Source organism: Dendrobium catenatum, unplaced genomic scaffold (assembly GCF_001605985.2).
Source record: "Dendrobium catenatum unplaced genomic scaffold, ASM160598v2 fragScaff_scaffold_82, whole genome shotgun sequence".
NCBI classification, from domain to species: domain Eukaryota; kingdom Viridiplantae; phylum Streptophyta; class Magnoliopsida; order Asparagales; family Orchidaceae; genus Dendrobium; species Dendrobium catenatum.
Window position 1 is genome coordinate 117,314 of NW_021318544.1, and position 69,708 is coordinate 187,021.

A 69,708-nucleotide genomic window follows, 5' to 3' on the forward strand; every position below is an offset into this window, starting at 1 on the left:
GTATCTTCAGCTTTTAGCACTATCGTTTCACCTGAATCTAAAAGTCTTTGACCCAAACTTTGCTCGTAGGCAATGAGTGAGCCAATCAAATAATCAATAGAATATTCATTCAAATTTTTTGATTCAGAAATAGCAACAACTTTAGCATCAAACTTATTCAGTAAACAACGAAGAATTTTATTAACTTTTTCAAAATTTAAAAATTCTTTACCTAAAGTATGCAATGATGTAATAATTAGAATAAACCTTGTATACATGTCTAAGATCATTTCGTAAGGTTTCATGGAAAATATTTCATAATCATGCATTAACATATTCAACTTGGATTGCTTGATTTCTCTAGTGCATTCGAATATGGTGTGTAGTTTATCCCAGATTTCCTTACCAGTAGTGCACGTGGATACAAACATACAATCTTCAGAATTTAAAGCACAGAAAAATAGTTTAAAGATTTTATATTCAATTGATAATTGATTTTCTCTTATTTACTCCATTGATTAAAAGGAATATCAATTTTAATTCCATCTAAAATACGAGACGGTAATGAATAACAAGTTAAAATCATATGCCACATACGAAAATCATTCGATTGCAAGAAAGTAGATAATATTATCAAACAAAGGTGGTCAGGTAATAGAATACCCTTTCGCAGTATTACGATTTCTGTTGTTAGCCATGGATCAAAATTCAAAAAGTTTTTAAACTTATTTTTATGAATCCCGCTCTGATACCACTTGAAAGTTCGTTAGGGATGTTAGGCCCCTTATGAACTGGCCCAAGGCTAATTAAGAGAGAGGTGAATCAGTAATTAAAACAAACACAATCTTAAAACCAGAATCAAGATTCACCACTATGAAAACCAAAGTGCGAAAATTTAAATGCGAAAATAATGAAGAAAAGAACACACCATATTTATAGTGGTTCGGTCAAACCTTGACTTACGTCCACTCCTTAGAGGCATCCTTCGAGTATTACACTAAACTAAGTGTCTCTCCTTTAGCCCTCACAGCTAGGCGAAGAAGCCCTTACAAAATCACTTCCACCTTCGCCAGTGTGGCGAAGTCATCGGGTCCTTTGACACCAAAGAGATCTTCTTCTTTGGTGAACTTCCCTAGAGATAAGCCTTGAATCCGACGTTATTAAGGTGCAAGCCTATCGGAGCAACCGTGTTGAATCACCCTCCACACTCCCTTGAGTCCCCCCTCACAGTATCTTCTCCCTCTCAAACTTCACCCGTTCCTCACTCTCTTTCAAGCTCTCTCTTCAAGTTCCCCCCAAAAGAACAAAGCAACAATGGCTGCCAAAGACACTTACAAAGTGCCTTGTCAAAGCTTAAATAGAATATCTCAAAATGAGCTCATTAATGCAACTTGCCGACTTTATCGTCCAGGCTGATATAAATATCAGTATGGCCGATCAGCATAAATTATGCTCAATCAACCCGGTCGGTTAGGGACGATCAAGAGATTTTTTGTCATATCGTCCAGGCTGATAGGATATCGTCTTGGACGATTAGTTCAAAATATGAGGAAAATCATCCTGAACATCGCCCTGAAAAGAAGCTGGCTGATGTCAAATCAACCCGGATGATCTTGAGATCGGCCCAGCCGATGTAATCGTGCAAATCACCATTTATTGCTTTCCTTAATTGCCAGATTTATTTAAGAAAAATTGTGCTGGATCGGCCAGGCCGATCCTGATAGGCCAGGCCGTTCATGATAGGCCAGGCCGATCCTCCAGGATGATGTCCAAAAATAAGTAATTCCTAAATATATCTAGTAGCAGATTCTTTCTGAATTGAGCCTATCTTCCCGGCCGATACAAAATCATCCAGGACGATGTTCTTTATGACGACTGCCTTAATAAGGATGATGCTCTAATTAGGATTTCTATTTTTGAACAGATCGTCCAGGGCGATATAAATATCATCCCATATGATGTTACCAAAACCAGTTAACTCTTAGGAGCAGTTAGAAATTCTTCCAAGGTGTGTGTGTGCAAAGTTACAAAGCATCAGAAGCCACACCAATTATAAAAGACTTAAGAAAGGAAAAAGGGTACAAACTGACTCAGACATAGTCTACCTAATCTTGAGCTAATTCAAAATTGCAGTATGATATTGTGGACCTGAAATATTAGTATATATGGTAGTCGTAGAGAAATAAGAGTGTTTGCAATCATCAAAATCATAAACCATGAAAATAGATCAGCAATAAAACTATTATGCTTGAGTTTAGCACTTTGCAGGGGGAACCTCCCTACCCTCTATAAATATCCCTATTGTATTTGCCCCCCCTGAAAGGTTCCTTCTTACTTTTTGGCAGTCTATATGGCCATGAAAATTTGTCCTCTACCACACTTTATTTGTTACAAAGAGAATAAGGTTATCCTTAAAGGTGATTTGCTACACTGTAGAGATGTTTGTGCTTATGTCTATACACAACAATCGCCTTGGTGCTAGCACATAAAACTCTTAATTTCTCCTCCCCTTGTAAGGATTGTTTCTTCCTCAGCTTCGCTTGTCACCCCCAAGTGTGGTCTGAGATATCAAAACTAATAATTCAAACCCATTTTTGAGATGTGATATTAAGTCTATGCCCACCTATGTTAGTCAGGTGTGGTGATGTTGATCCACTATTTTATTATGAATTTCTTTCTTCTATCAGTCATGATATGATAGTTATGCTCTCCAGTTCATTCACACAAGTTAGATGTGGTCTGGGATATCAAACCATTGACTTTGATCCTTAAAGGGTGTGATATTGGGACCATACCAACCCATGTTAATTCTGATCCTGTGGACCTGAAACGTTAGCACATAAGGCAATCATAGAGAAATAATGAATGTTTGCTATCATCAAAATCATAGATCCGCAACACAAACCATTGACTTTGATCCTTAAAGGATGTGATATTGGGACCATACCAACCCATGTTAATGGGGAGTGGTAATGTTGATCCACTATCCATATATAAATTCTATTCATAAATCAATTTGTTATGATTATGCTTCCCAATTTCATTCATGTGGTAAACATGGTCTCGGTTATCAAAGCTAATATTTCAATTCTGTGCTAGATCCTATCTAATCTCTCTCTCTAGTTTTATTTATATGGTGAACATGGCTTGGGTTATCAAAGCCAACCATATCTCCCTCTCTTTGTGTTCCAATCATTAGAGGATATCTTCATACTTAAATGTTCCCTCTACCTTGTGTTATCTTTTGATAATATGGGATACACCAATTTATGATTGTGAAAAAATAAAATAAAAATATAAAAAATATGATAAAAAAAGAGGGAAGCACTCAGTTTAGCAAAATCGATTGCACTTATCACAGGTGAAACCCAGTTTTACTCTTTAAGAGCTCAAATTACCATTTTCTATTATTTTGATGTGATGATAATGTTGCCTAAGGAATTTCACCGTCATTTGGATACTCGTGACCTCAATGATTTGTCCTCTACCACATGTTAACTAAAAGTTGGTTTGGGAATTCTTAGACAACATTTTCCTTGGAATTCTTCCACTTACCTTTACTATCTCCCTCACATCCCTATATAGATCTATATCAGGTTGGTGTTGAGGTGACTTTCACCTTCTATCTTGTTATTTTAATATAGTAATACAGGTAGTTGGTTACTTATTTACCTGGTGGGGTGCCCGACAGAGTTCCTGGGAGGCATACCCCACCACCCTTAACTCTTTACTCACAATTTTGATATAATCAGGTGATTATTGAGACATTCACATTTATTATTTTGATATAGTCAGACTGATATTGAACCTTACCTGGGTAGTAGTGCTCGAGAGAGTCCTTGGGAGGCATACCCCACTACCCCTTGACTCCTTACTCATTGTTTTGATATGGTCAAGTGAGTATTGAGCCGTTCATATTTACTATTTTGATATGGTCAGGTAGATGTTGAACCTTACCTGGTTGAGAGCTCGATAGAATCCCTATGAGTTATACCTCACCACCCATTTCACCTTTTATTTTGTAGTTTTGATATGGTCAGGTAGATAGTAGTTTTACTTTTTACTTGGGCTACCAATTCACTATTTTGATATAGTTAGGTGAATGTAGGACCTTTCTATCTTCTACCCTGCTGTTTCGATATGGTCATACAGGTAGTTGGGTTACTTTACTTCTTTTCTATTTGTCTCACTATTTTATTATGGTCAGGTGAATATTGAGTTTGTCCACATTCACTATTTTGATATGGTCAGGTGGATGTGAGGCTCCCCCTTTCCCTTAGTTCTCTCCCGAACTCTGCCCATACTATAGGGTAGGGCAAGGAGAGGAATCCTTTTACTTTTTCACCTTTTGGTAATCTTTTGCTTGTGTTATTTACTGTACTTCTTTGTTCTTTGTCTCATTATTTTGATTTGGTCAGGTGAATATTGTGATTGTCCACATTCACTGTTTTGATATGGTAAAGTGGATGTGAGGCTCCCCCCTTTCCCTTTGTTCTCTCCTTGGCTCTACCATTACTATAGGGTAGGGCAAAAAAAGGATCCCCCTACTTTATCATATTTTAGTGATCTTTTACTTGTGCTCTTTTCTCTACTTTACTTCTCACATTCGATCAATGCCAACACGCGCGGTTCACTAGTTTGTTCATTGCCCCTATTGGGGATCTATTTGTTGACCTTGAATTCATCAAATCCTTAGGTTAAGGAGTTTGACCTAGTAAAATTAACAAAGCTAGGCTCCAAGACCACCTCCATTGTACTTAGTGGGTCAAACCAAGTTTACTGAGCCCAGACCTATTATTGACTAGGTTAACGTAGGTTGACCCAAATTGATCCAAACTAGATCTATTTAGTAGGTTGACCCAAAATTATCCAAACTTAGTCTAGTTTACTGAGCCCAGACCTATTATTGACTAGGTTAACGTAGGTTCACATTCGATCAATGCCAACACGCACGGTTCACTAGTTTTCTCTACTTTACTTCTCACATTCGATCATAGGTTAATGTAGGTTGACCCAAAATGACCCAAATTGACCCAAACCCTTTTCATTTGATTTCAAATCATTTCAAACCCTTCTTTGGCGCAAACCCCCACCCCCTTGGACCTACTTAACCAAGTTGACCAAGTCAACCTTTGACTTGGTCAACCCAAGTCTTAATGGGTCAATTTGGCTAATTTAGGTCAATTAAACCCCTTTTAATGCAATTGAAACCCTCTTAAAGGTCCTTCGAGCAAACCATGACTAATTAAATATGATTTCCCTCCTAATTGAATCTAGATTCAATCCTAGCCATTCTTGATTTGTCTAGGCCTTTAAATAGATGAATTAGGATTCCAAGAAAGGGAATTTAACTTTTACTCTCTCCCTAAGCTCTCTCAGCCCGAATCCTATGGTGTAAGAGCTCTTCCAACATCCTTCCATCTTCCCAAGTCAATTCCCTCCGGTCAAACCTTCTTGGCGAAGAGATTTCAACTAGCTTGAGTCAAAATCATCCCAAGGCGATTTACCATCGATCCAATGCATGCCAAGGCTCGATCTCAACTAGGAAATTATATGTGGATAGTCTACAAGATTAATCATACTAAGATCTCCCCATGAATGCCCTTCATGCATAAATGCTACGGTTAACATTTTATTGAGTTTGGCTGAGCCAATCATGAGAATGAAGCAAATATCATCCTAGGGTTCGGTTTATGTGACGCTCGTGTTATGTATGATCTGAGCTGCTGATCTTTTGATCAATAGCTCAGATCTCATTATTTTACAGCTTCTATTCGACCTCGAATCTGATCCTAGGGTCAACGTCCTAGTCTGGCATGATCTGAGCTGTTGAATCCAAACCACGGAGGATCAGACGATCCGCACTCGCATCTGACGTGTTTAAGTTGCAAGCGCTTATTTCCACACTGCGGCAATCATTGTTAAACCATGTTTGTGATTTAACCTGGCCAATCAGAGAGCGCCAAGCGTCGCCCACCACCATTTTATCTAAATTAGGTTTTAAATTGATTTGAAATGCTTTTTAAAATTAAAAAAAAATTAAAAATTAATTTAAAAATAGTTTTGAACCCCAAAAAATACATGTTATATGTCATTTTCTTCAAAAAAATATTGCCTTTCATTTAAAATTATAATTAGCTTAAATATTGATTATATTTTAAATTATATTCATTATTAAACCTATCATATTTTTTAATTAATAAATAATTCAAAATAATTAGAATATGTTATTAAAATTGAATATTTCATATTAATTTGATTTAAATAATTAAAAAATTATTTTAAAAAAAAACTTCAAATACAGCAAACTCACTGTTTAATTACTCCCCTTAAGGTCTAATATTTAATTAAAATGCTAGAACTCCCAAACCTAGTATGTTTCCAATAGTGACATTTTAGACCACCTTAACCTAGCTAGTCGGTAGGACAACCCCGGACATTCTAAAATCTATTAACGCAACTTAAAGTTTAAAGATTATTACCCTAAGAATTAAAATGAATCAATAAATTAAATTAACTAAATTGGATCCTAAGTCATTAATATTTAAACCTTAATCAAATTTTCCCTTTATGACTTCAACAAATAAGAACACGAAATAATTCGAATTAATTACCCAACATAAGAACTATCCGAAGCAACACAAGCCTACTACACACATAGATTTTTTAGGGCACCACTTCTAGCTCCAGGATTAGGGCCAGTGATTTTCCTTTTTTATTTTCTATGTTATTGCGCTATTGTGTGTGAAACGTATGTTGGTTGACTTGATTGCTTTGATTTAATTTATTGTGATGATTGTTCTGATATTTATTTCATTACTATGCTTTCCATATGTTGCTTATGATGTGATTTGCGCGATATATCACCCATGGGTTAAGGGCGCCTTTATTATTGATGATATCTTCTATAGGTGGTCATGCTCATGCAACGCTAATAAAATGGGGAAAATCATTAAGCTTTAAAACTAACAATATTTTCTACAAATACTCTAGAAATCGCTAAATACCCCTTTAAATTATAAGAGCATGTCCAAGTGCGATTGACAATAAGCATTTTACTTTCCATATATAAGCTGCTTGGGATATTCTTATTTAACTATTTAGGATAACCATACAGGAGAGTCTAGATTTTTCCTTTTTAATGATGTAATTTATATTTTGATGTATTAAGTTATGAAAGTATTTTAAAAGTGAGGCATTTCAAATCCTTGGTACCTAAAGAAAAAATGAAGGGCCATTTATAAGGAATTTCCTATTCATTTGGGTACCTTTCTAGAGGACAAACCTTATGGAGCTCGAAGGAGATGATCCGAGGCAAGATGATATGGAGGAGGGTGATCCACTTGAAGATGAAGACTTGAAACAAAATGCTTGGCTTTTAAGACTTGTTTCATTCAATAGGATTAGAATCTAGATTGTTATCACTGGTGCTAGGCAACCATTACTTTTCTGCTTACTCTAGGTTATATTATATGGCACTTGCCATGGACTTTTTTTTTACTCTGGGTTTATTTATATTGATATGTTTATTATTAATTACATTGTATAAACTGCTTACTTTTCTTAGGTTTCTTTCTTGCATATGTATGGCATGATTTTACTATGCTCTCTAGGATAAAAAATTTTCTTCTTCTAATTAAAATTTATTATTTTAAGAATTAAATAACATAGAAATCTAATAATTAAGGGAATAACTGAAATCGTCTGGAGTTACATGCATATAATGCTTTTCTTTCTCTCTTTCTTTAAGATACTTTCTCGCCTATGGATAGAGTCCGAATAATCTGGCCTATGAGAATGATGTATCGGACCTAGGGAAGCCCAGTCTTTTCTAAAAAAATTATTTTCTTTAAGCCTTTTCTTAAAATTTCAACCATATTTGATTTAGAAGCTTTATACTAGTATGCATTGCATTAGAAATCAACTAAATCAAAATTTTAATTGCATTAGCTCTAGGAGAATTCAACCTATATAAGTCCAAGGCCAATTAAGAAATTCTCTAGGTATCGATCTTACTTTTAAAAACTAAACTATCCACCCATCTTTCATAAAGACTGGATAGCATAGATTTTATGCATTTAGGTGGTTAGATAGCTTTCCTTTTTAGGTAAGATATAAGACCATGATGTATTAGTTAGGACAAGGATGTTAGTGTTGAGTGTAGAATACTAAATCCACCTTAGGTTTAGAATTTAAGGCTATTGCATTGGGTGTCTCGTAGTACACCTCATCAATGGGAAAGTCTTTTTTTCTTCAGAGACTATAAATCCTATCTATCTGTATCATATGGATGACGTCACCTTCATCGTTTCCCTCTATATGCTTTGAATGCATGATTTCTTTTCTCCAGTCTTTCATCGCTATCCTAGTCTCTCGGGGTGTTGGTATGAACCTTGTATATTGACTGAGCCACTTTGAAACCTTTCTTTCCCTTTAAATAGGAATTTCCTAGTCTCTGCCCTGTGTGCCAATCTCATTTTGGTAAAGAATAATGTTGGATCCTTAATCGAGAGAATTCTCAGGCTCTAGTCTGAGATATAATTAACCACCGGGGCTTGTGCCCATGGGAAGTAAAATTCCACAACAAATAAATCCCACTTGAGCTGATGTATTGGGTGGGGAAAACTCATTATTTTGATCAGCTCGTGCATATTATTACCCATCGGGGTGTGTAGGTAAGAGCTGCTATCCTGAATAGTTAATCGTATGTACAATCTAATCTTCCCTTCCATTAGCCCGCTTGTAAAAATTGCGGAGGCCTACGATCATCTCGTCCTTCAGGATGGTGTGGTTATATACCCTCTACACTCTATCCCCCATACAACAAATAACCTTTCAGAGGTCCACACCCATCACTAGTTCTATATTTATGGTAACAAATATTAAGTCTTAAAATGCAAAATTCAAATCCAATATTTAAACCCTAAAACTGTTGCTGTTATATATTGGGTTTACAACCTATGCACCCTCTTTAACGACTAGCCTTAATTGAAATTTCTCTCTTATTATAGATAGGGGTAATTAATTATGGGGGCTTGTGCCTACGGAAACTAGAACTCTAATTATAATCCTCACAAAATGAGGGCAAAATCTCTGGGTATTGTCTTATCTAAAACCTAATATGCTTTTTGAAAATTAACCCAAAACTTATGAAAGTTCGTTAGGGATGTTAGGCCCTCTTGAACTTAGTCCCAAGCTAATTAAAGAGAGAAGTGAATTGGAAAACTTTAAAACCAAAACACAATCCAAATCACCACAATGACAAATGCGGAAATTAAAACGCGGAAGTAGTAAAAAGAAAGAACACACCGGATTTATAGTGGTTCGGTCAAACCTTGACCTACGTCCACTCCTTGGAGGCACCCCCCAAGTATTGCACTAAACTAGTGTCTCTCCTTTAGCCCCCACGGCTAGGCGGAGAAGCCCTTACAAAATCACTTCCACCTTCCCCGGTGCGGCGGAGTCGCCGGGTCCTTTGACACCAAAGAGACTTCTTCTTTGGTGAACTTACCTCGAGACAAGCCTGAAAATTAACACAAAACTTAAGCTCTTTAAAACTCTCTATCATCGCCATCACAACAAGAAAAGTGACTTGCATATAGAAACCAGGGCGCATGGAACTTTTGGAGCCCATCGATTTTTGGTGACTCTACTAGTGACTGATTTCTCTTTCCATCTTTGCCTAGTTATATATAAATGATAATAACAACAAAATTATTCAAATCCTAGTAACTTCATTAAAATTAAGGTTTAAAAATAATCAAATAAAAGTCATTATATATATTATTTTATTTTGTCTAGTCTCTATACTTTAAAAGTGTTTGGATGATGTATCAACTTCTGATCACTAACCCTTCCCTTTCATTTATACAGAATGAAACTACATAATACTCCCTTCACAGCTAAACTGGAAGTTGGAATTAGCATTCAGCTATGCAATGTCATTATTAATATCAGAGACTCTGAAGCCACTATCTGATTTGGTAGCTTAGAGTTTTTTATAGACTACTAAAATGGCTAATGTCATACCTATTCACGACATAATCGTTCAAGGCCATATTGCGAGGCATGATTCGCTGAAACTTATGCATGATGTGTTTATTCAGTGTAACCACTATGAATTGCTAGAGTTACTTCTGTTAAAGCATTTTAACAAAATAAGACCTCACTCTTCAAGAAACTCTCATATCCTGAAGTACTAACAGTGAAAAGAACTGATGTAAAGCAGAAGAATTTACCAATTTTATCAAGCATCATCACACTACCAATTGAGACTTTTGTATCGAGAAGTTATGATCATGAAGCTTCCTTATCCATAGGTAGATTATCTAGAAGGAAAAGGAGCAAAATGAATGCTGAATTAGGTTCCCAATAGCCTCTAAATATGCATATTGCAACACTCCCAGCTACAGAGCCAAAAGTTAACATTCCCACCCATAATAAGTTTACAAATCTAAAATGGGTTAAAAAAAATAGCTCCACTGGTGAGCTAAAACAGTCTTTTTGGGAACAATAATAACAACTTTTGCTTCTCAAAAGAAGAAGCATAAAATTCTATCTGCTAGGGTATATAGAGTTCTGAAAGTTGCCAAAGAAAATGGCTTGATAAAGAAGATATATTAAAGACCATTAGCAAACAAGACCATGAGAATCCTACCAAAAGAGTTACCATCTGCCACGGTAACTCAAGGAAAATCAAAATCAACTCCGTGCATTGAACATTGGAGCCTAAAGTCATGACTTCGCATTCAAGAATCCGCTGATAAAAGATCCTGGTGGAAGGGTAAAGAAATTTGGAGGTTGAGACATATTGAAAGAAGATTACTTGAGAAAAAAATTGGTATAGGTGTGGCATCTGGTGCAGCTTTCAGAGATCATCCTTTAATAAGAATCATCAATAATGGTTACCTAAGAAGAGGATTCCTATTACTAAAACTTGCAATAGTCAATATTTTGGAGAATCTTCTAAGGAATCTTATGGCCAGTGAACTTCATCTCCTCAAAAGGAGATAAATTTTGACCATACTCCTCCAATAAAAAAACTTTACATGTTGTATCCAGAGCCAAAGATTTATTAGAAGCCTCGCTCTGAGATTCGAGTACAATAAAAAGATGAAGATGAAGATACCATGTAAGTGGATGTAGTTTATATGGTGGGGCATAGTGATGAGACACCTCAATCATGTGGCTACTGATGAAGCAATGAAGTAGGACCTATTTCTTCAAAAATAACAACCCCTAAAGAAGAGCAAGCTCAGTACGAGTAGTTAGAAGAAGAATAAGGTGATGAACAAAATGATGATCAAGAAGAAGATATGCTTGTTGAGACACTAACAGCAAATATGTATATAAAAAATAATCTACTTCTAAAGATTATAAAAGAAAGTAGTATATCAATCCCAAACCCCAGTCAAAATAAGTATTAGGAAGAAATGATAAGTTTCAAACTTTTTGCAATGGAGGAGAATATTCAAAATCTAGGATCGATGATCGAATCACATCCCTTAAAGAGAAAATAAATAGAGAATATTATTTTAAAAGAGAAAGTGTGACAAAATTATTCAAGCAAGCACTTAATGTTGGTCTTGAATTGTCAGAGTGTAAAACACCCAAAGAAGCTGTGATCATAATGATAATCCAAATTATTATCCATATCATTGAGTTATCAACCACCCTATTAAGATTGTTATGTCTTCAAAGATTGCTTAAAAAGAAATATAAAGATGATAAATTCATGCTATCAAATAATAATAATAATTATAATAATTAATATTTGTCTTGAATTATCGGAGTGTAAAACACCTAAAGAAGCTTTGATAAGAATGATAATCCAAATTATTGTCCATATCACTGAGTTATCAGCCACCCTATTAAGATTGTTATGTCTTCAAAGACTATTTAAAAAGAAACATAAAGATGGTAAATTCATGCTATAAAATAATAATAATAATAATAAAAAAAACCGCAATGTTGATGTCAGTGTCACTGTGCTCATTCGTGTCAAAAATAGCAGTAGACTGAAATTCAAAATTGGCACCGCAACGCTCATGTAAGTTATATATAGTCAGGATTGTCATTTAACTTTCTATCAATAATGTTTCTTCTTAAGTGAAGTGTTGTTGATTGCTTTTCATCTGTCTCTTAACCCTAAGTTAATGGGTGGGAAGAAGCGAAGACATTTTTCCTTAAAAAGAAATGAAGCTCGCTTAAGGAATGAAGTTCCTTTTTCTATTATGAACATTCACAATTTTATTATTATTATTATAATACTTCATGAATTCAGAAATGAAGTTTATGAAGATACAAAGATTTATAATGCAGAAATGAAGAAATTGTAATTGTGTGAGAGCAAATGTTATTATGATGTGAGAGTGGTGCCTTAAGCACTAGTTATCTTATATGTTTTATTGAGTTTTATATGTTTCACATATTTTTGAGCCTTTTATCATTCATATGAAAATATGCGCTATTAACTGTATTTCTATTTATATTTGATTTACTATTCTCTTATGCTTACATTGTCACAATGTCTTTCATTAACATCGACACTTTTGATTATTTGTTTAACAAAAATTAAAAATAAAACAATAACAATATCACACCTTTATCCCACTATGTGGGGTTGGCTACATGAATCCTTTTCTCCTTTGTGTCTTATTAAAAGTTAAATTCACATTTAAATCTATTAAAGAAAGATCATTTTGAATATATTCTAACAAAGTCATTCAGGTCTACATCTACCTTTCTCAACAAAAGTCAAATCTAATATCTTTACCTTTCTTAACATCAGAAGGCCACCATTTTATGTGACCAAACCATGTAATATGACTCTCTCTAATCTTATCTTCCACTTGAGCTACTCTAATATTTTGATGTATATGATCATTTGTAGCTAATCTTTAAGGGTAAAGCTCACCACCATGTTATAGAATTCTCTCTTAAGTTTTAGGGGTACTTTTCTATCACACAATAAGCCCGATGCATTCCTCCACTTCAACCTTCCAAATTGAATTATGTTGATAATATCCACATCTATTTCACCATCACTCTAAACAAGAGGTCCAAGATATCTAAAACGTGTACTCTTATTAATGACATAATCACCCAAAGTTATAATCCCCTCACTAGGTCTATTACTACTAAAATTACACTCCATATTTTTCAGCTTTAGATCAACTCAAGAAAAAACCTTTAAACTCTAAGGTTGACCTCCATAATTCAACTTTACCTTCAACTCCCTCTTTAGTCTTATCAACAAGAAGAATATCATAAGTAAAAAAAGCATACACCAAGGTACATCTTCTTCCAAATGTCTAGCTAGAGCATCCATGATTAAAGCAAAAATATATTTCTCCATCAAACCTCTCAATAAATGTATGGATTCCATTGTAGGCCTACCTGGCATGAATCCAAATTGATTTTGAGAAACATTAGTATCACGCCGTAAACTACGCTTCATAACTCGCTCCCATAGTTTTAAAGTATGATAAATTAACTTAATTCCTCTATAATTCGCACAATCTTGTGCATCACCTTTATTCTTAAAAATATGAAACTAAATTAAAAAATAAGAATGATAATTAAAAATTAGAATAATAATAATAAAATCCTATATTATAGTTTAAATGAACACTGCATTATAATTCATAGATTGGAAAACTTAATAATTAATTATCTCACATCATTTACATTATTGACTTAACTTAAATTTATAAGTTATATGTTTGTATATTGACCTCTGAATTGGAAAATGAATAATTAAAATTAAAGAAAAGATATGCATAGCTTAAAATTAGAAATCATAGTTACTTGAAATTGGAACTAGGGATCTTATTAAATTTTTACTATAAAATAATTAAGATTGCAAGAGGACATAAGAAAAAGTTGATATTCAATATCATTAATTATGTACTCACAAAAATGAAAAGAAATTAAACATGAAAAGGGTTCTAAAAAAAAGAGAAGAAGAAAAGTACATTAAAAAATTGGTATCAATTAAAGGCTTAAATTCCAAATGCAATCTTATACTTAAACTTACAAGGGATAAGATAAGAGAACTAGTACATGTGATGTTGAACTAACGAAATTTTAATTTTAACTACAAACACATCTAATCTTTATGCTACATTATTCATTTCAAAATTCAGAAGTCAATGATTATATTCATAACATATAAATTAAAAATAAGTAATTGTAAGGGTAACTAGTTAGGATAAATATTAGAATTTTTTAAATTTGAATTATATCTTTGTTCAATTCAACTGTTTTTAGATTGTGATGCATTATCCTATATTTTAGTAATTTTATATTATCATAATTTATCTTTGTTTTTAAATTAATCAAAAGTGTAGATTTGTTTTTATTTATTTGAGGACAAACAAAAGTTTAAGCTATGGAGAATTTGATAAATATAAATTATGTACTATTTATTATATTTAAATTTCAGTGAAAATATGTGATTTTAGTTATTTTGTACAAAAAAAAAGTAATGAGAAATACAAAGGAATAGTTGGCATCGCGGTGCTAGAAGAAACACTGTTATTGTGCCCAATTCGACACCACTGAACTGCCAATTTCGAACATTATAGCGCCATCCTCTCTGTTTGCGAGTGTTGTTATGTTAGAAAGTCAGCTTGGTATCACCGAGTTCTTTGGAAAATAAATGCCACAACACCACATTTCAATGCCTCAGTGCCATTTTATTCACTCGGGTTTCATAGTGATTTAAATTCTAGAATGCCGCGACATTCCATTTATAACTTCCATGGGCTATGTTGTTGTAATGAAAAGATACATCTGTTCAATTGATAATCATTTCACATCATCAAGCACCGTGGCGTAGCAAACATTTTAGCGCCGATGCGCTAGTTCACTTTCAAGTGCCGCAATGTCATAGTTCAAGCTGTAGCGCCAAATACCCTTTTCAATGTTTTTTTATAAATACTTACTCTGTTCTGTTTATGAGAGAGTTCAATTACTTATGTAAAATTTAGTACTTTTTAGTATACTTATCTAGTTTCCTCTTAAAGTAAAATCTAATGGAGGTTGGAGAAGTGTATGATACAATCTATTAGAGTGTTTAGCCTACATTTGTTGAAGCAATTCTATAAGTGAATGAAGGAGTATATAGGAGATACTTTGAACATACGTGGTGATAAATTTCCACTACTATTCTTATACTTTTGATTCTTCTATGAATATAATAAAAATGAGTTTGCTTGTAATTTATTCTCTATATGGTTATATCTTTTATTTTGGATTGATAATGTAAAGATCATATTAAGTACAAATGAAGACTCTTATCCTATAAAGATTTAATGATGCTCTCAATTATCTCACATTCTATATTTAATGCACATAGTGGTCATATGTGTAGTTAAAACTCAGTGTGATGTATAGCCTCAATGGAGGAATGAAAGAACAATCAAGAATTTTGAGATAGAATATTTGCACTCATGAAAGAAGCCACAAACCCCAAATTAAATAAACAAATCGTTATTCTAACAGATATAAGCCCCACACTTAAACTATAACACCATAAAACCAAAGCAAATATCTAATCATCTAAGAGGAGGCAAATCATGAATGCTAATCAAATTCTCTGAATGTTATAACTAATGGTTTGTTGATGTAAGTAGACTGAGATTTATAATATTCTTGGGATGACAGACCCATGAGATATTGATATAATCTACCTCTAGCCCCCACAAATGAGACTACTAAACTTATAATTCAAAAGTTATGTTAAAATCACTCATCCTTAATTGAGAGTGATATCCCAAGAAGTACGAGGGGTATTTAACTATGCGCACTTTCACTCATAAGAAGTAAGGACTCTAGACTTAAATAAAACTCGATATGAACATCAGGAAAATTTTGGTAAATTTAAAATCAATTTATCTTAAGAAAAAAGAATCCTAAGTCTAGAAGGCGGGATTCGAGCTTGAGAGCAATTTTTCTTGAGCAAACACTACCAAGGGAAAGGGAAGGGTCCACAAGAACCACTTTGACTATGACTAATACCCCAGCAAGATGCACACTCTCAAAGCCACTCGTCGCCACCTCGAATGGATTGTCATCAATGAAATTCATCATCCAAGCTAAAGGTAATTAACTTTCTAAGTGAATTTAAACTTTTAACACATTCTAAATAAACCATTAAGCTAGTGATATATGTTCACTTAAATTTCTTAATCTCTTTTTATACTCATCATGGGTTCTCGGATTCTAGCTTTTTTGGCATAAGTGTTAGTAAGGTTAGCATCCTGAGACCTATTTGAATCCAACAAATGTAAGTTTAGTTTGTTTGGAAATAAAAGCTTGCTTTGTTTAAGTTAAGCTATCTTTCAAATTTTCTTCAAGATTTTTGGTATCAGACCTTTTGGATTAATTCAAATATATATGATCGAAAATTCATATTTATGTTAAAACCTTCAAGTAAACTAGACTATACAATATCTAAGTGTTTGTTGAAATAAAATATAGACCATTTATATTTTAAATTTATTATATTATCATGTTTTTCTATGTATTATATGGAGTTATTTTTGTAGAGTAATTTAAAAAAAAATTACAAACGAAGCCAATTTATCAACGGATTGCGTGTTCAGAATTGTTTTCCTAAAACATAAAGTAATGACGTGGTTAGATAAAAATTTCCATATAAATTTGCCACGTCATCCAAAAATATCGTATCATTAAATATTATTCATTTTAAAGTAAAAAAACAAGAAGCAAACCTACCAAGTAATACCTGCATCTAAAAATATCCGCAGCACTAATCAGATAAAAATATATTTATATATTTTATTCTATAAAGGATAAAATACTTGAAGCACTTGGTCTCCACCTGGAGAGGTTTTTTAAAGCAACGTTGCACATGGAATGGGACCCATGACAGCGCGAATCACTCTCAAATGATGCCACGTCGCCTGGTCGCTTTCTCGCTCTCAACCTCCGGTGCTAGACCGACCATGTATCGCTTGGTCTACATGGCGCATTCCGTAATTATCTTCAAACCTCTGCTGTACTTCCGTTTTCCACCCTCGCAGACAAATGGCGACTTAGCGTCTGCCGCCTGCTTGCCTTCCGTTCTGGTGATCTTCGGCGATTGGAGGGTTTTTCTCTTCTCTTCCATCGCTGATTTTCGTCCTGATCGTTTTCTTATCACTTGGAGATTTCACTTACCTTTTTAAAATTTGCATATTTTTCTCGGATTCTCCGTTTTGGCTGAGGTCTATCGTTTTCCTCGCTCGAGATGGCCAGCATTTCCTTTTTGCTTGAAATATCCCCTTTCATTTTTCACAAAATTGGCTTCTGAGGTCCGCTGTGGTTCTGTGCGAGACGGCGATGGAGGGCGGTGACGAGAAGGAGAGAGCACCGACCGTTGGGATTGAGCCGACAGCAACCATCGTTATTGAGGTGATCTCTGATGACACTTTTTGCTCCGCTCTTGATCCATTGGAGGATACCGGAAGAGAGAAGGTGAAAGAAAATACCATGGCGGTTGATCTGGAGAGTGGCGGTGAGTGTTCGGAGATGGAGGGTGAGAAAATTTGCCGGATCTGTCATTTGAGCTCGGAGCTGGTTGGATCGGTGGAGGAAGGTTGGGAGCTGATCGAAATCGGATGTGGATGCAAGGAAGAACTTGGGATCGCGCACCGACGCTGTGCTGAGGCTTGGTTTAGGGTGAAGGGAAACAGGTAATTTATAAATTAAGTGTCTTTAATTGTTTCTACTCTACAGAATTGGCATTTACATTGGAGTGTTTTTGTTGCGGTTCCTCTCTTGTGCTGTTCTTAGATATATTTTTTTATCATGATCTTTTTCCCACGTCTGTCATAGTTCGACAATGTTATTGGTTGTGGGGTCTCTTACATGTCCTTAGCGACCGATCAGCGTAAAACCCTTCTTTCTGCATCTTTTCGACCCTTTGAACTTTCCATGTGACTTTTGTCCCGCAAAATTTCTACAGTTTTTACTTTCTTTCAAGTCTTAAAAGAAAACTAGAAAACAATCAGTTTGCAATTTTTTGGGTTGGAGAGATAAATATTTTTTTATATAAATTATTGAAAACATTACTATTTCTTTGAAAATTGGTAAGTCCTTTGACTTATTTAAATACTTACACACTTGAACAATATAATATTGCCGTAGATGCAATTTGTGCAAAAAACTGGTTTTTTTTTTGCTTTCTTTTGGTTATTTTCTTAAGCAATGGAAAATGTTCAGTCAATCATGCTTCATACTCAACGGTTCTTTTCACCATCTTGATTCAATTATAAAATTTTCTAGTTTTTATTTGTAATATCACCCAAAGGAGTTAAATCCGCAATGGTACCTAACCCATTGTGTTCTTGTCTTCTTGAAAGCAATCTATCTTCTCCCATAATAATATTCAATTTTTTGCATCCTGTTATTGTTGAATGCAACATAAACTCTAATTATACTTTTTATTTGGATTTAGTGATTTTCAATGATTTGATGTATTTTATCTTAATGTTGTTAAGAAACTTTTGTTGTTGGAGTATTATTAAAAAATTAAGTGTTTATGAACAGTTTTAGATTTTGTTAGTTTACTATTCCAATGTACACAATCAGTTGCACTTTTTAGTGAGCAAATCAGTGCTCCATTAAGGATGGACAAAGACGGCGTTCAACTGTAATTAAATGGTTATTTATGTTATTTGTTCAATTAAAGTTACTCTTTTTTTTTGCTTTTAGTTTATCCAATAATTATATATGTTCTTGCTCTTGTTATGATTGTAGATTATTGAACATTGAAGTAGTCAACTATTGACTATCAACTTAGACCTCACTCGAAAAACTTTATAATGGGTCTAAGTTGATAGTCAAAGTAGGTTATATAGCATTTCTCACAAGAATTGCGAGTAGGAGTGATGTAGGACGGATGAAGTGGGGGCAATTTGAAAATTGAAATTAAAATAAAATGAGGAAAGAGGGGGGGGGGGGGGGGGGGGGTGGTTAATTAAATCCCATAATTGGATATCCAATTAAGGAATTAAATAACTAAGGGGGGAGGGTTTGACGACATTAAGAGGGACTTGGGAGTTTATGAAGAGAGATTTAAATGCTTGCCAAGTGGGGAACCTTAAATTATGGAGGAATTATTTAAATCAAATCCTATTTGAATTTGAAATAGGTTTGATTTGAATACTTTCCTAAAATAAGATTACTAAATTTGTGAAAGGATTTGAAATTTAAATATACTTGAATTTAAATTCAAATGTTTTCCATATTAAAACACATCCACAATAGGAAAGAAGACTATCAAGCAAGATTGACTCCAATCAAGAGCAAAATGGGAAGGGGCGGCGGGTAGAGAGAGAAGGGGCCGGTTATGGGAGAAAAGGAAAAGAAAATTAATCAATTCTTCAATTAAGGGAGAAATGATTTAATGAAATACAATTCCAAATTGATTGGAATTTGATTTGAAGAACTTTCCAAAAGTAGATTTAGTAATTTAGGAAAGGTTTTAAATCTCAAACTAATTGGATTTGAATTCAATTTTTTTTTCAAATTATCTTCAACCTAATTTAGGAAAACGAAGGGGAATGAAGGAGGGAAGAGGCTAGGGGTGAGGTGGTTGGCCGGCTATGGAGGTGGAGGGGTTTATGGCCGACGGTTGATATGGATAAAGTGGAGGAGGCTTGTGGCATTGGAGGGGTTTGTGGGAGAATCGGCCGATGGCAAGTGGGCAATTTTGGCCGGCGGTCAAGTGAGGAGAAGAAAAGGTTTTAGGGAAAGAAAGATACAATCGTCAGCCCGGACACATCCTGTGACTGACGGGTAATACGATGCCCTTCTCCAAGGGACTTCAAGCTACGAGCCTGGACCCATCCTGTGGCTGGTGGAAGCTCCGATTCCATCCCATAGAAATCTCACCCAAGTTCTCTCCAAAGAACAAAGGTACAAACCTTTTTTTATTAATAATCCATCATGCTAATATAAAGAGCAAGGACCTCTATACATAGGCCTCAAAAAAGCAAAATAAATTTAAAAAGACAACTTTGCCCTTTGGGCTTACATAAGACAAGACTCTTAAATAAGGGTAAAAATGTGAAATGCAAAATTAAATCAAAATACAATAAACTAAGATAAAAAAGGAGTGATCTCGGTTGTTGATCATCGTCTCTTCCAGTGATCTCGGTTGTTGATCATCGTCTCTTCCATTGAGGATTCAACAATAGAGTTGAGACTATAAAGGCTCGATTCACGTAGTGAGATTCAATCTTGTTTTAGGCCTACAATGCAGTGTGGTTACTGGCAGAGGAAAGTGTTTAGAGTTGGTAACATGTTGCAATTTGTCATCGGGAAATAAGGCAAAATCCCAAGCAAAACTTTGAGTATGAAGCTTCTTATATTAAAAAAGTTGTTAAATAGGTTCAATGCTTAAAATTAGTGAAAAATCCTCGGGTGAATTACTTGAAGCTCTTAAATCAACAATTATTTGAAACAATTGAGGAGGCAACACATAGGAAAACTTACTTATAATTTAACATGTGCCTTATTAATATTTGTGATGGTGTATACTAGACAATATGTAGCTCATATGATAGGGGCTATGAGCAAATATACGTCAAATTGAAGGAAGATGCATTGGGACGTGGTTAAGTGGATTTTATGCTACATGGAAGGTATAGTTTTATTTACATTTGATGAAAGGCGACTTGAGATTATAAGGATTTCTTAATGTTGATTTGAGCGGCAATTGGAATGTTCAACATAGTACAAAATAAGATATGTTTATACCTTGGGTGGTAGTGTACTATCATTAGTATGTGACAATTATTGAAACTAGTAAAAAGATGAACATGCTTAAGAGTTTGTACAAATTGGAAACTGTGCATAATGACAATTTTCTTTTTAGTGATAGTTGATACACATTGCTAAGAAAGCCACATTTCATTTAAGACGAAACACATTCAAATAAAGTACCACTTGATTTGAGGATTATTGGAAGAAGAATAGTTTCAAAACCCAACTGACATGCTTGAAAAAACAGGCATCTCCAACAAACTGAGGTTTTACAAAACTTAGTTATTTTTTGTAGTTGATTGAGATGAAGTTTCGCATATAGGTTATCCAATCTGTAAGTGGTAGATCATTTTGATAGGTTAGTTTTTTGAAATCTTGGAATTTTCCCACAAATCATTTGAGTTAAAATTTTTGTTTTATCCAATCACGGTGCTTAATTTTCTTCTAGAAATATGTGAAATGCTTAACAAATATAAATTTGAAGTGGCAAAATTTATCAAATATATTAGTTGTTGATATCTGCTACTATCCTGTTATTCTAGCTCTGATTTCTATAAATATGAAATTCATCACAAACCTACGATCAAGGTATCTAGACAAAAAGCTTTCTCAATAGCTACAGTGTGCTCTCAATTGCTTCTTCATTAGCACTAGTTATTCATTGACGACATTCAGATCAACGATTTGTGTAAGGTCAATTACAAGTTCTACGAGAGTTGTGTGCTGAATTTTGTGGTTAGGGGTATAAATAAACTACACATAAACAAGTGAAGTTCTATTGTAGCTCAATTCGCTCATTTTCCTCTATTCATGTCTGTTGCACTAGGGAAACTTGATAATAGATGAAAATTAGAAGAAATCAAACAAGATATAATGGATCTTAAATTCCAAAGGAAGATCATGCCTCCCAACCTCTAGCCGACGGCTAAAGCCCAAAACACCTAAGAAAAAATTCAAAAACAACAAAACATCATATGACCCTAACCCTAACCCTAACCCTAACCTTAACCCTTGCCCTCTTATTTAAAGAATACAAATAAAAGCTTAATTACTAAGCAACCATTCCTAGATTAATTTTCCTCCTAAACCACCCCCTCTAATTTGAATTTGCCATCCAAGAATGGGCCCCATAAGGGGGTCGACGTCTCCTCTAGTCCACTCGGAATAAACTAGGTAAAAGAATATTGTCAATAACATTATTTGTTGATTATTTTTGTTGCTATTGTGGAATGTTAGGTAAATGCTTTTGACTGCATTTCGATCATTTTCTTCATCATATTTTTCAAGTTTTCAAGGCGTCTTTCTATGGATGAGAGCCTTCCTTCCATGTATGACAGTCTTCCTTCGATGGTTGAGAACTACTCCACTAGCTGGGATTTGATTTGCTCCACTTTGCCTTCCAACATATTCGCAATCTTTGCCGCCATAGGTCCCAAAAATGCTCTAATGCCAATTTAATACGATTTGAAAGTGAAAACGACATAATAAATAAAAAGTGCGAGAACACAAAGATTAGGGCTTATGTTTTTGTTAATACTTTAATAATAATGAAAGGTACAAATGCTCTACTATTCTAGAGGTAGATTGTCTCTTCTAATAAACTTAGACATGGCTAGGAAGCCCTCAAGAAGAAAACTACATGAAACAAGCAAAGCACATATAACCCTCATAATAAAATAATTAGCCATAAATTTACTCTTTCTATTGCCCTCCCAAACATCTTTACTGTCTTAATTAATTATTTACTTATTTTGAATTCAAATTGTAGTTAAAAAATTAGTTAATTCCCTTATTTCCTTAACTAATTTCCCTCTCTTATTTCAATTCAAAATTAGAATTGTTTCATGCAATTCTAATTAAAATTTTCCTAAATAACCCCCTTAATTCCTCCTTTCATAATGATCTATAGCTTTGCTAGGTCCCATAAGAGGGGTTCGAAAGCCCCCCTTGGTTTTATTGAGAGTTTCGCCCAGCCCAAGGGCTGATTCGGCCCTAGCTAGATGTCTGGGTTGAACCATCCTCTATGCTCCTCTTTTCCCCCTGTATCAATACTTTTCCTTTAAAGATGCACCTTGTCCTCAAGATGGAAGGATGGGACATTGGTTATAGCTTTCTTCAGTTGCTTTGTCGGTGTTCATGCTATCATCTGCTGGATCTATAGGGAAATAGGTCGGTTTTGGCCGTGGTTTGCAATTCAAAACGAAGGGGGGCTTTAAATTCCATTAAAAGACCATTAATTCCTCCCAAATAGGTGTTTATGACCTATTTATGACTCGATTTGACCAAGTCAACGTTTGACTTGGTCAAATCAGTCATTTAGATCAATGGGGAGTGAGGATCGAGCCATGAGGAGATTTAGTTTGGATTCAAATCGATTTGGGCTCTTAATGGGCTAGGTGGTCAACCCTGGTTGACTTGGTCAACCGAGTTGACCCAGGGTCCAAGCTCGGGCTCGACAGACTCGACTCGGCCCACTGAACCCAGTGGGGAGGGCCATAGGGTCTGGCTTGGTCAATTTGACCAAGTCAACTGTTCGGGCCCAAATCTGGGCAAAATCGAGGTCAACAGCTCCATTTGCTCATTTTCCTCTTATCATGTCTGTTGCACTAGGGAAACTTGATAATAGATGAAAATTAGAAGAAATCAAACAAGATATAATGGATCTTCAATTCCAGAGGAAGATCATGCTCTCTCAACCTCTAGCCGGCGGCTAAAGCCCAAAACACCTAAGAAAAAACTCAAAAACAACAAAACATCATATAACCCTAACCCTAACTCTATCCCTTTTGCCTTCTTATTTAAAGAATACAAATAAAATCTTAATTACTAAACAACCATTCCTAGATTAATTTTCCTCCTAAATCGCCCCCTCTAATTTGAAATTGCCATCCAGGAATGGGCCCCATAAGGGGGTCGACAGCTCCTGTAGTCCTCCCGGAATAAACTAGGTAAAAGAATATTGTCAATAACATTATTTGTTGATTATTTGTGTTGCTATTGTGCAATGTTAGGTAAATGCTTTTGACTGCATTTCGATCGTTTTCTTCATCATAGAGCCTTCCTTCCATATATGATAGTCTTCCTTCGATGGTTGAGAGCTACTCCACTAACCGGGATTTGATTTGCTCCACTTTGCCTTCCAACATATTCGCCTTCTTTTCTGTCATAGGTCCCAAAAAGTACTCTAATGCCAATTTAATACGATTTGAAAGTGAAAATGGCACAATAAATAAAAAGTGCGAGAACACAGATTGGGGCTGATGTTTTTGTTAATACTTTAATAATAAGAAAGGTACAAATGCTCTACTATTCTAGAGGTAGATCGGTTCTTCTAATAAACCTAGACATGACTAGGAAGCCCTCAAGAAGAAAACTACATGAAACAAGCAAAGCACACATAACCTCATAATAAAATAATTAGCCATAAATAAGTTCTTTCTATTGCCCTCCCAAACATCTTTACTGTCTTAATTAATTCTTTACTTATTTTGAATTCAAATTGTAGTTAAAAAATTAGTTAATTTCCTTATTTCCTTAACTAATTTCCCTCTCTTATTTCAATTCAAAAGTAGAATTGTTTCATGCAATTCTAATTAAAATTTTCCAAAATAACTTCACCTTAATTCCTCCTCAATTCTAATTAAAATTTTCCTAAATAACCCCCTTAATTCCTCCTTTCATAATGATCTATAGCTTTGCTAGGTCCCATAAGAGGGGTTCGAAAGCCCCCCTTGGTTTTATTGAGAGTTTCGCCCAGCCCAAGGGCTGATTCGGCCCTAGCTAGATGTCTGGGTTGGACCATCCTCTATGCTCCCCTTTTCCCCCTGTATCAATACTTTTCCTTTAAAGATGCACCTTGTCCTCAAGATGGAAGGATGGGACATTGGTTATAGCTTTCTTCAGTTGCTTTGTCGGTGTTCATGCTATCATCTGCTGGATCTATCTTAGGGCTTTCCCCTCTAGACATAGCCCTGCAGCTATAAGCTTCTCCTGCTCATTCAACCCATTCACTATGAAATACATTCCTCCCAGTATACCCACCCATAGGCATCTTTCCCTTCAAATATTTTCATCCTCAACTTCCTCTAGGATTGCCACCACCCCAATAGCTTCTTCTAGCTCTAGTGTAACAGTTATCGTGATCCCTCCCTGTTTTTCCTATGTATTGAGAGTGAAACTCTCACCTTTCTTCTATGACCCGATCCCACGGTTCAGCTTGACCCCCTCCATATTTGGTCGCCCAGTCCACTTACTTGAAATGCCTCCCATAATGGTCGGTCACCCCATTATCTCAGCCACACAATTCACTCCTTTCTGTCCACTATTTTGAAAATGATGATCCACCCTTTTTTGGAGCTATAGGAGGTGGCTCTTAATGGATGAAACTCTCCTCGTTGAACCCCCTTATATCCGATCTCCTTTCCCTTACATTCGACCATGAGAATCCCGATCAAATCATAGTTAGGGTTAGCAATTGGAACAATCAGTAGGGTTTTGGATCGCATCTCCATTAGTTTTTTCATCATCTCCTCCAGAATTTTCTCTCTCTGATTCATCCCTAAGACTTATCGATGAAGCTTTTGACTGCATTTCTATCATTTTCTTCATCATATCTTCAATGTTTTTAAAGCGGCTCTCTATGGATGAGAGCCTTCCTTCCATTTATGAAAATCTTCCTTCGTTGGTTGAGAACTACTCCACTAATCGGGATTTGATTTGCTCCACTTATTCTTCTAACACATTCATCTTCTTTGCCTCCGTAGGTTTCAAAAAAGTGCTCTGATGCCAATTTGATACAATCTGAAAGTGAAAATAGCACAATAAATAAGAAGTGCAAGAACACAAGGATTGGGGCTGATGTATTTGTTAATACTTCAACAATAATGAAAGATACAAACAATCTACTATTCGAGAGGTAGATTGACTCTTCCAATCAACCTAGACGCCGCTAGAAAGCCCTCAAGAAGAAAACTATTGCAAACTAACAAAATATACATAACCCTCAAAACAAAATCACTAGCCTTAAATAAGCTCTTCATATTTCTCTCCCAAACAACTTTACTGCCTTAATTAATTCCCTCTCTTATTTTGAAATCAAATTGAAGTTAAAACAATAATTAATTCCCTTGTTCCCTTAATTAATTTTCCTTTCCTTCAATTCTATCTAAAATTTTCCTAATTAACTTCCCCTTAAATCCTCCTCAATTCTAATTAAAAATTTTCCAAATAACTTCCCCTTAACCTTCTTTCATAATGATCTATAGCTTTGTTCGGCCTCACAAGAGGGGGCCGAAATTCCCCCTTAGTTCTGCCCAGCCCAAGGGCTAATTCGACCCTAGCTAGCTGGCAGGGTTGGACCAGCCTCTCTGCTCCCCTACTCCCACCATATCAGATACAAAGGTCAATGAGGGATTAAGCTTCTTAGGAGGTTAAAATGATGTCGTGTGGCTGTTTGAAACTTGTGCACGATCATGTAGATATGGCTGAATAATTTTATTCGTACTTTTCATTTTCTTACTTGGCCTAATGCCAAGGTGATATTGCATTGCTACAATGAATTATAAAGTTTTGGTCACTTCTTCTCTAGAATACAAGCCCTCAGGTTTTTTGTAATTTTCACATGGGGATTTTTCTCCTAGAAAATTGGAATCCGATAAAAAGAAAAGATAATTAACATTTTACAAATAATATGTTTTTTTTTTTTTTTGGTTTGGAAATTCTCATCCTGCTCCTTTCTCATTCTTAGTTTGTTTTTTCTTTTTAATTCCTGGATAATAGCATGACCAGTCCCCATAACTTGACTCATGAGAATACACTAAACATGAAGGTTTTGTTTTTCCAGACGAATACTTAAACTAATAATTAAATATGAACATAATATATGAGCATACCCGATTTAATTTTGTTGATTAAATAAGTCTAGGGGGCATGCATGAGCTTGCAGCTACTAAAGCTGCAGCGAATTAATCATCATGATTTTTAATATTCTGACATTATTTTTAATCTTTGTTTTTATAGAAAGGTATGTCTAGTTATTATCAGGCTATAATATTCCACATTCCAATATACTAATTCTTTAGTCGACTTCGCAGACAAGCATAGGATGTTAGCATTTTATAACGATTCGTCACATGGCAAGTCGTATGGTTATAATCTATCTGCCGTTGAGAAGGTAACATACAGGTAGAATTTCTTTTGTTTAGTCTAAAAGGTAGGCGTTTCTTGCATGAAAGTCTATACCAAAGCATCATGTTTGATTTTTTTACTGATATGTATGTTTGTGTGGTTTAGTCTCCCTTAACAATTGGGATATGTCCTCGTGATTTTTTAATTTTTGGCTTTTGTTTATCATTTTTTTCTTCCTTATATACTTGGGATTTACTTTTCTCCCTTTGCTGTATTATGCATGATCTCATGTGGTCCTTCATACCAATTATCTCCTAGCATATTAATTAGTTTTCATGCCATATATAAGATTAGAGAGAGTTGCCTTACATGGTTTGTTCATGTAAAACGGTAGCCTTCTAATGACCCTATTAGGAGAGTAGATGTTTTAAATTTGGCTTATGTTAAGAAACGTAGAAGTAGACCTGAAAAGAATTGGTTTGAAAATATTAGAAATGACCTTTCTTTATTGGATTTAAATGAGAATTTGACTCTTAACATTACACAATGAAAAAAAATGATTCATGTAGCCGACCCCCCTTGGTGGGATAAAATTTTGTTGTTGTTGTATTAGTATACATCATTGACCATTGATTTTGTGGCTGGCAAAATGACCAGGTATTACACTTTCAATAAACTGTATCTATTTGTAATAACTGGATAGCAAAGACCATAATACCCGAAGAACATATTAAAAATTGTGCAAGGCAATGCCTTTACTCTTCTCAAATGGTGACTTTCTTTCGTTATGTTTTCCCTAACCTGAAATAACGATGTTGAGTAGCAGATGGAAAGACTAGAATAATTTATATAGCTGATGTTGTACTTTGCTAGTATATCATAAGAGAGACATTTCCACTTTGCTTTATATATTCATAAGCTTTTTTGTTTATTGTGCGTGCAAAGAAAATGAGTTTTTATGAAGCCGCTCATAAGCTTTTTGTTTATTGTGCATGCAAAGAAAATGAGTTCTTATGAAGCCGCCACGTAATAGTTGGAGTAAGGAGGTTGATGATTTTCTTGTAGGTTATTTTTTATTCTAGAATTTGCATAGCTTATTGTTATTGTAAATTGTGTTCCCTTGGGTAATTAAATTACTTATCTTGTTAATAAACTTGTAAATCATTATTCGACAAGTTTTATGCTGGTTGTCGACTATCTAATACACCCTCCATTTTTCTCATCTAGGAGTTGAGACGACAGTGTTAAAACGGTGACCTTCCGATGACCCGGTTAGGAGAGTAGATGTATTAGATTGGACTCATGTTAAGAAATGTAGAGGTAGACCTAAGAAAGCTTGGTTAGAAAATATTAGAAATGACTTTTCTTTATTAGATTTAAATGTGAATTTGACTCTTGACATAGCACAATGAAGAAAAACGATTCATGTAGCCGGCCCCACATATTGGAGTAAAGACTTGAAGTTGTTGCTATTGTTGTTAATAAACTTCTATTTTGTGTGTACTGAGAAATGTGCTAGTGGAAGGTAGATAGTAAGTTATTATATACATGCATGATGAGAACGTTTTGTATTAAAATAAATTGTGGAGTGAAAGAACAGTTCAAAATCTCAGTAGAGTTCCATTGAATGATCAGAAAGGCTGAATTTGGTAATGCTAATCTGCCTCTTTTTCTTTTCAAATTCCCAATTTTAAGATATTGATCTGTGCAGGAAACTTGGAGCTGAAGGTACTACATTGCACGCGTGCACCTCCTCCAAAGCTTCAATCATAGAAAACACACTAGAGGTCAACATATCCATATCTATGAGAGTAGAGCGGTGACAATATTCTTTTATCGAACATTGCACAATAGCAACACAATTAATCAACAGAATTTCAAGCTAATCTTTTTTCTACCAATCCAAAAGAGGTGCTTAAAAATATATATTCAAATTGAGAAGTTACATATGCAATATGTAAATGGCATAATATTTATCGGTGATATATTATATCCAAATTAATTGAAAAGTAAAAGAAATGAAGAAAGGATTTACCAGATAAAGCTTTGATTATAGTGGATGTGGGCATATTAATCTTCAAATAATAATATGTGAGGATCAATACCCGGATATAGTACACGTTATGATTTTGATATCTTTATGCTATTATATGCAACAAACAATAAGAAAATGTTGAATTATGTCATATAAGAATATTACAAGCATTTAAAATGAAATTTTACAAAAATGATAGTATGGAAAATTATATTATATTTACATTGAGAGTTGAAAAAATAATTTATTAATAACTCAATTAAGTGTTATAGAAAGGAGTATGATAATATGAATATGTTCGATGTAACATGGAATAGTTTTATTAGAGAGGCTGTGTAAGTAGCATCCGTTGTGGATAAGGTTATAGGAAATAGATGTAATCATTTGGACATGTACAAGAAACATCAAAAGGTGCAACAATAAGGCACATAGATAATCCAAAATTGTTTAAAATTTGAAAAAAAAGACTAAAAAGTTAAGAGTGAACCAAATTTGTTTAGAAATTGCAAATAAAGACTTTATACATTAAATGCAGCCCTTGATAAAAATGAGTGGAGAAAGATTGATAAAGCCGAGTTAAGTAGTTGGAATAAGGCTAATGATAGTGATTCATAAACATCCTTCTTCATCTTCTATGTTTTGACTTTTCAGCTCTCAAAGTTTAGGTTGAACTACCCATAACTCTCTCTCTCTCTCTCTCTCTCTCTATTATATGTACCATCTAGCTACCAAATTAGATCTTGCATTTCATTCCACTATTGGCATTTCATCTACTATTTTGATATTTTCTAAGTTTCATGAAGTGTCTATGTGTTAAGCGTCAATTCACTACCATGACTTTCCCTTTTGTTTTCTTTACTTTACATTCTATTGGTTGGAGGGGAGGATAAATTTTAAAATGAGTAAATATTATTATTTTGAATAATTTAGATCCCTTAAAAAAAATTATGAAGGGAAACATATTTTTTGATCATGTCTTGTCAACTAGTAGGCATTATTGAAACGATGTTTATGGTTTAACACTATTGACATTAGGGTTGATACAACAATTTGTTATCATCAGCCTAGATGACATTGCTTTTTTAAAATTTTTTACATCCAGACTATAATGTATTTGAAAATAAAATTTTTTGGGGTTCAGACATCAATATTGCCATTTATGTCCTATATGATAATACTGCTAAACTCAATGTAATTTTGTTCATGCTATCTTACCGGATGACGTGGTTGAAAAGAGCTCCAGTTCATGATTCTTTTTGAAGGGAGCTCCATTAATTATATACATTTATTTATTTAGAGAGGTAATAGGGAAGATTATTCTTTTAGAAGATTTTGTCCTTACACATCTTGCCATTTTTACATGGATTATAATGTTTATACTTTAAATCGTAATCATTAAACATTTGTGATGAATGGTGAAAAATTTGTGTGGATAAATTTATCTGTCTTTCTAAATTTGTCTTTGTTGGAGATACCTTGTGGTCATAACTTTCTAATACTATAGTTTCATTTGAGGTGGTTTTCTTACTGCTTCTTAAAGCTGATTTCTAATAAAAAATTTAAGTTTTTATATTAGAAAGTTGTTTTAAAAATCAATAAGAAAACCGTGCCAAACGAAATCTAAATTTATGAAGGTCTTTTTGGACGTAAAATCATATCCTAGTTGGTGCCAACTTTTCCGATTATTTTGAGTGCATTGTCATTGCTTGTCAGCATTTTTTAATAAGAATCACACTGTAACGCTTCTCCTCCACATTTGAAAATTTTACTTTTTATGACTTGTGGAATATCGAAGGCTCGTGTTTTATGTTTATTTAATGGAAATCACATTTTCTTCTTTATATGAATGAAATATTTACTGTCATTTAAAATGCAGGCTTTGTGAAATTTGTGGTCTGAATGCAAAAAGTATTGTTGGCAAGGACGATTTCAGTTTCATGGAACTCTGGCACGAAGGCAGAAGAAGGCCTGGGGGCTCCAATAACCTGAACTTGCGTAACCAAGGCACCTATTGGACCAGCCAAAGATTCTGTAGTTTCTTCATATCATTTCTTGTGATAGCTTTTATACTTCAATGGTACTTCCGGGAAAGCTTTAACTGATATATATAGCTTCTCTTCTTCCAAAGGTTAAAGATTGCAGAGTGTTGTTTGTTTCAGCCATGGGATTCATCTCTTAACACACAGATGAGGATGGCATTGTATAGTGTAGGCATCCAGGTATTGTCCTACCGAAAACTCTAAGAGTGGCATTGTATAGTGTAGGCATCCATGTACTGTCCTGCTGAAAACTCTAAAATGTACAGAATGCACTTTTCATATAGGCATAATAAGCTAGGCATTGTGGACTCATTGCCACTTCTGTTGCAATAAGCATAATTTGTGTGTAAAATCACTCCTATTTTCATTTCTCCTATTAAATTGTCTGTATAATTCTTGTAAATGGAGGGAGGTTAAGTGTTATTTATATTTTTTTGATTGGAAACTTGTTATATTAACCACTCAAGATGACTAATCCTATCTAACCAAAAAATATATGGATTTTATGGAGGATTAGCTTTTGATGGGTTTTATGCAACTATTTGCAAAGCAAGAATAAGTTGAAATTGACCTCAGGGATCTCCTTTGTTTCTTGGATGCTCTTCTCGCAAGAGTTTGTGATCTCTTACTCTCCAGTAGTCTTTCCTATACTCAATTACATAACCATCCAAAATGAGACAAGATCAGGATATTTATTTACTCCAATAAGGAATCCAAATCATGGGGAATGGACGACTTGTGTGTGGGCCATGTACTGATAATCGGAGTAATGTGGGTATGATTCTAAGGTATTAGGTGGTTCTAATGCATGACCTCATTATTCCAAGATATTTCTATCACCTTTTAATCTTTAATAATTTCTTATATTGATTTCTTTTTTAAGTTTAACTTTGACCAAGGTTTGACTTTAAAGTTTAAGAATTTTTTATATTGATTTCATTTTTAAGATTAGCTTTGACTAAGGTTTGACTTTAACTTAAGATTTAAATTTTGATTGATTTAATTTATATAATGTTTTTGGGTTTATTTAAAGTGAAGTCCAATTGATTTTATGTTTTTATCAAATCTTATGAATCACTTCTAAATTTTCTAAATTTAGTTTTTGAGAAAAAAAAATTATATATAAAAGAATTAAGGTTTAATGATTAGGCCACCAAATGAATTCCAATTTTCATAAATTTGGTCAATGAGTCATTAATTTCCTGATTATCGATATATGAATATGTGGAGTAATTTGGGATTTTTAGGATTTTGGTGTTTTATTAAATTTTAAATTTATTAAGGGCTAAACTTATGGTTGACCAAAGTTTTACTTTGGCTTTAAAAATTAGAATTTGAAAAAAATTTATTTTTATGTTATTTTTTATGTTTATTCATAGTGTATAACAATTGAATTTAAATTTTTATAATTATTAGTGAATTATATATAAAATTTCAAAGTTGACCTTTTTAATTAAAGGTTAATATTAAGGGAATTAAGTTTTGTTATTTATAGTACTAAATGGCCTCAAATCATCATAAAACCTTTGACATAGGTCAGTGATAACCTAATATGAAATCTCTGAAAATTTGGGACCATTTGGGTCAATGGCTTTTTTTTAATGATTTATTTTTATACAAGTTTTATTAATGTTCAAAAAATAAAATTAGGTATTTAAAAAAAAATTCTCTTCATTAACCATTTTATTATTTATAATATACAATTTAGTTTATATTTTTAGGATTTTCAATATTTATTTATTTATTATTTTTTTAGATTTTCTTTTTTTTTTTGGTTAAAACCTACAAAAAGAGGCCTACGCGTTAATATAAAAAAGGGGTTACAAGTCCTTAAATGGGTTTTCTAGCTCGGTAATGCTCAAAATAAAGCCATTAACCCAAATTAGTTATTAAAAAAAAAGCAAAAAAAAACCCAAGAGCAGGTGATCCCCACTAAGCACGAGTGCAAAATAACCTAATAAGATTCTAAGAAAAGGAATGGAATAGGAACAAGAAACATCATTCATCACAGCCTTTTCCATCCGTAGAGGACCCCACACAAAACGAACGGTAAAAGATTGTGTTTAGGGTTTGCTAATTAAATGACTAAATGAACTCAAATGCTTTTGAAAATAAATCCACAAATTTTTAAGGACCTTCGAAAGTTTACATAAAATTTTGGGATCATTTATGTCATTATACTATTTTTATATAATTACTAAATGAACTCAAATGCTTTTGGAATTAAATGCACAAATTCTTAAGGACCTTAGAAACTTGATGTTAAAATTTGGGATCACTTATATCATTCTACTATTTTATATAATTCTAGCCCTAGACATTTAAGGATTTAATTAGTTCAAACTAGAAAGAGGCAATATGCTAAATTATTGGCTCTAACACTTTTACACATGCACACAAGCCACACAAATTACACAACCTAATTCTCTATGGATTTATAGTTAAGAAAATTTGAATTTCTAGGTCAAAATATTACCTAGAAAATTCAAAATTCTATTAAGGTCATAAAAGGATTCAAATTGGTCTGAGAAAAATTAATGATGCATGCTCTAAGATGTCCTAATACAAAATTTGAAGATCATCAAAGGTTTTTAAGTTAGTAAATTCTGCTAAATAGTAAATATACTATATTAGTTATGTACAAAAATAAACTATTGATCTTGCCCTTCAAATAAATTTAATGGACAAGGCTCATCAAAACAAATTCATTAAGGGTCTAATGATAGCAATTGGATCATTAGATCGATAGAAATAAAATTTTTAAGTTTTGGTATTTAAATGGATTTAAATTCATGAATTAAACAATTTATATAGTTAGCTACTAAATGAAATTAAATTCATGAATTAAATCATTTATATTATCAGGTGTTGAATGCGTGCACCTTCCACATGGTGGAAGTTGATTGGCTAATTGAAAACCATAGACCATAGTGACATATCAACATAAATCCTAACTATTCGATCTGAAATAAAATGGCAATGATTAAAAACATCAAAACTATGAACTAACATATATAATTGCATAGGATAAAATTAAGATCATTCTATGGATTTTGAAAGAACGAATGGCCATGATTTCATCTTTAAGCTCTCACATTCCGTTATAGAAAATTGTACAATATGGTTTGATACATGCCTTCAAATCGATAAAACCCAATCAAATTGATATAGTAGGATCTATGTGAAGAGAATGACAAATCTAACATATAGAGTTCCATAGACTAACAATTCTCTTTACAATGTCCCAAACCCCATATTGAATGAGCCTAGGTTTGGAAATTACTAGATATTTTGGTGAATTGGTTGGGATTTTTCTTGTGTTAGATTCATTTGGTTGCAAAGACACTTCTTCTTCAATATGCAACCACTAGGAGACATCATATCATAAAAATTCTTTTTTAGCATCAAGGCCTCACTAGAGCTAACTCAAATTCAAATAATGAGGCTCTAGGAGGTAGGAAATTTAAAGTGGATTAATTATTCTTTCTCATAGGAAGCTTGGAGAATTTATTATAGAAACATAGCCTCATGAAAATTGGGAGTGCTTAATAAGAATTGGAAATTTACATAGATGAAATTTTAGTCATCCAAGGCCATACTAGTTAGTTTAGCTAATTCAAATTCATTCATTGGAGTGCAAGAAGGTGTCCAGAGGAGGATAGAGGATTGAGGCAAGTTGAATTGATTAGATGGTCATGATTCGATGCAGATGGGATCAATGTTTTGAATTTTTTGGTTAGTCTGTGGCTAACTTGGGCTCAACCGCTCTATAATGGGTTTAGGGAAGTTTAAGGTAGATTGGGTTATATGGGCATCATTGATTTAGTTTTGGTGAATTTAATTTGAGTTTTGACCCCTTTAGGATAACTTGGGTTAGCCCAATTAGGTAAACCATGCTAGCCTAAGGCTAGGGTTGGCTAGGGTGGTTGTTTGGGAAATAATCTTATTGTTGGGATGGGTTTAGTCAAAGGTTTGATGAACATTGAGTTTGAAGGCATATTAAGGGTGTATGTATCACCTAAGCCATTCATAGTTGACTTGGTAAAATAAGGTGAACTATGGTGGGCAAAGGGTTCCAATAAGCTTGGGTTAGTTCAAGGAAGTGTATCAATGGTTTATAACACCATACCAAGGTTTATAATTATTTTGGACATTGAAAAGGGTGTATAGGTCAAGTGGAACAAACATGGTTGACTTAGTTAGCCATGGTAAACCCTGGTGGATCAAGGGCTCACATAGGTTTATAAGTGTTCAAGGAAGTGTTTAGGAAGTTTTGAGGTTTGATGGAAAAGTATAGGATGGTTATGTTAACCAAGATTCTCATTTTTTTAAATTTAAGAAATGTTGGGTAACTTTGTAAAATTTTCAAAGATGGTCAACCCAAAGAATTCAATGATCAAGGATGGATCAAATTACTTTATGAAGGGTCTTGGAAGGGTTTGGCTGATCCACAATTTTATGGACATGGGCTTGGTCAAGTGTAACCAATAAGTGGCATTATAGGTAATTTGAGTGAAACATTGTTACATTTAGGTTTGATTTAGATTTTAGGTTTAGGAATATTATGCAGTCAATTAATGAAGTTTTCTAGTGTTATCAAAAGGTCCCTTAAAGGTATGAACTAGCTAAGGTTAGCTAAGACTAGGTCCTTGGGTTACCTTTTAGAGATTCTCTAGGTTAAACCTATACTAAGGCAGTGTTGATTTGAATATGATGTGGATATATAAAGTGTTCTTTGCCTCATACAAAAATGAGTTCAACAAATAGACCCCAAATAGGTTTGGTGACCACTTTTGGTTCCCAAAAAGTATTAGTGTTGACCGTGACAATCAACAAGATTTAGGAGAATTTATCTTTTGAAAACTAAGATAATTCTCTTAGTTTGGATTTAATTTACAAGATTTAAATTTTAATCTTAAAATAAGTAGGCAAGTAATTAAGCATGTAGAAGTCATAATAAGATAGGGTTTTTGCAAGTATGTTTTCTAGTTCAGATGATTTCCTATGGAAGGCTAGGTTTTAAGTTGGAGGTGGGAGATAAAATCAAGGACATTCATCCAGATCTATTTATTTTAATGGCCCTAAATTTATTCGATGGAATTTCATTTAATCATGTAGGTTTTAGCCATTTTAATATACTATGTCCAATCTTAGATTAGAGATGACTCATGTTGATCCTAATTTGTATAGTGGACTCTATCATTTTAAGCCTCACCCAATTGGACCATGCACACATTAATGGTAGTTGAGTTAGTAGCTAGTTTAGTAAAATAAAATTTAGGTCAATTAAATCATTTTAATTTAGTATAACTTTGAAAAACTATAGGAAATTCAATTTTGATCCAAATCTTGCATGCAATACCTATTTGGATTCAAAATTTAATGATGAGTTTTCTAAAAATGCTTCCATGGAATATTGATTAATCCATTGCAATAAATTCTATAGTCATTAAAATGGATTACTTAGCCAATTTGCATGCATAAACACTTTTGATAGTCCTCAAATTGGTTTTGGGGAATCTTAGAGATGTTATAAACAACCTTGACTTTTCCCAAGAGGATTTGAGGGATCTTACCCCCTTCATTTTTTTTGCAAAATAGTAGTCATTATTTGACATATAACTTTGAAAATTCATTTTTGAATCCATAAGAAATTTTATTCTAAATTTTTTGTAGGATGTGTGTCTTACCAAGGTTAGAGAAAAGAATTTGAATCAGTATTAACAAAGATCTTTTGATTGCAAAATGTTAGTATCTTAGGTCTAGGAATTTTGAAAATATTATAAGAAAATAACCAATGCTCCAAATTCTTCCAAATTTTATTGTGATCATATAGGTCAATTTTGACTTTTGGATTTAAATTCATATTGATTTAAGTTAATTTTTTCATAATATAAACAAGCCCTAATTTCAAGTCATATAGGGTTAATCTAGTTACATTGAATTTATGCAAGTGAACAAATATAAAATAAAGAAAAAAAATCTAGTTACATTGAATTTTTGGAAATTTAGTAATAATCATTAAAATGATAAAAAATTACTCTAAAATTTAGTAGAACCTAAACATCACAAAGAATCTAGAACAAAATAACTAAAGCATCTTATTATACCTTAGAAACCTTTTAATAATTGAATATGCTAAAATAACATAATTAATTGAATAAATCATTAAAAACGAGATACAACTCCAAATGCCCTAAAATTTCCAAGGATCATACCTTAGGCTAGTGATGATTTTTTATTAAAATTTCATGAATGTTTGAGAAATTTACATTAGTAAAGTCACAAATCCTTTTCAACCCCAAAAGCAAAACCTTAATTCTGAATAATAAATTGAAAAATTCTTTACTAATTTTGAAAAATAAAAAAAATATGAAATCACTTCTATTAAACTCATATTCAATAATAGTAAAGGAAAAATAAACATCATATCAATTGTAATGAATATTCAATTAAACATAAAATAAACCTAAATCAAATCTCACGAATAGAAAATCATAAAAAAACAAAAATCCAACAAATGGGCTCAAAATTTAATGGTTTTAGCTTCAAGTTAGTAACAACTTGAGTGTTAAATTTCATGAAATTTGAAGTTCCTTTTGCAGTCAAAACACCAAACCCTAATAAACTTTATTTTGGGAATCACTAAAAAATAGACCTAGGCTTTAGGGATCAGGTGGATGGATGGTCCAAATCATGCTTGTACTAATATTATTTATTGGATTAAATCTCCTAGAATTTTTTTAAATTGAATATGGATGGTGCTTGTGGGTGAGTCCTCTAGTGGTAGTGCTGGTACCATCAGGATAACAAGGGCTGCTTGATTCTTACTTTTGCTGGGCCTTCTCCTCCTGGTAATTATGTTAAAGCTGTGACTTTGGCCATTCTTTATGGTATTCAATTATGTGTTTCTCTTAATTTAACTAATCTTCTTATTGAGCTGAACTCTGAGTTTGAATTACAACCCTTTAAGTTAAGGGGGATACGGTTTGTATCTTTGATTGCTTTTACCAGATTAAAGAAATTAAAAATCGCTTGGGCTTTTTGAATTATGAATTTATGCATACTAATAAGAAGGGGAATGGGTATGCCTCTTAGCTTATGCAATGGGGCTGTACCCTTATTTTACTAATGTCATTGGAGCTGCTGTTCTTGTTCGTCTGAATGGTTTGCTCAATATGGATGAACAGGGTATTCCTTATATTAATCCTTAGTGGTTGTTTCCATTGGTGGGTCTCTGGTTGCCCATGTTGTGGTGGTTTATTGTTGGTTGCGGTTTTTTCATGGTGTTGCTTCCTGATTCTGGGTTTGGTTTTCTTTTGTTTGAGGAGTGTGATGGTTTCCTTAGTTTGGCTTGGCTTTTATGGAGTTTTGATTGGTCTGTTGATTGTCTGAGAAGGTGCTATCTCCTTTGGGATTTCTAGTTCTTTTCTTTGCTGGATGTGTCAAATTCTTACCTTATTTTTGTTTTGAGGAAGTGTACTACTTTTTGTAACTGATATTGCTGGATTTATCTCAAATCTTTTTTAGACCTGTTATGGGGTTTATGTGGTCACTTAGTGCTTTTCTATTGTATTTTTGGTTTTATGTTGGGTTTATGGTGTTTTCGGATTCGTCTGGGTGTTATTATGGCCCATTATGCTGTTGGTTATAATTGTGGTTGCTGGGGGTTTCAGTTTTGGCATTTATTTTTCTATAGTTATGTTTGTTTTGATGTGACAGGTTGCCTTTTCCTTATTTCCTTTGTTAACTGTTTCTTGTTGGCTGTTATCATTTAGCTCCTAGTTGCATCTTTTTGATCTCATTTTTGTTGATGTAGGCTGGAGGGTTTTAGATTGGAGCTATGATTGGAATGATCATGGTGCCGAGAGTTTATCCCATTGGTGTTCTCTTTTCTTTAGGAAGCAATTTAGAACTGTTGGGGGTTTATGTATTGGTTCTGATGGGATTCTGGGCAGCTGTGACTTTGGTCTCCATTTACCTGAGCTGCTCATTAGGATTCTATCCCATGGTTGATGCCGGTTTGTTTTTGCCCTGCTGTTATGTGTTATTTTTGAGGATTTATGGCTTGTTGAGAGGGACCTTAAGCTGTTCGATTTTTGTGGTGGGTTTCTGTGTTTTGGTTGCTATGTAACTTTGGTTTGGTTAATTTTGGTAGCCTGTTGTTTTTTCTTAGTTTGGTGGTTCCACCCTTAGCTGCTTGGATTATTTAAACAATTGGTTGGGCTTTTCTCATGAAGGTTGGATTGAGTGGCATGTGGATTATCTTGATGATGCTTTTATTAATATTTTAATCTTGAGCTTAATCTGTCTAATTACATATCCTTGCTTGCAATGGTGCCTCCATCTTGATCAATTATGCTACAGCTACTTGGAAATTTTCTTTATCAACTTTAGTATTATTCTCTTATATATTAATGGGTTTAATTATTCTTTTGTGTACTTCACCCTTGTATTTTGTAGTCATTTTGTTTTGCAGGTTAAAGTGACTCAGATTGTCATCAACTTTTTTTGTAGAAAGATCGAGCTTTTATTCATATCCTTTATCTTTCTTTTTTGGATGCTTCTTTGTAACATCAGTAGATTGTACTTATGATTTTTTTGTAATCCTTCTTAGTGGAGATTGTTGGCTCCTAGGTTTTATTTTCTTTTCTTTTGTAGCTCGTTGGAGAATTAATGAGCTGATAGTCTCCCTTAAGGACCTTGTAATCATTTTTTATATCAATGTGTAGGCCCCTATGTGGGTTTTAATTAAAAAAATAATAAAATAAACCTAAAATTTCTAATGTTGGGATTTTGGGTAACTTATGGATTGATGTTTCTCTGTTTATGCCTCAGTTGGTTGCTATGTTTAGGACTTATGGATTTTTTTTTCTACTGCTGCCATCATTCTATTTTTCATTTTTAGCTGCTATCTTAGTTAATTTGGACTTGAGCCATGATTTTTAGAGTTTTATAACTGATGGCATGTCCAATTGTTGCTCTCCTACTTTCAGTATATGGGGTGTTGGAGGTATCTTCTAGGTGATGATTGCTGGCTGTCATGTTTTGTTTGTGTTGGTGCTAGTTTGATTGGTCTCACCTGGCTGTTGCTTCCTTGTGTTGGTTGTGGTGTTAACTGCAGGCTCTGTTTCTTTGTTAACTGGTTAATCTTCTACAGGCAGCTTCTTTGGTTTTGGTGGATTAGCGGGGCTTCTAATGCTGAGATTTTGAGTAATCAGTGCTTTCTTACTAGGGCCAATTTGGTTTGTTGGATGGGTTTTGCTAAGGTGGTGTTGGGGTACCCTGAAGGTAGGATTGAGTGGTATGTGGATTTCCCAAATGAAGCTTATTTTATTATGCATACTCTGAGCTCTTTAAATTTGAGTTCCAAGATTGGCTATTTTGGGAGCTTTATTTGCTCCTTATTTTTGATTCTTAGCTATCATCTATTTCACTGTCATCGTTTAACCTATCTTTTTTGTAGGTATACCCTTCCTTTTTATTTCTTTTTGTAGGTGAAGATGCCTCTTGCTGCCTTCAATATTTTTTTGTAGAAAGTTTGAGGTTTATTTCATATATAATATCTTTCTTTTTTGGATGCTTTTATATTGCATCATTAGAATGTTACTGGTCTATTTTGTATTTTTGCTTAGAGGAGAAAATCAGCTTGTAGGTTTTATTTTGATTTCTTTTGTAGCTCGTAAGAGCATTAAAGAGCTGATGATATCCAGTAAGGACTTTGTAATTGCTTTTTCCATATTAACGCATAGGCCCCTTTGAGGGTTTAAAAAAAAAACTATTATATATAAATTTTCATCAAATCAAAAAATCAGTCCTTACCAGCAACGTCTATCTGAGCTCTGGGTTCAGAGGCGATTTTAGGGTGATTCTAGGGCTTCCTTCTCCGTGCGCTAGTTTGATCTTCCCGTGGCTGTCTCTTTTGATTTTTTCGTTTATTCCTCTTGCTTTTATCGATCTTTGGTTTTTCTCCTCATCATTTTGCATGGTTTCTCGGTGTTGGGCGATGACGACCCCCTCGTCATCGAACCCAATATCTTCCTCTATTGCTGAGGGGTAAATATGATCTTTTAAAGATGTATTAGCTGGCTCATCTTCTTCTACCGCTAACCTGAAATTTGTGCAGTCATCTTTCAAGGGCTGCCCTGCGCTTTTGTTTGAAGACTCAGTTGTTGACCAGTTAGCTGTGCCCTATGCTTTGACACTTGTTGGAAAATTCATCTTGAGGCGTCCAAACCTGGATGTGATTGAAAATTTTTTTCTAAACCTCAAACTTTCTGGATCATTTCATATTGGTTTGCTTGATCAACGTCATGTTTCTATCCAACTTGCTAACGTTCTTGACTATAGTCATATTTTTGCTAGGAGATCTTATTATATTCAATCTTGTTAAATATGTTTGCTTAAATGGACACCAGATTTTGATGTGAGGGAGGAATCCCTTATTGCTCCGGTTTAGATTGGTTTTTTTGAATTTGAGGCTGCATTTCTTTAATCGTCAACTTCTTTTGGTATGGCTTCTATTTTTGGGAGACCGTTACAAATAGACAAAGCTACAATTGCTGTGTCCAGGCCATCTGTTGCTCGGGTGCTAGCTGAACTTGATGTCTCTAAAAAACATCCTACTAAGATATGGATTGGGTCTGAAGTCAAGTGGTATTTCCAAAAAATTGAGTTTGAAAATTTACCTATTTTTTGCTCTTTTTGTAAGATGCACGGACATAGCATGAATAACTGTTATCGAAAACATCCTCAGCTTTATAAAGAAAAGGAATCATTGAAACATAATGAGGGGGGTGATTGCTTAGGTTGTCTCTAATCATGCTCTTGTCAATTTAGAGGATAATAATGGTATCATCTTCAACATTTTGAGAAGCCGACGGTGGGTAATGTGAAGGACCCTCTTCCTTCTAATCCTAATGTGGCTTTATTAAATCAAGTTTAGGGAGTTGTTGTTCAATCTTTTGGCTTTCCTATTGTAGACAGTGATAAGGATTAAAGGATACTTTGTCTAGTATTGAAGTCCTCGATAATGTCATGGTCGAAACTAACCCTTTGTGAACTTTTACTCGAAATGGTTATGAGTCTAATGGTGTTATGGTTATCCCTGCTACTTCTAAACCTTTAAATTAACAGGAAGTTTTGACTTTTCAAGTGCCTTCCATAGAGGGAGAGAGGATTGACATCCCTTTAGAGGAAGGTGAATTTGTTCCTATGGAGATTGGCTTGCCCATCTCTAAAGGCATGGAAGAGTGTATTGAAATGAATTGAGACATTTTAGAGGATGAATGTCCTCAACAAACTGCTCTTAGGGAACATCCTAGTGGTAGTAAGGCTCTCTCAACTTCTTATTATACTAATGATGCTTTGACTGATACTGAAGATATGCATATTGCTGCTAAATGTTTTGCCAATGATGATAATGTTTTTAGTTTTATTAAAGTTCATATTGAAAGAGGAAGGAAGCGTAAGCTTATCTCTTTACAATCTCCTAAAAACACTCGATTGCATACTTCTCACTAATATTTGTTTTATGTATTATGAAATTATTTGGAATGTGAGGGGCATTGGTTGTCCTTCCTTTAGAATTTGTGTTAAGACTTTGGTTTAAGCTAAAAAGATTGAAACAAGTTTTAAATTGGTGGAATCATCATGATTTTAAAAATATTTTCTCTAGTATTATGCATGTTGAACACCTGGTTAACTTTCTTGAGTTGGCTTGCCAAGATGATCCTATGGATAATAATTTCTCCCTTTTAAAGAAGTTGAAAGAGGACCTTCTTAATTTGCAAGTAAGGAGGAGATTTTTTAGAGGAAAAAAGCTGTTGCTAAGCACTTGGTTGAAGGTGATAAAAACACTAAATATTTCCATGAGTTGGTTAAAAGAAAAAGGGTGGGTTAAAAACAGTGTTACTAAAAACCAAAAAGAGGATGGTTTTGTCACTGATAACTCTCTCGAGATTGCTAATTTGGCTGTGCATCATTTTCAAAACCGTTTCAATAAAGTGTTCAATCCTACTCAGATTATTGATCATTCTTTCATTCCTTCTCTTGTTTCTCATGAGGATAACATCAATCTCTCTAGAACGCCTTCCTATGAGGAGGTTAAAGAGATTTTGTTGGAAATGAATAGTGATTATGTAGCTGGGCCTAATGGTTTTACCACTCTTTTTTTCCAAAAATCTTGGCATATTATTAATAATGATATTTTTAATGTTGTGTTAGATTTCTTTGTTGGTAACTCTATACCTAAATTTTTTACTTCAACCTCTATTGTGCTTATTCCTAAAAATAATGCTATTACCACTTGGAATGATTTTAAACATATTAATCTTTGCACTTTTTTTAAAAAAATGATCTCTAATTATTATGAATCGTCTTACTTCTATTTTGCCTAAAGTTATATCTCCTAATCAGATGGGCTTTATGAAAGGTAGGGCCATTACGGATAACATTTTGTTGGCTTAGGAATTTTGTCAAGATTTGGATTTTAGAGTTAGAGTGGGTAATTTAATTCTCAAACTTGATATTGCTAAAACTTATGATAATATTGACTAGAATTTTCTTTATCTTATTTTAGAGTTTTTGGTTTTGACTCTATTTTTATCAAGCTTATTAAGAATTGTAATGAAGACGTTTATTTTTCTATCATTGTTAATGGCTCGAATCATGGCTTCTTCAAAGCCTCTCATGGTTTAAGGCAAGGTGATCTTATTTCCCCTGCTCTTTTTATTATAGATGCTGAATTTCTATCTTCGGGCTTTTAAGGTTGTTTGATGCTAATCTTGGCCTTTATTTTATAACTTTGAGAGGGTTTCCCATATCCTATTTATGCTTTGCGGATGATTTTATTATTTTTACTAATGCTTCTAGAAATAATATTAAAAAACTTATGGAATTTTTTTTATCAATTTGAGTTGGTTAGTGGCTTAGCCTTTAACAAAAACAAAAGTTGTTTCATTACTTCCAAAAGAATTTCTAATGATCGTATTTCTGTTATTAAAAATCTTACTGGTTTTACACATGCTCACTTGCCCATCAAATATCTAGGTGTTCCTCTTTTTAATGGGAGGAGGAGATCTTTTCTATTTGATGATCTTATTGCCTCTGTCCAAAACAAATTGCTTTCTTGGGGGTCCAATATCCTTAGCTTTAGTGGTAGAGTTACTCTTATTAAAAGTGTTCATTGTGCTTTACGTATTTATAGTTTTCAAACTATTTTTTTGACTCAAACTGTTTGTGATATAATTCAAAAACTTATTAACAAATTGTTTTGGAAAGGCACTTCTTCTAGCTCTAAAATTCATTGGGCTGCTTGGGATAAGTGTTGTGGTATTTTGGCTGAAGGTGGTCTTTGTTGTAAGAATTTCTATGACATGGATAAGGCTTTTTCTTTTAAACTTTGGTACAATTTGCGCTCTAGGGATAATTTTTGGGCTAACTTTATGATTTATAAGTATTGTGTTGGCAAGCATCCTACTAACTGTATTTCTAAACAAGGTGATCCTAGAGTGTGGAAAAGGCTTTACAAAGTTAAATGGGAGGTGGAACCCTTTATTTCTTGGGGGCTTGGTAATGGTAATATCTTCTTTTGGCAAGATCGGTGGTTAGGTAAACACTCTATTAACTCTATTTTAAATTCTTTTTCTACTGCTTTGGTTTTTTTTAATGATAATTATTAGGATTATGAAAAACTCTTTAATGTTATTCCTGATTTCATTACTCATCTCATTTTAAACTTACCTATCAACACTAAGTCGAAGGATACTATTTTATGTGATTTCTCCATAAATGGTGGTTTCCACTTAAAGGATGCTTGGCATACTTTTAGAGCTAAACACAATATTGATAATATTTTTAATTTTATATGGCATAAGAGCATTCCTTCTACTTTTTCTGTCTTTGTTTGGAGAACTTTGCATAGATTTTTACCCACGGATGATAATGTCACTAAAAAAGGTTTTAGTATGGCTTTCAAGTGTCAATGTTGTTGCCATTTGGAAAATGTGCAACATGCCTTTATTTATGGCCCTATTGCTGTTAGAACTTGGGTTTATTTTGATGATTTGTTCATCTAAATTGCTTCAATGGCAAGCTCTCCATTAAATCTATGATTACTACTTGATTTATTAACTCTAAAGGGCACATTCATAATGTTATTCATTCTCTTATTCTCTGGTTTCTCTGGTTAGAAAGGAATAATTTTATTTTTAATAATGTGAAAATGAATCAACATAATGTGATTAAGAGGGTTAAGGATAAGGTAAACTCGCTTGTAGCTATTAAGTTACTTTCTTATAAGAACTTCAAGAATTACTTTTTTATTGGCAAGACTTTAGGGAGTAGGTGGATGGATGCTCCGACTCTTACTCGTGCTAATATTATTTATTGGATTAAACCTCCTAGATTTTTTTTTTTTTTTAAATTGAATGTGGATGGTGCTTATGGTGAGTCTTCTGATGGTAGTGGTGGTACCATCAGGGATAATAATGGTTGCCTGATTCTTACCTTTGCTGGGCCTACTCTTCCTGGTAATTATGGTAATGCTATGACTTTAGCCATTCTTTATGATATTCAATTATGTGTTTTCCTTAATTTAACTAATTTACTTATTAAGCTAAACTCTGAGTATGATTTCTGGCCTTTTTTAGTTGAGGGGGATAAAGTTTGTATCTCTGATTGCTTTTACCAGATTAAAGAAATTAAAAATCTTTTGGTCTTTTTGAATTATGAGTTTATGCACACTAATAAGGAGGGGAATGTGTGTGCTTCATGGCTTGCAAATTTGGGCTACTATTCCTGTTCCTCTATGTGGTTTGATCAAACTGGAAGAATTGGGTATTCCTTATGTTACTCCATAAGTGGTTTATATCTTTGGTGGGTTGTTAGTTGCCTATTGTATTGAGGTTTTTTGTGGGGTGGGGCTTTTTAATATTTCTATTTCCTGTGTCTAGGTTTGTTTTTCCTCTGTCTGAAGAGTGTGCTGGTAGGCCTCTTTTGGCTAGGCATTTGTGGAGTTTTCTTTGGCCAAATGGTCTCCTGAGAAGGTGCTTTATCCTTTTTTGGTACTATCAATTTTTCACTTTGCTGGGTGTGTATAGCCTTATCCTTATTTTATTAAGTTTGGGCATTTCTGGTTTGTGGAAGTGTGTCGCTCTCTATAATTGCTGCTGCTAGTAGTATCTCAGATCTATTTAAGACCAGTTATGGGGTTTCTATGGTGACTCTTTGTTATCCTCTTTGGTTTTTTGGTTCCTCTCTGGGTCTCTAGTGCTTCTTGAGTCATCTGGGTGCTTTTATGGTTCATATTACTGGAGGTGTGTACAACCTTTTCTAATTGTGGTTGCTGGAGGTTTGATTCTTGGCATTTGTTTGTTTGTAGTGTTGTTGGGTATTTTGTGATGGGTTTCTTTTTCCATGTTTCTTTTGTTGGTTGTTTCATTTTGGCTGTCATCATTTGGATGCTGTATTTTAGCTCATGGCTACATCTTTTGGATCTCATCTTTGTTGCTGTGGTCTGGAGGGTTTTAGACTTGAGCTATGATTACAATGGTCATGGTGCTGAGAGTTTATCCCTTTGGTTTTCTCTTTCCTTCAGGGTGCAAGTTTGGACTGCTGAGGGTTTTTATACTGGTTTTAATGGGTTTCTAGGTAGTTGTGACTATGGTCTCCATTTACCTGGGCTGTTGGTTAGGAATCTGCTCCATGTTAGCTGTTGGTTTTCCTTTAGCCTATATTTCTGTGTATTTTTGAAGGATTTCCGGCTTGTTGAGAGGGGCCTTGAGCTGTTCTATTTTGGTGTTGGGTTTATGTTATTTGTATGTTGTACCTATGGTTTGGGTGTTTCTGGCAGCTTGATGCTTTTATCTTGGTTTGGTGGTGCTACCCTTAGTTGCTAGGGTTTTTTAAAAAGTTGGTTGGTCTATGCACCTGAAGGTTGGATTGAGTGGATTATGGATTACCTTGATGAGTCTTCTATTACTATTTTAATCTTGAGCTTTATCAGTCAAATTACCTATTTTTGTTTTCAGTGGTAGTTCAATTAGATCAGTTTTGCTACATCGACTTTGATCATTTCTCTATCATTTTTAGTATTATTTTTTCTATATCAATGGGTTTTATTATTCAATTTTGTACTTCACCCGTTGGCTATGTTGTTATTTTGTTGCTGGTGAAAATGACTCAGATCGTCATCAACATTTTTTACAAAGAGATTGAGCTTTCATTCCTATCCTTTATCTTTTTTTTTTGGATGCTTCTCTGTAGCATTAGCAGATTGTACTTTGGGTTTTTTTTACTCCTTCTTAGTGGAGATTGTTGGCTCCTAGGTTTTATTTTCTTTATTTTTGTCGCTCGTTGGAGCATTAGTAAGGTGATCGTCTCCCTTAAGGACCTTGTAATCACTTTTTTATATTAGCGCATAGGCCCCTCTGAGGGTTTTAATTAAATAAAAAACTATTATATACAAATTTTACATGTTCCCTTAAAAGGGCTCTTAAGATTGGATAAATTCTGTTTGCCTTATGTTAGGAGGTAATTTTTTGTTATTTTTCTTATATGAATTTTGTGAGGTTCTCCCTTCTGCTGCTACCCTTCTAGTGGTTTGGCTCGGTTGGCCTTTTTCCTGGTGTTGGTTTTTTACTGGTGCTTTTCTTGGTGGGCATGCTCTTTTTTGTATTTCAGATGTGGTGTTGCATGTCTTGGTTAATTATTTTGGATTTTTGGGGCTGAGTTGTGATTGAAATGGTTTCTCTTTTGAAGGATATCCTAGTTGTTGCTCTCCTTCCTCCTACTACTATGTTGGGAATTGGCTCTGCTTGGCCCATTTGGTGGTGGGTTTTTATGGGATTTCTGGTAGGGGCTGGGGGTTTTTGGTTGCTGTGTTGGCTTTCTTCGATTTTGGGAGTGTTAATTGTTTTCTGGTAGTTTGCTGGGTTGCCTGGGGTCTTTCTTTTTTTCAGTTGAGCTGGTATTGTTGGGGGTGTTCTGTTTGGCCTGTTGCTGTTTCCTTGGAGGCCGTGTTGGTTTTCCTTGGAAGGCCCTTATACTTCCTGTTTTTTTTTTTGGTTTTCTATTCAGGTTTTCCTCCTTCTGGGTGTGGGTGGCTGCTTTTTTTATGGCCTTATTTTGGTGGTTATTATAGCTGATTTCTTGGGGGTTTTTGCCTTTGATGGATGGTTGGATGGAGCGGTATTGGGTTTATCCTACTGATGTTTGCTGGGTTCAATTTTTCCATTTTATCCTGAGCTCATTTTGCCTGCACCCTTTATGTCAGTGCTTTTGTATATTTTGTTTCGCTATTATTTTTTGGATCATTGCTAATCCTTTAGTGTGCTGGATGTCCTTTGTGGTTAGTTGCACCTCCTGGATGAGTTTTGTTGGGCATATAATGAGGGCTTCTTGTTGGATCTTCTCGGGTGGTATGTGTTTTAAGTGCAATTTAGCTTTCTACTTTTTTGTGCCATGGCTTTGTTCTGTTAGTGCTGGTTGGTTTTCACTCTAGGGTGGATGTGGGTATTAATAGTCCCACTTTTCTTAGCTCTATTTTGCCACTCACTTCTTGGGTGGCAATGATATGTGGTACCATTATTAGTGGTTTGGACTTTTACTATTTTGGTATGTCTTCCTATTATCTTTCCTGTTATTCTGCTTGGAGGATGTTGTATAGCTGCTGTTTGGGGGATAGCAATTTGGAGATTGGTAATATATGCTTCAGTTTTGTTAGAACTTATATTGTGGATAACTACTAGGATGATTTCTCTACATTTTGCTTTAAATTTTTGTTATACTTATCTTGGGTTTCAGATTTTTTTTGCAGGTGCTTGTACTGAGTTCCTTTTGGTTGGGAAGATGGAGATGGGTGCTGCTTTTTGTTTCTCTCCTTATTTTTGGGTGCTATTTCTTGTGCACTGCAGATTGTACATAGGGTGTTTTGTAATTGTGCTTACCAGGGACCCCAAGCTCTTAGGAAATTTTTCCTTTCTTTTTGTAGCTCGTTTGAGCAGTAGTGAGTTTGAGGTATCTTTAATGATCGTGTTTTTTTTTGTATTAACGTGTAGGCCCCTTTGAGGGTTTCCCCTAAAAAAAAAACTATTATATATGAATTTGTTAAGTTAAAGGGGACCTTAAACTTCAAATAAACTTTGACATTTAGATCACCAAATAAACTCCAAACCTCATTTAATTTTTATGGTTAGTCATTACTAACTCAAAAATAAATCTAAAGCAGTTCAAAAAATTTATAGCTTCCTTAGTAGGCCTACTAGACATGAATTTAAACTAATTTTGAGAAATGCTAGTATCGTGTCATAACCTATTCTTGTGGGAAAATAAAACAAATTAGCTTTTAGGAAAACTCCTATTATGTTGTTGAATGCTATGTAGAGAATATCATGCCATCTCAAAATATAGATATAACATTCTACAATAGATTCAAAGATAGAATTAATGTTTTAAAATTTTACTATTATAATGATCAAACATAATAAAGAGAATAACATATTTTCTCAAAAGGCAAACATGATATTCTATAGTAATGTTAAAAAAAGAGATCAAACCTTGAAATTCTTATAATTGATCTAACCAAATACTGCAAATAGAATAACAGATGATCTCAAAAGATGAGCACGACATTATTTAATGGTATTCAAGAATAGAAATCAAATTTAAAGAAAATACCCTTTGTCCTAGAGAAAATTTCCTTACCTTAAGAAACTAAGATAGGATTTTTTACTAGGGTTCAAAGTTTCTCATAAAGCCAAGCCCCTATACTTAATTACATATCATGAGGTAAGACTCTTGAGATTATTTTAGATTAAAATTATGTTTTTTTTTTTTATTTCAAATTTGTAAGAAAGGTTTAGAAAATTAGAATTCTTCAAATGAGACATGTTCAAAATTGAATGGTTCTTATTGGAGATCAATGGTTAAAAGATAGGGAATACTATGATTCTTAGTTGCTCAAAAGTTTTCTAATCTATCCTATATTGGGCTATATCATTTTATAAGGAGATGAATTTTTATATGTGGATTGAAAATTTATTATAAATATAAGATATTATTCCTAAAAGGAGAGGACTTATTATTTAAAGCCTTCCTCAGAACCTATATTTAACAAGAACCACTATGGGGTAGTGATTTCAAACTAAGCTCACAAGTTATAGGGTTTTATTAAATTATGCTTATATCATCAAAACATTGATAAGATGTAAAAGAAAGTTCGATGCTATTATATTTTAATCTTTTTGGAGTGAAGTGATAGCTAAAGACCACCTAGCACTTTAACACCATGATTTTGATCTTTAGGAAATGCAAGGTAAAAAGGTGTATATAAGATGACTACATCTTGTGTGTAATTAGAATGAGTTGTTTAGGGAGTTCATTGCACTTTGGGTTCATTAATCAGTATGTTCTTGAAAATCTAAAAAAACAAGTTCAAACAAGAAACCCTAAAAGTTTTACAAAAATTATGAACACACTAACATTTAAATTTAAATAAATTCCCTTGTACCCTTAAGAAAAAAAAAAGAACTTTCCAAAATTAAAACTTATGGCCTAATAGGATTTGGCCATTCACACAACCTAGCTCACACATTAGATTGCCTGTTAGGGCAACCAACTCTAGTCTTAGCTTAAGAGTATTGACCTAATTTCCAAATGAGTTAAATGATGGTAGTGTTTACTTTAAATACAAAATTTGAATGAGTTTGATGAATGTGTGTAAATATTGTGAAGTTTAATTTCTCTATGATGATGATAATTTGATATGTGATGAACATTTAGATGCCTTGTGATTAGGAGTATTTTGGATGTTTATTACTAATAAGATCTTTTACAAATGGCCTTGCTTATGTGGAGATATGATTAAAAGGGTGATTATTAATTAAAATTTAAATCATTAAATTTTTTATAAGTGTTTATGCTACTTAGCCTCCTTGATATTAAAAGTTTGGCTAAAATTATAGATTTTTAGTAATCGAGCAAGTGTTTTACATTATGTATTGTGATGAATGAATGAATGTTTGAAATATAACATATTTTTTACTACCCATATAAGGTTTAAATAGAGTCTCTTTCTTTTCAAATGCAAATGTAAATGAACATGAAAGTAAAAAATAAGATTAGTCATCATAAGGAGAAATAAGCCAAAAGAAAGAACCTTCTTCTTCTTCTTCTTCTTTTTAAAAGGTTTTCTTCTTTCAAAATCCATTTTTAAAGATTTTCAATGTTTAATTAAGTTCAAGATGTGTAAATAATCTTAATTTTTATTACTTCCTTAATTAATTTCTAGGAGAAGAACCCAAGTTAATTTAACATAATTACCAAGTTGTCACTTTTGTAAATGGTCATAATAAAGTCATAGTTTCCACATTTGGGCATAAGTAATTTATTTATCTTTTATGTTTATATATGATATGGTGGTAGGGTGAATGATGTGCTTATTTTTATTGTGCACTAGAAATTTCTATTTTTTTGAAGCATGTGATTTTCCTGGATATTTTGCTAGGCTCTTATATGAAATAAACTTTTCTACTCATGACTAAAAAAAAATTAAATTTTAAATAATACAGTAAAATAACCAATTTAGGAAAGGTAAAGGGGGTTCGACCTAGTTGCATAATATTTTGCTTCTACACCTCATTTTGGCACATCCTTGTCTGCTAGTTTGGATAAGACAACTTACCTATTAAGGTGCTTGCTTTATCTCATGGGAGCTCTACTATTTTAGACAAAATTCTATTATCTAAGAACTTTTATAACTTCACAATAGCGTTGATTATTAAATTTAACAAGAATGTATTGCTTTAAATAAAAAATTGAGAATTAAATTTTTATCAACATTTAACTTTTAAAAACATGATACCAATCATAACTATAGAACTATTTAGGTTCTCTAAATGTGAATCTTAAATTCTTAAGTAAATAATAGCAATCATATATTATATTTCATAAAATTGAAATAATTGTTTTAAAGTGATTAATAGAGTTTAATTGGTGTTCCACTCCAAAAAAGATGCAAGTCCCAAAGTGTCTGGCTTTCCTAAATACATATCAGAATTAAAAAAATAAGTCCCACCACATTGCTTTTGTATTTCATTAGATTATGTTTGATTTACTATTATGTAATGCTCACCTTAGTTGTTTGTTTTGGGGATAATCTTCACATATCATAAGCCCTTATTTTTTAAGTTATTTTCTTGATCACATGATTGGTAATATAAGTAAAAAATTTCTAATAAAATGACAACTCAAATAATAAATTTCATTCAAAAACATCTTAATCCTAAAATAGGGTAGAGCAGAGTGCTTCTGAGTTTTTCAGAAGCTTATGGCTCCTTACCCATTATCCTTTGACCTTTTGAAATAATTGCACAACTTTGAACAAATCCTATCCAAAAATTTAAAAAATCTTATCGTTATCATTAAACTTCTAAATCTAAAAAGAATATTTTTCATTACATTAATTGAGAGTATTTTCAGGGGATTCACTTTTGTTTTCTTTACAAGGAACCTATAACCTTGAATAAATTAAAGTCCCACCTTACTTTTATAGTGTAAGGGAATATATTTGGAAATATAGATATTTTTCCAAAACCTTTTTTTTTTTAAACCATTATAAAATATCATCCATGCCTTCAAATATAGTATGTGATTAAATTGATTATATTTCATTATAAAAGTAGAAATTTCTCAAAACCCTATTTTTATTTTTGATTCTATGTTTGAATAACATTTATGTCAATCAACAATATATGTTATTTTCTAGATAATAGTTGTTACAAAAATAGGAAAATCAAACTTGTGTGGTTTATTTTTCCCCTAATTGGTAGCCATGAGGTACTTTAATTACAAAAGCTTATAAATATAGGGTTAATATTGAACTAAGTGGTTAAATTTGAATCAAACTTAATTAATAAAAAGCTTTAGGCCCTAATAACTAAATCTTCTAATTTATTATTTAAAGATTTTAAGCCATTGGGAAACATACAAGCTTTGATTTTTACCACGTCCAATTTTAAATAGACCATGAATATAATCAAGAATAAGTTGGGCTTCATCTATTCGTTATCTAGTCATGACAAGATAGGTAATAATGGATAGAAGATGAGTAATGTTAATGTGATAACCAGCTTTAGGAATTATGGAAGTTCTAAAGACATGCTAAATGACCCTTGCATTTTGGTTTAAGGTATAGACCTTAGGAAAATGACCTACTTATTCAACCCCTCTAAGAACTTTGTTTATTTTATACCAGTCCAAATTAGATTTAGAAGTCATTGTGTGGGCTCTAACTCCTTGAGTTCTCAAATGAAGAAAGGTTCCAAAATCTTCTTTAGTAATGTCTACCCTTTTCTTTAGGACATAAGATCTAATCCTACTCTCATTAGAACTACAAGACATATTTACCAGAAAATAGTGAAAGGTTTCTTTATTGTAGGAATGAATCAAGGTCAGGATAAAGGAAATTGAGTGGTGGTGAAAAGAGACATAACTTGAAAGTTTATATCTTCTTGAAGTAAGATTCTAGAATGAGTAATTTTAGCAGAGACAAACCTAAGGAAAGAATCCTCATTTGCTCTAGATAGAAAGTTTTCATATACACTCCAAGAAGAAGATTCCTTAGTGACTCTACCACGCTTGATAGAACTAGACATAACTAAGAAGTGAAGGATTGAAGGAGGCTGTGAAGTGAACGAAAATTAAATCTAAAGCCCTCTTATTTAAAGAAAAAATGACCATTCGTACGTACGAAAAGTGATTCGTATAGTATGATAGATGGTTCATCATGCACAAAAATAATTTCATATGTACGATCGAATATGTTCAAAATGAAATGACTTTTTGTAATCACACAAGTTATGAAGTGTCCTTTCGTACAGGCTTTTTTGACCAGATGATCGTACATACGAACAGGTGTTTGTCCAGGAGGAATGGTTATTTAAGATCATTTTAAAGACGGTTAGGTTTGTCCCCCACATCGAATGACACACAGTTCATATGTACGAACTAAAAGTTTGTACGTGTGATCAGTTATAATACCTGATTCTACTCATATAACTGTCAACATGCATACAGACGAAGTAATACAAATTGTCCGAGATGATATAAATATCATACAGTATGATATGTATTGAGAAATCAAAACTTTTACATGACCAGTCCAAAACCATGATTTATGTGCTACAGAATTTGTATGGGACAAAAATAATTTTGTAAAGTACGAATAGAACACTTAGAAAAAATTGCACGATCATTCAGAAATAAGAAATCTAATTTTTGAAAACATTTCAAAAACACACAAAACATAAAACAAAAATAGAAAAATACTTACATAAACAAGCACATTGAAAAACAAAAATGAAAACACATATATACATATATCAAATTTGTAGAAAAATTTTATTAAGCATTAAGATTAATCACACCATGCCTTATTCTTAATATGCTAAAAGTATCAAAAGCTAGTGGTTTTGTAAAAATATTTGTAAGTTGATTTTTAGTAGAAATATGGCTAAATTCATTTTGTCCTTTGGATACATGATCCCTAATGAATCGATGCCTTATATCTATATATTTGGTTCTAGAATGTTAAATAAGATTTTTTGAAATGCAAGTGACACTAGTGTTATCATAATAAATTGGAATTATGCCTATTAAAATTCCTAAATAAATCAACTATTATTTCAACCAAAAAACTTGTGCCACACAACTTCCTAAGGTAATATATTTAGCTTCTACAGTAGATAGGGATATAGAATTCTATATTTTACTAGACGAAGAAACTAAAAAATTTGTTATAAATTGACAAGTTCTAGATTTACTCTTTCGATCAACGTTATAACCTACAAAGTTTGAATCTGAATATCTAATTATTTTAAATGAAGAGCTAAACTTAGGATACTAAATTCCTAAGTTCTGAGTTCCCAAGAGATATCTCAAAATCTTTTTTACTGCTATCAAATGTGATTCTTTTAGATCTGATTGAAATCTAGCACACAAACATAATATTGGGTCTTCTAGAAGTCAAGTAAAGTAAAGATCCAATAATTCCTCTAAATTTCTTTTGTTCAATAGATTTTTCTTTTGGGTCCTTATCCAACTGAACTTAGGAATTCATAGGTGTACTAATAGGTTTAGCATTGTCAATTTCATACTTTTTGAGGATGTCCTTAATATACTTTGACTGACTAAGAAATGTTCCCTCATTAATATGCTTAATGCTAATACCTAGAAAGTAACTAAGATCTCCTATTAGACTCATCTGAAATTCACTACTCATTATTTTAGAAAAATCATCACAAAGATTTTTATTAGTAGATTAAAAAATGATATCATTCACATAAATCTGAACAATAAGTATATCGTCTCCTAATTTCATAAAAAAAGAGAGTGATATTCACCCTTCCTTTTTCAAAAGATATCTCAAATTAGGAAGTGATCAATCTCTCATACTAAGCCCTAGGTGCCTGCTTCAATCCATATAATTCCTTTTTAATTTAAAAACATGATTTGGTTATTTGGAATTTTCAAAACTTGGAAGTTATTCAACATAAATATCTTCTTGTATCTCCCCATTCAAAAAGGCACTTTTAACTTCCATTTGAAATAATTTGAATCATCTAAAATAGGCAAAGGCTAATAAAATCCTAATTCCTTCAAGTCTCACTACAGGGGCAAAAGCCTCCTCAAAATCAATCCATTCAATCTGATTATACCCCTTAACCACCAATCTAGCCTTATTTCTATTAATAACTCCTGAGTCACTTATTTTATTTTTAAATACCGACTTAGTTCTAACTATACTTTGATCTTTGGCCTTGCAATTTATTCCCAAACATCATTTCACATAAATTGATTTAATTCTTTTTGCATTACCAATATCCAAAATTCATCCGTAAGTGTTTGATTTATATTTGTGGGTTCTATCATCGAAATAAAAGAAGAATGATTGACTTCTTTACTTAGTCCATGCCTAGTCCTAACACCCTCACTTAGTTCACCTAAAATTTATTCCTTTTGGTGGTTTTTAGAAATTCTCAAATCTCTAGCCGACGAATTTTCAGTCTCCAAATTTTCTTCCAAATTAATCGTTTCAATCCTTTAGGAGTTATTTTCCAAATCATCTTCTTCCACAATTGACTCTCCTAAAATTTTAGATTCATCAAATACAACATGCGTGGTCTCCTCAACTACCAATGTTATTTTGTTAAATACTCTATAAGATTTTCAAATATTAGAGTATCTAAGAAAAATTCCTGCATCTAATTTTAGATCAAATTTTCCTAAGTAATATTTTCTATTATTATGCACGAACATCTTACATCCAAAAACATGTAAATGAGACAAATTAGGTGTTCTCCCCTTAAGAAGCACATAGGGTGTTTTATTTAATTTTGATCTAATATTCACCCTATTTAGAACATAACAAGGAGTGCTAACTGCTTTAGCCCAAAAATGTTTAGGAAGTGAATATTCAGCTAACATGGCTCTATAAGCTTCAATTAATGTTATGTTCTTTCTTTTAACTACCCCATTCTACTGAAGGGTTCTAGGTATAGAAAAATTGTGATAAATCCCTTTCTCTTTACAAAAATCCTCAATTTTCATTTTCAAATTCACCGCCGTGATCACTTTATATTGTTAAAATCTCACACCCTAATTTTCTTCGAATCCAAGTCAAAAAATTTCTAAATTCCTTAAATGACTCAGTTTTATGAAATAAAAATTTAACCCACATGATCTTGAGAAATCATTCACAATCATAAAACTGTATATCTTCCCTCCTAGACTAACAGTGCTAACCGGTCCAAAAAGATCCATATGAATAATCTCCAAAGGTTTATTAGTTATAAGATTCTTATTGGAATAAAAAGAGAACTTCACTTATTTTCCTATTTGACATGCATCGCAAAGGTGATCCTTAGTAAAGTCTAGTTTTGGTATACCTCTAACCAAATCCTTTTGAGTAATTTTCATAATACTTTTCATGCTAGAGTGATAGAGTCACCCATGTAATAATCATGAATCATCAAAAATAATTTTCAAACAAAAACTATTAGGAACTGAAATACAATTCAAATCTTGCGTATAAACATTCTTTACCCTTTTCATGTAAAATATCATTACCATTCAAGCTTAATATGCAGCTAGTGGGAAAGAATTTTACATTGTACCCTTTATCATAGAGCTGACTTATACTTAATAAATTATTCTTTATGCCTTCTACGAGCAGTATATTTTCTATGAAAAAAATTTACAAGTTTTGAATCATACCTGATCCAACCACTTTTCTAGTGGTGTTATCTCCAAGTGTAACCTTGCCTCCACTTCCGGCTTCCAGTGATATAAATTGCTTAGTGCCTCCAATCATATTCTTTGATCAACCGCTATCCAGGCACTAAATTCTCTCATGAGGCCTTGTATAAGAGTGTTTCTATAAAACGATCAAATGTTAGACTTGGAAACCCAAACAAGTTTGGGTTCTCCTTTTGGCAAAATAAAACTAGATGCATTTATGATATGTATAGGTTTATGAGTCATAGGTTTCCATTTTAAATGAAATTTTCTATTCAAAGTACAAGTGTGTACAATATGTCTAATCATGCCATAAGAATAACATTTAACTCCAGGAAATGGATTACTTAATCTTCTATACTAAATATGTCTTTTCTAGGTTATAAAATTTTTGACCTAAAATTAAGATTTATAAAATCTTCAAATATTGGGGGTATCCTATTTTTCTCAAGAGCTTTCACTTTCAACTTAAGAAATGTGTTTACTTCTTCCAAGAAATTAATATCTTATTTTAAATAATGCTCTCTACTTTCTGATTCATCCTTAAATCTTTAATTTTTTTTCCAATTGAGCATATGATGATTTTAAAAGATCATTTTTTTATTCAAGTCATCAAATTCATCAAGTAAGCTCATGTAATTGTTATCTATTATTGCATGATCTTTCCTAAGGATTTCATTCTCTCTTTATAATTTTAACATTTCAGGATTTTATGCTCTCCTTAAATTAAACTAGCATGTATTTTCTTAAGCTTTCTATATGCGTCATGAATTCTTTCGAAACTTCTAACAATTCTTTATAAGTCAAATCACATACCTCTTCTTGATTTGATTGATCAATATTGTCGATAATTAAGCACAAATTGGTGATTTTTTTCTCCTTTTCTATTTCTGATAAATTTGAAGCTGAGTTCGCCCAAAACGTTCTCTGAATTCCCTTATAAAAAGATATTATTTTTCATTAAAGAAGTTTTTAATCATCCAATTAACCCCCTCTTGGAAATCACGCACTTTCAAATCCATGCTCAATCACTTCCAAATGGTCAAATGGAAACTATGATCATTTTCCCCTGATTATGGCTTTTGGGTTAATCTTAGATGAAAGATAAGTCTCTCTTATAGCTCTCTAAAGCCTGCCCAGCTCTTGGTTTAGCCTTAAAAGGTAATGTGGTCCCCCCTCCCCCTTCATGAGGAGTCAACTTAGGGCAAATAAAAATAAAAACCCCTTGACTAAACCTTAATTTTGAAATGAATTTAATTTTAAATAAGAATTAATATTTAATTATTTATTTATTTAAAATAATCAAAAATACCAAAAAAAATATCAAACACTTGAGAACCCCCCCACTAGATAATTTCTGATCTTTAAAGTTGTTTTTTAAATGTTTAGAGTTCATTTGGACTCATATCTACAAACCCCCGTTAATTAAGCAATTTTTAAAATTTCAAAAATACCCAAACTTTCAAAATCATAAATAATTCTAGAAAAATCAAAATAAATTAAACTCTAGTTAAAATATATTATTTTTTAAAAATATCAAACCTCTAAAATTTAGTCAAAGTCAAAAGTCAACTTTTTGGTCAATTATAGTACAAATTTAGGTAAAAACTCTGAAAAAACATAACTTAATATAGAATTTTCTACATTGAGAAAACTAAAAATCTAATTACTAAAATTATGGTGTATTATTTAAGAAAACTACTAAAACTTTAAAAATCATCTTAACTTTAAAACTCAACATTTAGCCCCTTCATTAACACATCTAAATATTATTTAATTTAATCGCGTGATTAGTCAATTAAAATGGCTTAATTTTAGTATTTTGATTATACTGTACGAACTGGATCATATTATATGATTAATAGAGATAATTTTGGGCATCCCATGCTTCATCCTGAACGAATTACATTTTTATTGAACTGTTCGTAGAGTACCAACTGAGCATCGTACAATACAAACAGACAAATTGAATTGTTTGTATAATATAAACTTGTGATCATACTGCATTTTCATTGAACTGTTTGTACAGTACTAACTGGATATTATTCGGAACAAACAGGCAATTGAATTATTCGTACAGTACTTACTAGTGATCGTATAGTACCAACAGATCAATTTCTACACATCATACTGGGCGATCTTGCGATCGTACAGTACGATCTTTGATGATTGAATTGACTTTTTTAGGGTTTTTTGAGCCCTCTATTTAAGCACTCTCATAAGACTTTATAAGAGTCTTTGGCATCCATTGAAGTTTTATTTTATTGGAGAAAACTTGAAGATAGAACTTGAAAGGGAGAGAGGAAAGGGTGTTGTTTGAGAGAGGGAGAAGATCCTTGGAGGGAGTTTCAAGGGAGTGTGAAGGAGATTTCACATGATTGCTCCAGCAAGCTTGTACCTTAGTACCATCATATTCAAGGTTCGTCTTGATGGAATTTTTAGAAAGAAGATCTCTTTGGTGTCAAAGGACTCGGCTCCTCCATCGCATCGGAGAGGGTGGAAGTGATTTTCTAAGGTCTTTTCTATCTAGCTGTGGGGGCTAAAGGAGAATCACTAAAGGTTTAGTGTAATACTCGAAGGGTGCCTCTGGGAAGTAGATGTAGCTCAAGTTTTGACCAAACCGCTATAAATTTGGTGTGCTCTTTCCTTTATTGTTGTGCATTTATTTTTCGTTACGATTAACTGCATGGGTGAAATTGATAATCTATCTTTTTATTGTGAATGAAATTTGCTTATGCATAAAGTTTTAAAAAGATATTGCTTTTCATTAAAGAAGTTTTTAATCATCAAATTCACCCCCATTTTGGTATATCTCACACTTTCAATTGATATCAGAGCGGGGTCTCAAAAATTATGTTTTAGAAAACCCTGAGAAAATCGATCATGGCACATTTTGGAAATCATAACATTGCGGAAGGTCATTCAATTATGTGACCACCTTTATTTAAAAATATTTCTTTTAATTTTTAGAAAATTTGCATGTCTACTTTCTTACAATCAATTGATTATCAAATGTGGCATATGATTCAAACTGGCTATTCTATACCGTCGCATATTATAGATGGAGTTAAAATTGATATTCCTTTTACTGAATGGAGTGGATTAGAGCAAATTAATGTTCAATTAAATGCTAAATGCTTGAATTATATTTTATGTGCATTAAATTCTGATGATTATATTAGAATCTCTATATATATTACTAGTAAAGAAATTTGGGATAGATTATGCATTATATATGAAGGTATTAGTGAAGTCAGGCAATTTTAGTTGAATATTCTAATGCATGATTATAAACATTTTAGCATGAAATCTTATGAGACGATCTTAGACATGTATACTAGATTTAATCAAATTATGATGTCATTGCATGATTTAGGTAAAAACTTTCAAACTTTAAAAAAGTAAATAAAATTCTATGTTATCTACTTGATAAGTTTGATGCCAACGTTGTTGCTATTTATGAATCGAAGAATATGTATGAATATTCTATTAATAATTTGATTGGCTCACTCATTGCCTACGAGCAAAGTTAGAGTCAAGGACTTTTGGATGTAGTGAAATGATAGTGCTAAAAAGTGAAGATACGGAGAAAAGTGGCTTACCAAAAGAGGAAAGTAATGACTTAATAAGCAAATTGGAAAGCCTATTAAAGCACAAGCAAAAGCATCAACAAAAGTGGAATAAAGGTAAAAATAATAAGAATAATAAGAATTTCACTGATGTTATTTATTTTGGGTGTAGGAAAATCGAACATTTGAAGTTTGAATGCCCAAACTTAAAAACTCTTCCTACAAAAAAAAAAAGAGTAAGTACAAACTAATTGTAAAATGGGGAAAAGATAAAAAGCAAAAAATCTCCTAGGTAGACCTAGCTTTTGAATCATCATAATAGAAGCAGGACAATGAGGTATAAGTATGTTAAGGTATGTTTTTGTGTTTTATTTATGTGTTTGTTTATTTATTTTGTGTGTTTAATTTTTAGTATATTTTAAGCATAATTTTATGTTTTTGTTTCTTTATTTTGTTGTTATTTTTATGTGTTATTTTCTCTTTTTTTATAATGCAAAGGGGGAGAATATATTATAGTTGGTTGTATTTATGTTTTATTTTTTTTCTATTATTTAACTTATAAGAAATACTTTTCCCTATTTTTTAATGTAATTCTTTTAGTGAGGGAGAGTTTAGGAGAAAATATTTTCAATATTAAAATTCAACTAATATTATTTGTCATCATTAAAAAGAGGGAGATCGTTGCAACTCAGGTTTCTGAGTTTAAGATTTTAATGATAACCCATAATATTGATTAGTATTTTATTTCTTCTAGTGTTTGTAGTGCATATTTGTTTGTGTATGGACTAATATTTCAGGTACACCATACATCATTCTTAGAAGATTCTAGAATCTAAATTGTATAGAATTGGTTATATTAAGTGAGTCTATAATTTTTATTTCTTGAGTTAAGTCCTATAATGAAGTATGTTGATTAATGATTGTGCACACTCACACGGGGAGCAAAAAATGTTTTTAAATATTTTAATTTGTTTATAAATCGTACTGTATGATTTGGATTATACTGTACGATCTGGTATAACATAAATTAATTAAAATATTTATTTTCCTAAAGAAAATATTTTTAAGATATAACTAATCATACAGTATGATCACCACATCGTACTAGATGATCTGCTATAATTAGAAAACCCGCCATCCATTAAATCAGACAAAAATTTGAATTTGAAAAGTTATTCTAATCGTACTATATGAACATGATCGTTCTGTACGATATTTAAATATTGTCTAATTTAATCATGTGATTAGTCAATCAAAATGGCTTAATTTTGATATTTTGATCTTACGGTACGAACTGGATCATACTGTACGATCAATTTAGGAAATTTTGGCCGTCCTATGCTTCGTCCAGAATAAACTGCATTTTTATTGAGTTGTTCGTATAGTACCAACTTAACATCGTATAGAACAAACAAACAAATTAAACTATTCGTATAGTACTAATTGGTGATCATACTTCATTTTCATTGAACTATCGTACAATACTAACTAGATATTGTATCGTACGAAAAGGAAATTGAACTATTCGTACAATACTAATTGATGATTGTATAGTACCAACAGGTCAATTTATATACATTGTACTGGATGATCTTACAATTATACAGTATGATCTTTGACAGTTGAATTAAGTTTTTTAGGATTTTTAGCCCTCTATTTAAGCACTCTCATAAGACTTTGTAAGAGTCTTTGGCATCCATTGAAGTTTCATATTTCTGAAGAAAACTTGAAGAGAGAACTTGAAAGGAGAGAGGAAAGGGCTGAGTTTGAGAGAGGGAGAAGATCCTTGGAGGGGATTTCAAGGGAGTGTGAAGGAAATTTCACACGGTTGCTTCGGCGAGCTTGCACCTCAGTACCATCGAATTCAAGGTTCGTCTTGAGGGAAGTTTTGGGAAAAAGAAGATCTCTTTGGTGTCAAAGGACCCAGCTCATCCGTCACATCGAGGGTCAAGTTTGAGAGGTGGAAGTGATTTTATAAGGGCTTCTCTACCTAGCTGTGGGGGCTAAAGGAGAATCACTAAAGATTTAGTGCAATACACGGAGGGTGCCTCTAGGGAGTGAACGCAGGTCAAGTTTTGACTGAACCACTATAAATCTGGTGTGTTCTTTCCTTTATTATTTTTACATTAATTTTCATTGTGATTAACTACTTGGATGAAATTAATAATCTATCTTTTTAGTGTGAATAAAATTCGATTCTAGATAAAGTTATAAAAAAGATATAGCTTTTCATCAAAGAAATTTTTAATCATCCAATTCACCCACCTCTTTGAGCATCTCGCACTTTAAATTGGTATCAGAGTGGGGTATTAAAAATAGTGTTTTAGAAAACCTTAAGAAAATTGATCATGACACATTTTGGAAATCATAACATTGCGGAAGGTCATCCAACTACGCGATCACCTTTAATTGAAAATATTTTTAAAATTTTTTTTAGAAAATTTGCATATCTACTTTCTTACAATTAATTGATTATCGAATGTGGTATATAATTCAAACTAGCTATTTTGTACTGTCACGTATTATAGATGGAGTTAAAATTGGTATTCCTTTTATTGAATGGAGTAGAATATAACAAATTGATGCTTAACTAAATGCCAAATGCTTGATCCACCTCACGGGTCGCCAGGGAATAACTTCCTGAACCCTACGGTCATGACGAGCTGGTTAACCATTTATACATGTTTTTCTTAGCATGGTAGGAGGGAATTTGATGCGAAACTTACAATAAAGTAGGTAACCAGCCCTTGATTCCAAAACCCTATCCTCAGTGTGTGTGACGATCCAGCTAATCACCTATACATGCTTTTCTTAGTGTGGTAGAAGGGAACCTAGTGCAACACATATGATGAGGCAGGTAAGCCTAGTGTACGCTTTTCTTAGCAGGGTTAGGATAATCTTAAGTATCTATATGCGGTTCTGCACCTGTGGAAAAAGAACTGCTCTTCTTTTGCAACAGGTATATTTGAAGACATATACACACTTTTCTTAGCGTTGTGGGGGATATAAAAAATATGGCCACGGTGTCCTCTTCTGAGGACACCTACCATACACACTTTTCTTAGCATGGTGGAAAGGACAGTTTCCCGTAATTTCCCCCTAAATGGGGGAGACACTGGGAGGCTGCCAAAATTTTGGGTGAATATAATACTACGCTTGAACCTAGTTTAGACTCAAATGAGCAGTGGACTCGAACTGTAGAACTTCAAGTGGAACTTGGACTTGAATATGATATAATGTATACGCACTAGACAAGAAAATAAAATTAAAATGAGAACTTGAACCTCAATAAAATATATCTTGAATATAAAATTAAACTCAAAACAAGCTTGAGCAAATGATATTGAACTAAACTTGGCCTCAAACACATATACCGAAAAAAATTTGAATCATATACAAGGGAGTAAACTCAAACAAATATACAAGGATTTGTGCCAAGACTTGCAAATCCAAACTTAACTTGAATACTTGAACTTCAATCGAACTCAAACAACAAAGGACTTATCACAATCAACGTGGCTCATCTATGAGCGACAAAAGAATTAAACATACAATGAGCTAACAATGAAGGTGTATTCGAAGAGTCTGAAGCAAATGTTATCTTCTTATAATCAATATCATTTTATTGTAAGTGAGTACCCCGCTCTCCAACAAGTAAAGACATATGACGAATGTGATGACTCGTTATTTGATATGCGTGAAGGAGGAGTACAAGATAATGCAAGAATATCTATTTTAGATACATATACTTATTAGCGATGAAGGGAGATTCACTATAATCACAACAAGCTTATGAGTACTAATCAGCAACAAGCAATGGATATTATAACATCCTTACAATCAATGCTCTATAAATGGCCAATAAATATATTTATCTACTACAAGTGGAGACAAATGATATGGAGTGAATTCAAGTGTCTATGGGTGATTGTAGAAAACCTGTGATATACCCAAAACATTATCCCTAAGATAAATGCCAAAGGACTACAACAAATGCCAATCCCTACGGATTGTTGTACGAAATTTGTCACACATATAACACTCCATGCAAGTAGTAATACTTAATATAGTACTTGTGGATAACAATAGTGAGAATATTATAAGTATAATAAACCCTTATGGACACAAATATAGATATCAACTATAGCAGCGGTGGTTGAGAAGCTGAGAGTACGTTGGGTATGAAGATAACTCGATGTACAGAGAAAGATACCTCCCGACAGAGTGGGGAAGAGATGTTTGAACAAATTTGAACTAAACTTCTTAGTGTTCCAAAACTTCTTCTTGGTCCTACAAGTGAGAAGAAAACATATCTCGCATCCAAAAACACTACAAATGACAAAGATCTACTCCACTATAAATCTTAAGAAGAGTTCTTTTCGAGCAACGATCACCAACTTCAAGGTATAGGGCAACAGTATGGACGTAGTCATCCAAGATTGAAATGATTGATTTTTTATTTAGCCAATAGTATAAAGTGATGATGATGGCGTAACCTAGGAGTTGCTTATCAAGTTCAGTATCAGTTCTGGGAAGAGAAAGCTAGATCAAATCATTATTTCCAAAAAATGGAATGAATCTAAGTTCAACCGTGTCTTGAATATTGAGTTGGATAAGATTATTGAGGTTTGGAAGTTCCTCGATGAACCATGGTCATGCATCCAAGGTACTATCCATAATCAAATATTATAAAAACTATGATAAGATAAAATCCTACGAGCCACTAGAAGAGACCCGTTACGTATTCAACATATTGACTATAGATAAATATGAAAGCACTGTAGCTGCTAGCAACATCTACTAGCTAAAGCAGGAGATTCGTTAGTGCACTATGATCCACATACATAAGGAGCTATGAGTAGTGCAAGACAGTCTACCTATACAAAGCAGTAAATAACTCAATCCAAAAGCTGCTATAACACGTTATCAATTCTATAACACTCATAATAGTAGACATAAGGCATCTACAAGTAACCACGCCACACCATCGGATCTATGACATCCATGCAAGTGGACTAAATACATTTTTTAATATTATAAAAAATGCCCCCTATATATGCACCATAATTTATATACACATAAGTACACAAAAAGTGGGGGAGTATGTAATCACCAAACCTGCATGGGCCCCTGCGAGCGTATCATAAGAAAATATGTGACATTTAGGGATGCTGCGGGGGTTAATAAATTTGAACTCAATCCTCTTAAGCAGATAAATAGGAGTCGAGGAGGTTCATTGAATGATTATAAAGTACCCCGAAACACCCGCATGGGCCCCGATGAGCAAGTTGTAGGAACAAACGTGATATTTAGGGATGCTGCGTGGGTTAATAAGTGAATTCAAGTTTGTACCTGATCCTTCTATGCAGATTAATAGGAGTCAATAGGGTTTGAATCATCAAACAAATATACGGTTGTGGGGACCGATATATTTATCTTAATACATTCATATAGACCTTCAAGGCCTATAATAATAAGAATTCACTAACAAATGCATAAAGCCTATGAAATTTGATCCCCTATCGGCAAGTTGATAGGGTCGACAAGGTTTAATCAAATGAAAATGACCCCTTACACTCCGATGATGGCCGTGTTGAATGTTTATCTAAACTAAAGGGGTTCACAAATACTTTCAAATGCCTTCCAAGCTCCACCCAATTACTCATGAAATCCAAATTTTTCAAAAACTATCATTCAAATTCAGATATTTAAAGCTGAAATCTAACCATCAAACAATTAAAGCAAAATTTATCCATCATCTGCAATAGTTTATCGAGGTGGAAAAATTAAAATTTACTTCAACTAACATAAAGCTAATGCCTAGTCCAAAATATCACTAAGATCCATTCCCAAATTATCTTCTGCCTATAAGGACGTGGTATGTGTCCTCTAACCGACAGTTTTGACGTCAAATGGCACAATAGGATAAATGGTTATAACCCAGACGAGGCCCTTTAAACTGAGTGGTTTTGCTGCCAAATGGCACCACAAAATACTGGTTATTGTTAGAGCCAATATGTTCTTTAATGGTATCAAATCCTTGAGATATGAATCAATAAGATATAATCGATATGGCGTAAAGTTCTCTCTTAGCTAAGGTGGATTCAAATTTTGCCCCCTTAGATAAGCATCCACCTCAGGTCTACAAGGTACCCTTGGATGAAGCAACCCATGGCTACCGACAAGGATCCTTCTGTTAGGTTGGGTTGACTACCTTCTTTGACTATGTATTTAAAGGATTGATTTTAAATATCAATCCTTTAAATACTTATGCCTATGCTTCTACTATATGCCAGATAACACTTATTTTCTATGTATCTGATTGACGACTAGCCTTAATCGAAAGTTCTCTCTCGTTATCCAGAGGAGTAATTAATTATATGGTCTTACGCCTATAGAAAACCAGAACTCAGATCATAAAATCCTCGCAAAATGAGGGCGAAATCTCTGGGTAGTGTCTTATCTACAAACTCATATTCCTTCCCAAAATTTATCCCGAAACCTATTCCGTTAAAACCCCCTCACTGAAGAAAAGGAAAGCAGACGGAGGCCGAGGCCTAATTTTTGGAGCCCATAGTCTACCTCTATAAATAAATACTAAATAAATAAAGAAAATTCTATAAATAAATAAATAAAATCATCAAAAAGTAAATATAATTCCAAATACTTTCAAACATTTATGGATCTCATATTAGATCATTCTTAACTTATGGTGATGATCTCATAATGATTGGAGGTGATTTAGTACCAAAATTAGAAAATGCTTAAAACCTTCATAGATAAATCATTAATGAACTTTAAACATAGAAAATTAATAAATGAATATATGAAAATCTTAAAAATAAAAAATCACATTGAAGTCTAAATAAATAATAAAATTTAGTAAAAATAATAAATCCCTAAAATTTCAAATTTAACTAAAAAGTCAAACTTTTGCCAAATCTAAAAAAAAAAAAATAATAAATAATTAATATTTACTACATATAATACAATGCTCAACGTGATGGATTATCAACTTGGACTTTCTTAGGCAACTTAACCTATTGATAACTAAAATTGTCCATTTTTTTAATTGACCCTGATTTCATTTTTGAGACTTTCTTGAGTTTTAACATTTTAATGATAGGAGTGCATTAACTGCGACGGTTCTTCCAAGATATTTAAAGCCTTAAAAGTTTTTGAAACATTTTAATCAAAAAACCTTTAAGCAAGAAGGAGACTAGCCCATGGATATTCTTAAGAAGGATTTCATTAACATAATGTTCTTGCTATTTAGGTTCACACTTTATACTTAGATTTCTCCATAGTAGGATAGTATACAATAGATTCACAAGGATTTTGTTTCTCAACAACTAGATCCCCAATTATTACATAATGTCGATACATAGAAGAAATTCTTTTGAAATTTTTTCTAATTTGAAAAAGATATATACTAACACATTCGACAGTTTTGCATACAAATCAAATATATCCACTGACAAGTTATTGATAAACTTTATGTCTAACCATATATCATTGTCTCTGGCATTACAACAAATGGCTCCAAAATGTGCTAAATGTTGCTTTAGATTACCAGTACCATAGAAATTTTTTAAAATAGATGGCACAAACACTTTTTGATATAGCACTAAGTCATATTTCTCCTAAAAAAAGTTTACCCTTTAGAACGTATGGAGTACTATGGGACTACGATAAATATTTCATAAGTTATTGTTCTATTAGTTTTTTTATTATCTATAAGCTACATGGAACCTTTTATTTAATTACCTTTTATCTTCTTCTTTTATAACTTATTTTTTTTTTTCATTCACAACATGAACAGACTCATAATGAGGTAATTCAGATTGTGTTCATGATTGTGGAGAACACTTGATTTTGCAAGACACCCATAGTGGCCAACATCTCTTCTACTTTCTCTCATTTCTTAAAATTTTTTCATCTTTTTTGTTTAGTTAGTCTAAAAGATCTTGGTTAAAGTCTAGTGCAACACCCTCTTCAACCTCAACTTGTAATAAATTAGCTTCGGAAGTTTGCTCTCTTTGTAAGGATCCTCTAGGATGTACCATGTGCACTTCACCTAACATATCTTGATCATCTCATCTAATTATAATTATACAACTTTTTCTTCTTTTATTCCTCTATTAATTATCCTAATACATAGTGCAAATCAACCGAACACTACCAAAAAAGACGGACTATCGCAGCGATTTTTTGTAGCGGTTTTAAAAACCGCTGCAAAATCTATGTTTTGAGTACGAAAATTGCTTTGCTTTGCATCGGTTAAAACCGCTGCAATTTGCACCGGTTAAAACCGCTGGCATATCCAATAGAAAACTTTAAGTGAACTGAAGACCTAATTCCTCTCCTCCATCTTCTTCGCACGAACTGGAGCGGCTCCGGATTTCTGTGCGATGAAAATCTTCTCCTCGCGAATCCTGACCGATCGTGCCTAGCTTCGATCCTCACTGTGAGTCTCTTCCCCTTCACCCTCTTCTTCTCTTTTTCTTCTCATTGTTTTTCTTCATATACTTCGTTTGCATCATTAGGGTTTAGGTTAATCGACCGTAGCTTAGTCGTTGGTTTTTAAACATGAAATGCAAAGCTCCTCCTTATAAATTTCGCCCGTTTGTTTGAGAGTGAAATGTAGTATTGAACGATAGTCATGATCGGATGTGTGCTACCAATCCTCTTAAAATTTCGTCCTTGTATGATCGGTTGCTATCAATGGACCATTTTCAAACTACCACTAGTCATGATCGGTATTTTTAGGAAACAATCATGGTAATTTTTAGGAAACAATCATGGTAAATTAACATATAAGAAAATTTATTAAAGATAAAATCAAAATAAAAAATATATAGAAACATACTACAAAAATTAAATGAAA

At 33.1% G+C, this 69,708-nt stretch overlaps 1 protein-coding gene across 1 annotated transcript; it reads left to right on the plus strand.

Moving 5' to 3' along the window:
* The first annotated feature begins 16,986 nt into the window (after positions 1-16,986).
* On the plus strand, positions 16,987-31,360 carry LOC110093072. Its single transcript, XM_020817838.2, has 2 exons — positions 16,987-17,681; positions 30,795-31,360. The coding sequence occupies exons 1-2, from the start codon at positions 17,329-17,331 to the stop codon at positions 31,018-31,020; spliced, it is 579 nt and encodes a 192-aa protein (XP_020673497.1). The 5' UTR covers positions 16,987-17,328; the 3' UTR covers positions 31,021-31,360.
* The last annotated feature ends 38,348 nt before the right edge of the window (positions 31,361-69,708 follow it).

Excerpts from the sequence above, each read along its gene's own strand:
- LOC110093072 (XM_020817838.2), top strand. The coding sequence starts at position 17,329 with ATGGAGGGCGGTGACGAGAAGGAGAGAGCACCGACCGTTGGGATTGAG. Across the intron at positions 17,682-30,794 it reads TTTAGGGTGAAGGGAAACAG|GCTTTGTGAAATTTGTGGTC; the intron begins GTAATTTATAAA and ends TTTAAAATGCAG.